General features: G+C 41.6%; 1 protein-coding gene across 1 annotated transcript; it reads right to left on the reverse strand.

Moving 5' to 3' along the window:
• Positions 1-6,517: 6,517 nt before the first annotated feature.
• On the reverse strand, positions 6,518-41,438 carry MTAP (methylthioadenosine phosphorylase). The gene is made up of 8 exons (XM_062018429.1): positions 41,395-41,438; positions 36,370-36,456; positions 28,136-28,194; positions 24,528-24,695; positions 18,200-18,302; positions 14,457-14,696; positions 13,795-13,917; positions 6,518-7,481 (listed from the first exon to the last, which is right to left on the reverse strand). The coding sequence occupies exons 1-8, from the start codon at positions 41,419-41,421 to the stop codon at positions 7,443-7,445; spliced, it is 846 nt and encodes a 281-aa protein (XP_061874413.1). The 5' UTR covers positions 41,422-41,438; the 3' UTR covers positions 6,518-7,442.
• Positions 41,439-72,089: the final 30,651 nt, after the last annotated feature.

Raw genomic sequence — 72,089 nt, forward strand, 5'->3', positions numbered from 1 at the left:
GGAACATGTAAATGTGCAGACCCCTCAGGCAATAAAGAGAGGAATGTGAAGATGAGATAATAAGATACAGGAACTGCCCTTCTTTCTTTCTGTCTTTCTCTCTTTCTTTCTGTCTTTCTGTCTTTCTGTCTGTCTCTTTTCTCCTTCCTTCCCTCTTCCCTCTCTTCCCTTTCCCTTCCTTTCCCTTCCTCACTTACAGGCAAAAGATGTAGGAATACTTTAGGATGTGTTCTGTTTTAACATTAAGACAGAACACATTTTTTCTCTGTGGTAAAGAGACCAGAGGACAGATTATTCCACATTTCTCTCTTTGTTACCATAAATATCTGCATGCTTTTGATAGCAATGCTTGCTAAGAAAGTGTTTCTGTACTGGAGAAAGCCCAAGCAGGGGAAGTGAAGTGAGAGGTGGTCCTTAAAAGTTGAAAACAAAGATCAAGTTTCAGATCGTCTCACAGAAATGTACACAGATGCTTGCCACTAGACTCAGTGTTGCCCTCGGTGCCAAGCGCAAGCTCAGGACTGAGGGTGGGTTGTGAGAAGACTCATTTGCATCTCCTTCTCCAGCCAGAAGCTATGCAACCAGGGACATAGTTTCGTTAAAGGACCAAGGGGACAATACATTTAGATTTCAGCCCACACTGTCAGCAGAGGTCATGGTACTAGAAAAATCTTACTTCCTAGCACAGAACTAGGCAGCTCATGCTGCTGTTGATGTAGTCACTCTTCACAGGAAGCAGCCTCTTACATGTGATTTCTGAGTATAGACAGTGGTATTTGAGGAGGTGAGAGCAGTAATCTAGAATAGAGCTTGATCTACCAGGGCAGAAGTCAAGACAAGCATGTTTTTCACTACGTGGTGCTGGTGGTTGATGTTACGGACTGGGCAAAAAGGTAAGAAAGTATGTTGAGAGGTGGGAGGATGTCGTAGAGGCACAGGGTGTTCAGAATGTTGGCGAAAGAGGCAGCTTCAGCTCAGAGAAGAGGTGCCTGGAGAAAGGAGAGACAAAAATGGCAGAATCTGCCTAATCCTGGAAGGATGCACAGCAGACATTCACTTCTATCCCACTTCATACCAACTGAGATCAATTATTTCATTTGGTTTCTAGAACCAAGGTCATCCAAGCAGATATCCGGCGTATGTGGCTAATGATCCACTTAGACAGTGGACCCTGTTTGGTGGAAATCATGAAAGAGAGGGCATGCTTTGCCTCTGGATATTAAGCATCTGAACACAGTGAGCTTTACAGGTTTTTTACATCTCTTTTCACATTAAGACCCAACAAGCCTGAGGGCCAAAGAAGGCATTGAGAGTCAAGCCAAAGTACTATGGAGTGGAGAACCTGTGTTAAATATGGATCAGATTCAAGCATACAGCTGATTCCACTGTTCTCCTTGTGTGCACTTTAAGGGGAAAGCATCTCTACCGTCTACTGGCTTATCTTGCTTTCTTATCTTCAGGCAGGTGTGAAAGAATTACTTAAAATGTTTGATTGTGGTATGAAAAGAAATAAAGCATATTCTAGAATCTTCCTACACAGCACACAAAAACCCGTGCGTAAGTTGCTTCTTATAAAATACTAATTAAGATTCTAGGTCAAATTAATTTGATCTCCATGAGATCACACGTCTTCCTCCTCGTAGTAGGGGAACCACACTGTAGGAAACTAAACAATGAGACAGACTTCATGTGTCATCCAAGGTACATTTCACTTACTACAGGCTTTACTCCTGGTTCCATATTTGCCAAATCTGGGGATCAACCATTATGTCCAAACCTCTTTTTTTTTCTCTTTCACTTTTCAAGGTATACATAGAAACCACTGCTTTTTTTTTTAAAAAAAACCAACCTCATATTGTTCCCTTAAGCAATGCCATTCTGCACTGTGGACATCAAAATACTCTACATATAACTGCATAATCCATTTATTTTCTACAGCTGTACAGAAAATCACAAAATACAATTTAGGAATGTACTTCATTTGCACATAATCTGCTGTGGTTTTCAGTAAATGCTCACACAGTTCTGTTCACCGGTAGCAAGTCAAACTGATTCACCAAATGAAATCAATTTGGTTCCAAAAAAATGTGCAGAAACATCTAAATTCTATGAGTAATGCTTGCGATAAGGCAGGATGTTTGGAAACACAGAGGGGTGTATGCATAAAAAAAAAAAGAGAATATCCTGCAAATAGACTAATCCAGCAAGTTGTTTCCCCAAAATTAAAGGGGGGAGTTACTTTTGCATTTCCTATCAATCAACAACAATTTCTACAAAATCCGTGTCTACAGTCACAGAAAAAATAGATAATGATAATTAAAAAATTGATAAACTTTTGGATTCCTCTCAGATTTATCCCATGTTAATTTAAAACACTGTTTTAAACACCTGGTATTGATACTGAAATCATAAGGCATTGTGACATTCATACCTGCCTAGGGTTTCTGGAAGCAGGTTTTTTACTCGGTGATAATTGCAAGAGCAATAATTTTATTCCTTGCTGTGTGGTTTCATGAGGTAAAATTGAAAGGCAATAGAAAATACAGGTACAGAGTTAATGTAGGCTTCTTAGCTACATAGAATCTTTTTACTCTCTTTTAGTAAGAACATCAAACTGGTGTTATTTTCTGCCATGAAGTTTAACAAAGATCGAGAGATCCAGATGGCCAGTTGTATACTAGAAATTAGGGTATAGAACAATGACTTTATTTTATTGTTCATTTACAAGAATTACCAGGAAACAGACAACCCAGCTTGATTCTTTCAGCCTTAAGAGGTTTTTTTTCCCCCACAGAAATTGTGTCAATTCCAGTTTCAGTTCAAGACTGCTGAAAATGAAGTATCTTTTCTTTTGGAGCACAGTTCCAGAGCATCTGGCAGACTTTATTTTTCACCAGTGCTGTGAGGAAAAGCCCTTTCCTCCCACTACTTGGCCATGCAGCCCCACTGTGCTGATGCCACATAGTGTGGCATCATGGTGTGCTTTAACTTGCTTAATAGAGTGGAAGCTGTTTCCTTTTCGGGAAAAGACTACTTTTTTTTTTTCCTTTCTTTTTTTTGGTCTGGTTCTGTGAACTGATGAAACTTGAAGAGGAGTTTGGTGTGCATGGGAGATAGAATGTAAAATAAGGATCAGGAAAGGGTAAGAAAAATGTGGAACAGCAGCCCCATCAGTACACATGATGCGCTGTAGGAAGCAGAAAAATGCCTCCAGTGCCTGTGAATAATTCTTGATGGGAATCTTTGTAATCTCATAAGTTCATGCAGCTGTGCCTCCTCTATGCCACCCCATGTCCAGATAGAAAGCCTTTCCAGGTTTATCTAGTCACTTGTGGCTTTGCACCACAAACTGCCTGAGCCAAGCCTTAGCAGGGCTTGCAGAGAACTTGACAATGACATAAAGAAACAACTGCAAACGTGCAAAAGTGAGTGAATATCAATTTAAATTCTCCTGCACTGTCCTGCTTCAGTCAGTACTGCAATGACAGTGGGGAGAGGAAGCAGTCGTTAAAACAGTTAAGCCAGAGTTTCCATCTTAGAGCACTGATCCCACCCAGTGCTGAGCACCTCCTAAATTAATTTCTCCCCTTACTGATACTCAGCTGGTTTTGATAAACAAAATACTCTCTTACTCGTTACAGTTCTGGGAATCCCAACTGTTCTCAGATCTGTTTTGAACAGTAATATTAAAACTAAATTCTGATGTCGCATGCCACCTGTGCTTATGCTGAGAGATGCTTTAGATGTTAGTATGAAACAGCTAAGTGAAAATGAGTGGGCAATCTCACATTAGCAAGATAGATCAATGGTAGGCTGCATAGAATGGTTTAGAGGAAACAAGAGGGAGAAATCTAATGGCCTGCCTTGTGATCTTGTTTGTGCCAGATTTGAACCTGCAATACTCCATTGACCTCAGTACATTATGCTGTTTGCACACACACACACCAGAGGATGTTCTGAGCAAAACACATGGAAATCTCCTCCAAGAGGAAAGGACTTTAAAAGCCTTGGATAGCTGGGGTAAGAGAAATAGAACATCCAAACAATCTGTGAGGCACAGGTTAGAACACAAGAGCAGCTCCAGTCAGAGAGAGAGGAAAAATGCTCACAATACAAGTAAGTGTGGAGTGCTGTCTTGGAATACAGAAAAGGGCTGCTTGTGTCTCAGTGCTACTGAGTCCAGATGCAGAAGTCTCCTCAATCAAAGCGGAAGGAGATCTGCTGCCTGTGACACGCACAACAAGATGACGCAGAACTCCCAAAGAGTGTCACCGGAGGGACAGCTGGACAGAGACTCCTGTGTGTGGGTGTATGTCTTCCTCTTGTATTTGTTGTTTGCCTTTTGAACTTAAGTCTGCAGTGACACTTCTGCTTGTGGTCTGTATGGCTCTGGACATTTCATGCAGTTCCAGGCTCTAGCATTTCCTTTGGAACCTAGCAGAAAACTGTTTACAAGGAATGAGTTGGCTAAAGATTCTATATTTCCCCATCCTTGGCTAATATAGACTTGCCTCCTGTTTTGTGCTCCTGTGCTATTCACAATCGTTCTCCACTCAGCATGAGACAGCTTCAGATACCAAGCCTACAATGAAAGAGCAAACAGGCATCATAGAATGGTTTAGGTTAGAAGGGGCCTTCAAAGTTCATCTAGACCAATCCCCCTGCCATGGGCAGGGACACTTCTCACTAGATCAGGTTTATCAAAGCCCTGTCCACGCTGACTTTGAATACCCAAAGGTGGGCCATCTACAGCCTCTCTGGGTAACCTGTTTCAGTTTGTCACTACTTTCACGAAAAAAGAAATCTTATATCCAATCTCAATCTGCCCTCTTTCAGTTTAAAATCATTACTCCTTGTCCTGTTGTAACAGGGCCTGTTGAAAAGTTTCCTTCCATCTTATATAAGAAAGTTCCCTGTACGTATTTAAAGGGTGCAATAACATCTCCCTAGAGCCTTCTCTTCTCCATGCTGAGCAATCCCAACTGTCTCAGCCTGTCTTCACAGAGGGGTGCATCCAGTCCTCTGATCATTTCTGTGGTCTAACAGGTCATGTCTTTCCTGTGCTGAGGGCCACAGAGCTGGAGGCAGTGCTGCAGGTAGGGTCTCACCATAGTGGAGTAGAGGGGCAGAAGCACCTCCCTCAATGTGCTGGCCACCCTTCTTTTGATGCAGCCTGGGATTAGTTTGGCTTTCTGGGCTGTAAGCACACATTGCTGGCTCATATTCAGTTTTTCATGCACCAGTATCCGCAAGTCTTTCTCTGCAGTGCTGTTCTCAATCCCTTCATTCTCCAGCCTGTATTGATGCCAGGAATTGCCTTAACTCATGGTTAGGGCCTTGCACTTGGCCTTTTTGAACCTCATGAGGTTCCACAAGCCCACATCTCAAGCCTGACAGGGTCCCTCTGGATGTCATCCCTTCCATCTAACAAATCAACATCATTTCACGTCACTCACAAACTCAGTCCCACTATTGATGTAATTCATGAAGGTATTATTTCATAATGGTTCCAACAGACACTTGAGTGACACCACTCATTACTGGTTTCCACTTACACACCGGGCTATTGACTGTATCTCTTTGGACATGGTCACTCAGCCAACTCCTTACCCTTATCTAGTGTTATCATCTAGCCTTGCATATGAAGAATTTACAACAGCAATGTATAACACAACCCCCCAACTATGGACTTGCTCTGCGCCATACTGTCCTGTGACAGTAAGTACTCAGTATACAGAAAAGAAAACACAAAAAGTAACTTTATATGTCACTATAAAAATGGCCCCACAAACCAAGGAGGATTAAAAATGGAAATGCAGAGACAACTTTATCTTAGAACATGCAAATATGAACTTTATGGCTACAATCCATTTCACCAAAACTGTCAAGAAGCAAAGGTAACAACAATGAAAAACATTATTAAGGCCAGCCATCTGACTTGGCTAGATGTTAGTTAGTAAAAGGTGTGTTAGATTTGTATCCTTCTTCCTATCAAGCTTCAGGCTCTGGCTCCTGCAATCTAATACCTTTAAAAACATCATGAAATACAGGAAGTTGGTTAAGCTATTTTCCACAATATCTGAAAAGCATCTGTACTGGTTTTGCTAGGGAGAGTGTGTCTGAATCTAAAGGCTTTCATGGCTAGAGACTGTATAACAGAACAGGGCTGGCAAGCTCAAAAGCTTATGTACCTTTTTTAAAAAAAGAAAAAAAAAATCCTTGGGTTTAATTTCTTTATTTACATTACCTTGAATTTGTACCTCTCTTGTTTCTGATCTTCCCCTTGCTTGGCTTGGCTTCATTCTGATCCACTTCGGTCCCAGCAATCCCTGTTGTTTCAGGAACTTAGAACCTTATGTTTCAAGCAGGACAGTATTTCTAAAAGTGGTCTTTCTGAAAGTGGTCTTTCTAGCATATCACCACAAACCTGCTCCACAAACAGCAACAGTCCTTGTCAGACAAGCAAAACTCATTCATTAATGACTAGAAGTAAATAGAAAGAACAATTTCCACACAGTTTGGAGAAGCACAGGTTCCATTTGTTTTATTTACTAGACAAGAAGCAGCAGATTATTTTAGTAAAATGAAACTGTATGAAAAATGAAATGTATACATTCAAAGCACTTGAGCACATTGAACACTTGAAACTAAAACTGGACTGGCTCAGATCAGCGAAGCAGCTGAAATTTAGCACAATGTTCAGAACCTTGGCAGCAAACTACATTTCTGGCGTGCAGTTCTTTAAGACACCTAAGTATTGTCTTCAGGCACAAATTTGGCTTAGGCATTACCTAAACTTTTTACAGAGAACATTAATTCATTACGTGACTGGTGAAAGAACCACCACAATTATTAAATCACAGCTTTTAGCACACAAAAAACCCCACCACTTAAAAAAATACACTGAAATAAAAAAAAAAAAGTATAAAAATAGTATACTTCTATTTTTAATTTGTCTATTCAGTTTTCATGGTATGTTTCCGGAGCGCACTGTAATCATTTGCCTTGCCACAGAAAAAGATGGGAAGCAGAAATGGCAAAGCAAATAGCCTATGTGTCAGTCTGGTTTCTTAGTTCTTATTCTATCAAGCTGGAACAAGTATCATCTAACCTTTCTTTTCTTCCATCAACTAACTAACATCAAACTATATAGAGCATGACAACTTGCTGTTTATTGACTGTTTTCTTTAGCAACTGTTCGATCCAGCTTGACAGTAAGGTTATTCTTAGTTCAAAACATACTAAAAGTCTAACTCTAGTCACCTTGCACATTCTAAAGCATCATAAAGATTACAAAAGTTGTCTTAAGCATTATCATTGGTCAACATTTACTCCATTCTTCTACACTTGTAACAATTTTTGAACATGTTACAACTTCTGGATGCTCAAAAGTGATCCACTCTTCCTTGTCGGCACTCAAACTTCAAGGTCCACCCAGGTTGTTACTGCTTTGGCAGGAGGACAGAACACTGCACTGTTGTCTGAAATACAAAGCCAAAGTAGATGAATGCTTCCTCTACCAACACAGAGCAGAATTATTTTCAATGTAAAGACAGACTGTGTAGCTTCCATTTGGATTACCAACAAGTGTAACTCTTTCCATGTGCACAGTATATTCAACTCCCTCCACAACAGTTAAAAGAACAGGGAGGGCACCCCCTGCAACATTTCAAGGACTCAACAACTTTTTAAACCTATATAACCACCTTACTGGTATTGAGAACAACAATCATATTGCAGAAACATTAAACTGAGGCTTAGAGGCTACAAATTAAAATCGTGCAACTTGCTTTTTGTTTTTAAGGTTAGTATACTGGCTTAAATGCATCATATTCATGAAATGCTCTTCACAAATATAATCACAATGCTCTGAAAATGAAGTTCCTTAAAAAAAAGTTATTTCTATATGTTTCTTCATCAATTTTGAAGTGCAGCTATCAAGAACAGACACCTCTCTCTAAAAGTGCAGTGACTAGGGGAGAATGAAATACTCATGTTGTTGTTTTTGTTGGGAGAAACAACTTGGACATCAGCCACATGCAAGGGTATGATCCAGGGAATACTTCCATCTCAGTTTTCTTGAGCAGCCCTTAGCCTGTAAGGGCCACAGAATGTAGACCAATGTAACTGCAGCTAGAGTGAAGCCTTGATGAATTCTCCCTCTCCACCTTACTCACCTGAGCCAATTCACTCCAGTCATGTAGATATGTTCATTGATTTCAATTAGGTATTTTTTGAGGAAGAAAATCAATCAGGAATATTTACAAGATCAGACCTCTACATACATAACTTAAAAAAATGTCAGACTTAGTTTGTGATATACTAGAAAAAAATGACTGAAAAATATTAATCTTTGCACCCTTCAACTTGTTAGCTACTAAACATGTTAAAATTCAAATCTGTCAGTAATGTAGTGTCCTGAAACATTCACAGGTGTCTTACCCAAGTGAAACTAATCCCACAGAGTTCATGTACCACAGCTCTCTTAACAAGTACATTATTCCTTGCTTCAGGGGTGTGCCAAACACTGTTCTACATAGGCTAGTGCAGAAGCTCTGAAAACACAGTTAGTATCAGCAGGTCTCCTCACAGAGTCAAAAAGTTTACCCAGGGAACTTCACAGAAGCTCTGACACCTTGCCACAACATAAGCTGATTTTCTTACACCTGTGCTGTAAAAGAAATCAGTTCTAACATGACATTCCTTTTACCATCCCAGCACAGACCCTCTTCTGATCCTCATGGGGTTGAAACTTTCTGTAATGAAGATACAGAGCTCAGTTCTCAGTTGTAACAAGTTTAAATTCTTCAAACAAGACAGTTTTTCCTCCCTCACCAATACTTTTCCTAACAAAGATAAAAATCAAGAAACTATACTGGCTCCCTTTTGAAATGGTCTGGTGCCACCAATTTGTTGACTTCATTTGGCTATGAGTCATTTTACTTCATCAGTTTCTTATATCAATGGAGTGACTGAAGTTCTTGTTGCCTTTGATGTTCCTTCCAAGTGTCAAACTATAGGCAAGCTTTGGCTTTCTATCCTTACATGCCTGCTCTTGTTTCTGGATTCCTTCCTTGTAGCTTTTCTCTGCTTCCAGCCCTACTGAATGGAGCTCTCTTTCCTGCTCAGACAAGTCAATCTCCTGATTGGCCTTCCTATGGATCATTCCTGTGCTTGAAGAACGTTGCCCTTAAAGATCTGCCAGCTTTCTGGAGCTCCTTGCCCCTTCAGAGCTGCCTCAGATGAGACGATACCTACCAGTTCACTGGTTAAACCCTAGTATGCTTATGTGAACTCCAGCATCTTACTCTGCTACTTGCCTTCCTCACTCCTCACAGGATGTTGAATGCCACTATTTCATGAGCCCTACAGGAACAACTGCCAGTGATTATCACCTCACCAGTAAACAGCAGTTTCAGTTGTATATCACCCAGAGCTGACCCTTCTGTGCTGGGTTTGTGTGGAGCTGTTTCTGGTAATGGGAAAGAGGATGCAGTGGTGGTCCCTATAAGAAGTTGCTGAAAATGTCCTTGGCTGTAATTCAGACCCATCTTTGTGGCTGAGCCAGCTGAGTGTCTCTACAATCACTTTTTAAGGAGGGAAAATTGGAAGAGGTGGAAGGAGTGAGATGAGAGAAGGGGCTATGCAGACACCAAGGTCAGCAAGGGAGGAAACGTGCTGGAGTATAGAGCCCCCTACACCCTGTAGTGAGATGGCAGCTGTCTCTCTGCACCCTCATGAAGGGTAACAGTGCAGCTAAGATCTGTCAGCAGCTTGTGGAGGACCCCACAGCAAAGAGGGGGCTGTGCCCATAGGGGCCGTGACTCTGTGGGGAGGTGGTGGTGGAGCAAAAAGTGCCTGGGTTTCATGCTGGAGGAGTTTGTGAGCAAAAGCTGTAGCTGCTGGGAAGGCCTTACATTGGGAGAGGTTCATTACAGGCTGTATCCCATGGGACGGACCCCATGTTGGAGCAGGAGTAAAACGAGAGGAGTCATCCTCCTCTGAGGAGAAAGCAGGGGAAGAGACTATCTGTGAGGGACTGACTGCATCCCCCATTCCCTGCCCCTCTGCACCATTGAGGAGGAGGGAAGTAAAGATATAGGGAGCAGGGAGATGAGCCTAGGAAGAAAGGAGTAGTGGGGCAATGGTATTCTTGAAGTCCTAGTTATATGTTTTCTTCACCATCCTACTCTGGTTTTGCTTCCTCTGTTCTGTTTCTAGTTGGTAGTAGATTAAATACATCCTGTTTTCCTCCCTGAGTCTAGTAGTTGAGTCTATTTTTCCCACAACAGTTAGCAGTGAGCCCTCCCTGCCCTCTTCTGGATCCACAAGGTCTTCCCATCCTACTGCAGAATGTGGCAGTGAACAAGCAGCTGTGTGGGACTTCATTGCTGGCTGGGCTTAAACCATCCTATGTAGAAATTTCCCTGATGCCAGCCAGAAATGATTTGGATCACTGTGATCAACAGCACCATTTGCATTTCCAGATGCATGACACAAATGCAATGTGGTCACACCCTGCTCTGAAGCAGGAGTAAGAGCTTTATACTCTGGCTACATCTTGAAATGACAGGCTGTAGGAAGATGCTGTGCCTGCAGAAAAGTTTGCTCCAAATCTTTTTTCCAAGCTCACCTAACCTGAGCCTGTAGAATGATCTCTTTTTACATCCACAGAGCCAGAAAATACTGGCCTAAAGACACTCAAGGCAGTGAAAAACAGTAACTTCCAAATTATACTTAAACTCATTGGCATATCATAGACACAGTAAAGGGAAAGGGTGGCAGTCAGCCTATCCTACAGCAGAAAACCAGGTTTCCTTGAACATTTTTGCTTCAATACAGAGTTTGCTAAAGACAATACTGAGATTTAGAGGTGATGCCACTGCATGTGTGTGGAATGCACACCTCCACGGAAGCAGACAGATAATTACATCTGGGCAAAGAGACTGGCAACATATTTTATCCCACCTGGTGAAATTCCTTGTCACAGCAGCCAGGTCACAGAGCTCAGAAAGGAAAAGCTGTACCCACGTAGAGCTTTATGATTTCACATGCTTCCTCAAATACTAGAAACATGCTGCAAACACCATTTTAGATGCTCAGCTGCAGCCTGGATACAGGCTGGCATGGCACTACATCGTCGCTAACAGCAGAGTAACAGCTGCAGTCTTGCTCAGCTCCCTCTCTGTTGGTGTTCCTTAGCACATTGCCACAGGGAATGCAAGAGGTGCCACGTTCAAGTTCTAGAAAAAGGTGCCTCCCAAAAGACCAGTTAAAAAAACCCATAATAACTGATCTTCAAAGTACTCAAAATATACAGAACACTTCACATCTACCAAGAGAACAGTTTTTTTAAAACTTAATGGTTCAACTACATCCTTGTACAGAGGCACCTACGTACACTTCTCTCCACCGTATTGCAAAATTACCTCTCTCCTTAACACAGAAGCCTAGGACCAATCCTTCATCTACCATTATTTAATGCCTGAAATAAAGATTTTTAGCTTTACCTGCCCTTCCTAAGTAAAAATCAGAGGAAGCCTTCAAAGCCTCAGACTTTCTGTCACTTTTCCAGAGTACCTGGTTGTGTTGCATGAGAAATGATTGTGACTCCTACTCTCCTGACATAAAATCTCAATCTCCACTGCCAATACTTTGTGCCTGTTTCCGGTTCTTCTATTGCCTTCAGATCAACTCCCTTTCTTACTATACTATCACTCAAACCAAGCCACTATCAGCAAAAACCCTAAGCATGTAAGAATTGCAAAGCCAAAGTGAAACTCTCAATATTTATCAATCATACCAAGCAGTAGCAGATGCCTTAGAGTGTAAGAGACTACATTAGCCTCTTCCTTTGGTGCATCATATTCTCTTCTTTCAGCAACTGAGCTGGCGGAAGCACTTGAACCAGTGTTTTAAGCTGACAATGAACTGAAAGAAGGATTAGTGTTCATTAAAAGGAGAACTTTGCAAAATCAATGTCAGCTCTTTCCAGTCACCTGCTTTTTCACTCCAATAAAAAATCATGACAATTATCACTCCAATAAAAAATGACAACTATGCAAGAGAAAGCAACAGGACACTGCCTAATGAAGTACACCTGCCAGAACTGGAGGTAGATCTCTCAGTACTTGAGCAGTACCATGTACTGGAGAAATTTGCTTGGGTGCCAGCATGACCAAAGTAGCTTAGGAATATCTAGCACTTTCTTTTAGAGTATCTGTTCAAACTTGAAAGGTTTGTTTTTTTGGTTTTTTAATACCTAAGCATCAATATGGAACAAAAAGTGTGGCCGAGTCCTCTGAAAGTGTTTTCTGTGGATTACAGAGGAGCAGAAATACTATTTCTGTTGTCTCTCTTATCAACCCATGACACAACTTCCTACAGACTGCAAGAGGTAAAGGGAAAAGCCAGTTACCTCTCACAAACGTATAGAGGGGATGTTAAAATAGCTGTTTCAGGTAACCAGGTAAGGAAGAGTCATAAACATTATCCAAAGCCTCCAAATAAAAGCAGATTTTCTAGTGAATAATCATCAAAACACTCATTTCAAGGATTTGTTTTGGACCTCCACAAACCTGACCTGATCAAGCATGCTAAATATCTGAGATGAGTTTTCCTTAATACAACTTTCCTTTCACACAATGACTAATCTACAGATGAAAGAACCACACTGGAAACAAAACTGAAAATTGTATCCCAATCAGAAGACACAGAAGATTTTTACAGCATACAAAGTTCTGTTGATAGCCAAATTTCAAGGACACACTTTCAGTTACAGTAAGGCATGTCTTATGTTTGTGTTCATCTTTCTTACCCATTTAAATTTCAGTCAATGCAGTGACTTTCAAAAAGAAGAAAGAACCTGAAAGCAGAGAGTTACCATGCACTAGGTGCTCTCAAAAGTTTCCCCTTTTCAGGCTTTCTCCTTTTCAGACTGCTGCTGCTTCCACTATTTTCCACTAATCCCTGTAGCCTACTTCTCCCTGCTCTGTATTTCATGTTCCAGTTCTCTCTCCCTGTCTCCCACACCACCTCAATGCAATAATGTAATTCTCAGCTGCTCTTGCACTTTGCACTCTTGTGAATGGTTATTTGTCACAAAAACCTATCCGAAGTTGGACAGACATTCAAACCACTTCAATGTTGTTATTTCCGTCTGTGCTATACCCACAAACAAATCTCAAGCATGTCTGTGAAAGAGAGGTGATGTAAACATGTAAGTGAACTATGAAGAAAATTTTGGCCTAAAAATTCCCTCACCAATATATTCTGAAATATTTTCGGTTTCCTTTTTTTTTCCCCTTCATGTACTGTCAGTCTGAACCTGTGGGAGAACACAGCTCTAATAATTTCTAACTGGTTATTACTCATATCTTGTAACAGACTCCTCTCATTCTACATATTAAAGACACCACAACTTTTTTCATTCAGTTCAGTCTTTGTATGGCTCTTCATTGTTTTAAGATCTAAGCTAAAGCTGAATATAGGTACAGGTTTTTCATTTGGATACTCATATAGATTTGCATCTTACCTGTGCCATAAAGGGTAACACTTCATCAGCCACATACAGACATCCTTAATTTTCTTACCTTTTTTAACACTCCTTGTAAAACTGAAGCTGTATCTTTCCAATAAAACTTGTGAGTCGTAATGAATTTGTTTGCCCATCTTGAACAGATTTGGTTTGTTTAAGCATCTACTCTAAGATGTTATGATCCACACAGAAACATCTTGGAACATGTACCTACATGGTATGTATATACAGTACTCATCAGCCTCATGTGTACTTACTTTTAGGGTGTGCAGGGTGTCGGTCCATTCCATAGAACCTATCTGAGGAATAGCAGTAAGGAGTATGCTAGTAGCCTTATTTGCATTGCCTTTCAGTGTCTTTAAAACTTTATCCACTGAAACCTAGAAATACAATACAACTGAGTGATGTCTCTTAACTTTGACGGCACACATTTTAAGTACTCAAATACATTAATTTAACTAGCAGAGCTCATAAGTGAAAAGGTGAAGTCTTAAAATGCCATAAGACTTTTATCCAGTAAAAACTTATTTCCTCTGTAGGTGTACATCTAATTGTATTTAGGATATCTAAATATAGGATATCTAAAGTAGAAACACTGCTTTACACAGAGCTGCAAAGAAAAAACACCACACCAATTACAGAAAAAGGAGCTCATACACAGAGCTCAGGAGCTTCACAGATCCTCTGATTCAGGCAAGAGGAGATTAAAAAGTTTGCTAACTAGTGAGGCCAGTTTATAAAAATGAATGAGGTGGCAACAACTGATTCTGTCCTTACTTTCACAACTGCTCATCCAGAATAACTCAGTAATATTGACATAAGAAAGAACAGATTTAGTTCAGTGTGTGATGTCTTATAAAAATTTTGTTCTCATCCAAATCCTTTGGGACAAGACCCAGAGGAAAAAAGTTTCACTCACTGCTTCTTCATGTTCCTTCCAGCAGTCATAATCTGTTGCCATGGCAATACTAGCATAACTCATTCCAGCTTCTTTTGCAAGAACTACTTCAGGCACTGTGGTCATGTTGATAACATCAGCTCCCCAGCTGCGAAACATCAAACTTTCTGCTCGAGAACTGAAACGTGGGCCTTCAATTGTGATCATTGTCCCTTTGGAATGACATTGGAGCCCAAGCTTTTTGGCAGTCTCAGTAAGAACCTGTAAAACATACCAATATCAGGAAAAGGAAATAATTCCCTGGTGCACTGCTGCTGCATCTCATAAAAAAACTCATATACAAAATAAACGAGCTTTATATAAAGCAGTCAAGCTTCATGTGGCTACAGCTTTGCAAAGCCAAGGATCAGCTTCAGTTTCCCCATCCAGCAAGAAAAAATAATAATCCTAAAAACAAGAATCACCTTGAAGTCACCTGATTTTGTTAGTATCAGTTGGATTACTGTTTTCAATGCAGAACAAAAAGATTGGAAAATATTTTTTTTGCACAATATGCAAGCTGTGCTTATATTGAGGACAGAATGATGAAGAGGCTCCATGATTACCACATGTGGTAATGGAGCTGAGCTGGTGAGTACAGTAATAGGAAATCTCCTTTTTGAAAGTAAAACTTTACAAGCACGTACTTCAAACAGCACCCTGGGAATTTGTAGAAAAATTATTACCACATTTTCCCATGCTAGTGACTGAACACTTTACATATACCATGTACTTCACATTAGTCTTTACAGTTCCAACTGGGACCTTACATATGGCAGAATCATCATGACTTTCTCTCTTTGTTAACTGTCTGGGCAACATCAGTTGGTACAGCAGGAGTAACAGTGTATTATCATGTTTAAATGGGACTAGGATACTTGTAACTATCCTCAGTAGGAAGGGGTAGCTATGATTACATCTGCTAAAAACGATCATCAACAAAAAAGAAAAGGTTGAAAAGAAATACAAAAATAGCATGAAAAATTTTGACAGGAGAGATCTTCATTAACACAGCAGCAGTGAAAACCTAGTCTGATGCCTCTAGAAGTTGACTTGTCAGCATCATGACCTGCACAAAGGCCAGGTGGAGTAATCTCTCTGCACTTTGCTGTGAGAAGCCTGTTCTCCAGCTGGTTGGCTGACTAGCCATACACAGGTGCAACAAACAGCAGTATCTCAAGGGTGCTGTGTGGCCTCCTGGAGTGCCTCCTCCCTGGCATATGGATCAGTGGGCTGCGTGGAGCAGCACAAGCACACAAAGCTGGAGCACCTGCACCTCACACTGCAGATGTGTGTAAAAAGGTAAAGCCGCACTCCTGGAAGAGGGTGGCTGTGCATGTAACCCACATGAGCTGGAGAAGGGAATTTGCACATGGAACTGTGAATATGCATGTAGGGGTTTAAAGCAGAGCTTCTGGGGATTAGCCACTGAGGGCCATTTAGAAATGTGTAGATGTTTATTAACATACCATATGTTAATCTAATATTAATCACACCTAATACTGTGGTTTATTACCAATACTAATTCTGCATGTCAGCTTCACTCATTGCCAGTTGATTACATGCTGTCAACAAATCAATAGACTACTTCAACTGTGATTTGACTGAATTGAGCAGTATTTCCCCAAAACTCTTTAAAAAATTCCAACTTTACTCCCTACAAGATGTTGCAGTGAGCCCCAGTTTCTGAAAGCAGTAATAACCAAGGCACATTATGTGATGAAAAAATCTGGAGTCAGAGAAAAGACAAACACCTTTCAGATTCTCATTTCATTTCTAGTGCATAAACAACATAAACCAGAATATTTTCAAGTATTTGCACAAACGCAATTTAATACAAAGTCTTCAGGTATTTTAATACAAAATTCCTTAAATAGCCTATTACATTAATAGTTTTGGCTTTATTATTATTGCATTTTATCTATGAAATCCCCCTGAATTAGCATAAACTGGGCTGAAACACTTCCAACAATTTCCAGGGATGGTTCCAGGAAAAAAGTTTAAGTCACTTTTATCTAGTATTTTCAAACGAACTGAAAATATCCATTTTCAGCCTCTCTAAGAGCTCAAAACCACATGTTTTTGAAAACATCTGCTAGCCTGATTAGAAAGCATCGGCTAATGAGATAATGATCACATGTGAGGCTGGGAAGTACCTAAATATTTTTTAACTGTTTGAAAAGGAGCATTTCTCTGTTGGCTTTTAAAAAATGTAATATCCAAAGAACACTGTCTCTAGCCACTTAACAATTGAACGAAAACCAGCCCCAGCTAGTTTCCTGAAACCTCAGGAAATGGCTTATGTGTATCTACTTACCCTTCTTAAAAAATAAAAAAAAGACAGTGTGAAGTACTAAACAGTCACTCCAGTAGTAACACTGGGTTTGATCCATTTCAGACGGTGTACAGTTAGCTTTCAATACAGTCCTGTCCCATGTTGTGACATGACGTTATGCCAAATAATTCCTGGTAAGAGCATGGGGCTTAGACTCTTCTAAGATAAAAATTGCAAAGTATTTTGTGGAGTTTGCTGCACAATGGAAGAAAGGCAAAAGCATGCACATATATAGTGGTTTGTTTCCTTACAGAATTTAAAATGTCTTTACTTCCTTGCAAAACATCTCAATTCCCAGTGCACTGACATGCTGTTCTACTAAGAATGCTGTGGGCCTGCTGGTGGATTTCTCAAAACTACACTGTGTTTGGCCAGGTAACAAAAATGGCCTATAATGACACCGAAGCAAACTAGTGACGTGACCAGAACAGCTCAGTGGTACCAATATTTGTATATGTTCTAGGTACAGGCTGGGCCACTTGCTTCACAATTGAGCTTTGTACTGCTCAATGTAGTGACCAAATGCACAGACAGCGAGTCCCTTAGATGGATATGACTGATTCTGTAAGCATCCCTGTGTTGCCAGAGAATGCAACCCCCTTGCAGTTTCTGATCATAGCATGCCACAACAACATAAAATATGCAATTCAACCTTCACCTTCCCTTTTCCTCGGGTCTAAGAATACACTGAAGTATCATATTTAACCAAAGATACACTCCTCCTAGCAGCTTATAAACATGTTGAAAAACAGAGCACTATTTCACGCTGCTTAGTCTAAGTGCTTCTGAAGCCTGAAAATCTTGAAGTGACAAAATTAAGAGCAGCAGTTCAGAACATAAGGTTACCGTACTTTGGCTTGTTTCTGTATTTAACATCCTTTGCACTAAGCACAAAAAACATATTGTAATTTCTGTGAATGCCAAGGCACTGTTTTATTTTATTCTTTGTATTAAGTATGTAGAATGCCTCTACCATAGGTATAGTTTTATTCAGAACAAAAAGAATAATTCCTGTCTTCCTGCTTTGTCCACTTTGTTGCTCTCTTGGCTTGTTACCTGATAGAGATCTTTTGTCCTGTTATTAAGATCCCAGGGAAATCTAGGTTTCCAATTGATATCTGCACACCTCCCTTAGGAAGACAGGCCCTATAGACACCAGATCTTTTACTTCCTATGCCTTCTAAAGGTTACATTTTTTTTAAATACCATGACATATCTCAGAAACAGGAATAAAGAGGTGCAGATTACCTTTGTATTCTAAGAATGCATAATTAAACTGGTATATCATGAATAAGTGCCATAAAAATAACATTTATAAATTACAGGACTATATAAAAAAATTACTGTAATAAAAATAATATTTCTAAGTACTATTACAAAATTCACTAACCTCTCTGGTTTTGGTGCAGAATGGTTCTGCCATTGGAATATGACATACTCCTGGAAGTGTAGAATGATGCCCGTCATATAAAGTACAATGTCTTTTAGTTGTCCTAGAAAAGCAGAAAACATGCTCAGAGAGAAGAACGAGGAGAAAACAGAAGAGAAAGCAAGAAATTCACACAAATCTAAAACCACAGCATTCCTGGGAGGGAAAAAAAAATCAGTATGACATTAATGACCACCTGTAACCTTGCTTTGCCTCCATACAAACCTTTCAGTATTGAGTCCAAGGGTATAAAACTGTACAATAGTAGTGCATTGTCATTTAATTGGAGAAAATCTATCGTTAAAAAGGTGCCAAAATGCTGTTTTGAACCTATGTGACACAAACAGCCACACTGTGCTGTGATTCTACACAAAAGCAATCAGCTAAATTTAACAGTCAGGAAAGTAATCTTTTTAAAAAAATGTCCAAAAAGCTTTCAGGAAGGGAAGTCCAAATTACCACAATGCTAGTCAAAATAGAGCTTGTTCATAGCATTTCATTTCTACATTGAACAGGTTCCTGAATGAGAGGTGTGAATTCAAGCAGAAAAACCCTGAAACAGGATGTCTTCATGTTCTCAGAAAGACTACACACAAGGTATGATATTTTAAAATAGGAAAGGAGATCAGTGAATTAAAACCATATGAAAACTGAGATAGAGCTGTTAAACTAAACTGAAACAATAATAATTTTCCTTTATGGGATACTGAAGAGTTTAAAATAAAGTATATTATTTCACATACTTTTTTCTGTGTCTGCTAATGAATTATTTAGAAGTGGAGGAAATGAAGAAGGCATAATCCATTTACAACATTACAGTATTTCAGATGTTGTTTGTCAGGCCCTTTCACTCACAAATGTTCTGAGGAAAGATCATCTGTACAAATATAAATCTCTAACTTTCAGATATCTTATGTTCTGTGGAGAGAACTGCCCCATTGCTGCACAGTCTTAACAAAGAAATTCTGCTATATTTAGCACCATGCGCACAAATTGCATGGGAATAAGTAACAATGGTAAGACTCGACTGCTCTGACCACACGGGTTTGCACTCAGAAGTGCAGCATTTTTTCTTCTGGGTGAAAAGCTGGAACTCTGCAAAGGCCACAGCTGTGTCCATAAATTGCTAGGCTTACACTGAGAATAAAAGCCAATTAGCAAGAATCAGAGACTGGTTCTACCTGTGAGGTAATGGACAGCAGAGAGGAATGGCTTTTAGGCTCTTTCTCTGCAGCCCTGCTACTAAAGTCAGGAATTGTCTATCCTGATCTGTCCCATTCACCTGTCTGCAAAGAAAAGGGCAGCAGCACACAACTTTCATTGCTGCCTCTGTATCTCTTGCAGACAGAATGAAGGTTACAGAATCAGAGATGCTTGTCTTGCCTTACTCTCAGAGACATTAGGAAGCAGAGAGCAAATGTCATTATCAGCCTGAAGATCCTCTCATTATACATATCTTGAATCACTCCTTATGGAGTCAGCAGTAACCAAAAGGGAACTCAACAGCCACTCTTCAGAAAATCTGCTCTTTAGACCTCAAAGGATTGTTTACATTAAAACAGAAGAAGTCACCAAGTGTCTGCCTAGACACTAGCCACCCTGCTTGTAGTAGAAGCAGATAATGCAGAAAGATGAAGCATAGCTTAAAGGCAAAGTAGAGAGATCCTCTTGGTCGGGGAGACTGAAAACAACACCTGAAAGCACTGGACTGGTAAGTACAAGAGCTGGGGCTGTATAGCTCCTGGCTTCTGTAGGGCTCTACACAGACACTCCTCCAGACCCTCATGCTGCCTCTGTGCCAAACAGTAGATAGTGGTACAGGAGAAAAAGGAATTTTTTCCCTGTGAAAGAGGCATGCATGTTTTTATGCATAACCACTTCTGCATCAAGCTCAAGCGGTTGGTGGTACTGATAACACAAGCAAACCCTTGAGCTGTTGCAGAGTTTTGCCATGCCTGCCTTGCTCTTGCTGCTTTTTCAAATTCAGAGCTGCATGTACTGCAAGTTTGAAGATGCCCCCAGAGTTTGTATTCCCCACTCTGCAGCAATAGACACATTTTAAATGACACTGCAAGATGGTTTTTGCTCCTTAATTTTGAGTTTGTAAAAGTAAACCATGATTTTTTGGCAATGCTGACTATGACTAGGAAGCAAAATCCAACCCAAGCAAGTGAACAAGCTAATCACTTCTATCTGTGACAGACAGTACTCTACCGCTTGCCTCATCACCATCCCCTTTCTTGCAGAAGTGCTGAATTTTCAACAATCTATTAGTGATAAACAAAATGAAAGTTCACACTGGCATCTGCTTTACAAAAGGGAGTGCCAGCATGCTCTGCTTCTTTCAGGAACACTGAAAGAAAATTATCCCACAAAAAAATTTACAAAATATAGCAATACTGTAATAATTGTAGTGGTGTATATGAAACAAAGAATTTAAACAATAAAGTTGGCTGCTGTTAGAGGACTTTTTTATGAAGCTGTTTTCTGCATCTTCTTGCCTGAGCTGAGTCATCCAAGTAGTCACCTTCCTACTCTTCTTTTCATAGCAAACCGTAGCACCAAATCAAGAGTATTAAAAAGCCTCTAATCAGCCTGATCTAGCCATCTGAGTAACAGCACTGTGATAAACTAACAGCAGCCAAGGGTGTAAAATAAGTTATTTCACAGGTTTTTTTAGGCATTTGTTTTGAAGAAGAGAACAGTTATTGAAGCTCATTATAGTACACGTGGTTACTTTTGGAATTGGAAGTAGTGAGAATACTGTGTAAATATTTTGGTATTTCTTTAATAAAATCTGTCTTTTATTGTTTAGATACACACAATTATAGATAAATTTGAAGAAAGCAGACACTCTATATACGATATCAAACATTTAAGAGGACTGCTAATGACCTGTAGACTAAGCTCTGAAAAGTTTGAAAATGCTATATAGTTCTTATTACAGCTATTCTGTGTCACCCACTTTAAGTCAAAACTATATCCCAAAATACGGAGAAGTTCTATGCAACTACACGTATTGAGATCCTGCCATTAATACCAGAGTATGTGTGCCCAAGGGGAGCAAAAGACAATTGCTGCCGACAGCTTTTTGCTCAATTTTAGCCTTATTCCTATTCCATATTTCTTCTTCCTTCATACATAAAGGGAGAATAACGATGTGTTCCCTACAATGTGTTTTCCTATGTAGTGCCTGGAAAAGGTTAATAACAATACAGAAGCCAGACTACCTTTAAAAAACCCTCAAACCCTGACTGTTTTTGTCACTTTAACCAGTACCTTCTTTCCAAGACTGCTGATACTGTTTGCAGGACTCTGAACTTTCATTAGAAGATATTTCACAAAAAAAATAAAAGAATCACAGAGTCGTAGAATGGTAAGGGTTGGAAGAAACCTTGAGAGATCACTTAGTCCAATCCCCCTGCAGAAGCAGGTTCACCTAGATAGGTCACATAGGAATGTGTCCAGGCGGATCTGGAAGACAAAGACCTCCAAGGAAGGAGACTCCACAACCCCTCTGGGCAGCCTGTGCCAGGGCTCCATCACCCTCACAGTGAAACAGTTTTTTCTTCCACCCAGGGCAAGTCCTCTACTCGGTGGAGGACTACTGTCCTTGCTGGACTGGGCTTCCTGAGGGCCGACCTTAGCTGTAAAGACTGAAGCAAAGAAGACATTCAGTACTTCGGCCTTCCCTGCATCCTTTGTCACCAGGGCACTGTCTGTGTTCAGCAGCAGGCCCACATTCCCCCTAATCTTCTTTTTGCTGCTGATGTACCTGAAAAACACCTTATTACTTTTCTTAAGTTTCCTGGCTAGATTTAATTCTAGAAGGGCTCTAGCCTTTCTAGTTGCACCCTGCATGCCCTGGCAATGTTCCTATACTCTTCCCAAGAAGCCAGCACCTGTTTCCACCTCTCCTAGATGGCTGCTTTCTGCCTGAGTTGTCTCAGCAGATCCTTGCTCATCCATGGAGGCCTCCTACCTCCTTTTTCTGCTTTCTTGCATGTTGGGACACACTGATCCTGGGCTTGGAGGAAGTGGTACTTGAAGACTGACCAGCTCTCATTGGCACTTCTACCTTATAGGATCTTATCCCATGAGATCTGTCCAAAATGTGCCTTTTCAGGTTTTGGTGGAGAACTAATTTATTTTGTCCTATGAAAAATACGTTCCCATCAGCTGTATTGTTTTCATAATGACTTATGATACATAATGCAATCACTCTTACAGATGACACGCCCCTGTGAAAGGCAAAAAATACTGAAAAAAAGCTTCTTTGGTTCCTGAAGCCATGAATCAAGTTCCCACAAGTTTATACTCTTCTACGTGAAAATGAAAACTTACTTGTCCAAATATAACACCACCATGTTGGTTATGCCATTAGCACTGATGACCATACCGAATAATCTTTAGATGACAACACAGATCACAGAATGGCTGAGGTTGGAAGGGATCTTGGGAGGTAACTTAGTCCAGTCCCGTGCTCAAGCAGGGCCACCTACAGCCAGTTCCCCTCAACATCCAGGTGGCTTTTGAGTATCTCCAAGCTGCTTTTGCTGCAATGTAAATGATCCCTGACTTTTAACTCATTGTCACATCATAAAAATACATTGATTTGTTCAGAACCTTTATTCTTTTTGCTTCTTGAAAGAGATATGTTCTTAAAAACCAAACTTAACCAAGCTGATTATTTCCTTTCCAGTTGAGAAGTTATGATGCAGACTGGCAAGTGCTGGGAAAATTAAAACTGTGGGGAGAGATTAGGTAGCTTCAATATTAATTGTTAATTTTGCTAGTGACATTTTGGATGAACGACAGCCCCAGATTTCATATCAGGGCTTATTTCCTGACTCTGTTAATGTCTTTCTGCCTGACCTCTGCAAGAGTTATTTTCTCCATACTGCCAACTCTCATCCATAGCAGATGACAACTCTGCAATCATTCCAACTGTTTGTTGTTTAGAACTGCAGTCTCTTTGGGCCAGAGGCTACCTCTTACCGTGCATACAATTCACAGCTTAGCACGGTTGGCTCCCCTCACCTGCCTAGGAGTCTGCTAGATGATTCTGCAGTCAAAATAACTAGTGCCTCACTTGCAATCATACAAACTGTGTACCCAAGAACATTTTACATCTTTCCTGCATAATCAGTATTGATATTAAAATGACTCTTTTCCAAGTACTACTGGCATACTGGCAGAATAAAGGTTGATTATGATTTAATCTGTATAAACAAAGTGACCATCCTAAACACTTTTAGACCTGAAAAAATTTTAAACACAACCATTGTCAGTACTCTACTCTCCACTCACAAACCAACTCCAGTATAACAGGAAGCAGTTAACATGGGGCTTCCTCCTACATGGTACTTATGTCATTTAGATAAACTGTACTTAAATGGTATTCCATACAAGAAAAAGCATTTCAGTTACACACACACACAAAAAAGTCAGTAAGTCAAATCTTGAATAGCACTGCACTGCAGAGAACAAACCTAAGTATATATATTCAGTTAGCAATGAGATACTTCCATCAGTCCCCTCCAAAGAACAAAGAAGCTGCATAAATAATTCAAAATACTTAAGACTGTGTGGAATATTCAAGTAAGACTTCCAGATATAGTACACTTGCAAATACTAACAATAATCTCTTACAATTTGCAACTGTTATTTTTAAAAGATGTGGTGTACTTGGTGATCTTTTAATGTAACACAGCCCCCCTCAATTAGATAATCAAGGAGAGGACTGACTGGAACACACAGACCTTGGAAACTATTAGTTCTTTACAATTCTTAGACAATAAAATATGTTAGCATATATCCTTCTTTTAAAATAATTTCCTCATTGTTTTGCACTGTGTTGTATTTAATCTATCTTCTGCAAAGTCTCATCACTACATGTACTTTTCTGTGTAGCTCATACTATGCTTTCTTGCACCTCTCCATCTCAGATTACTCTTCAAACTCTGAGAAGCCTGTGCTCTTATTCATGTTCCTCCCCCACATCTAAGAATAGGAGATCTCTTCAGAAGACTCTTCCCAAGGAACTATACTTCAGCTGATTCAGGGCCATCCTTCAAAGCCTGGTATTTCTTTTATGCCTGTGAGAGTCAAACTTCATATAATCTCATTCCTGTTCCTCATCACATCTGGTATGAATCTCACTTTTTGCCACAAGAACTGAGGCTATCTCCTCATCCACAAAAGCTGAATTTAACATGTTATTGTACGGTTTAACCCCACTTGTCCCCTTTTTTCTACCTCATAACTAAGAACACAAAAAGTTACTCACCTGTCAATGAACTGGTCAATTATGACAAGATCACCAGGCTGTATTTCCTCTCGTAATGAACCACAGGCAGTAGTCACTAATACATGGGAACAATTTTCTTCTTTTAGTGCCCAGATATTGGCACGGTAATTGACATTTGATGGCATAATTGTATGATGCCTTCCATGTCTGCAAAGATACATGTTGCAAGACCGTAAAATAAATCAGACTGAAATTCCTTCTCCTAGATAAAGACAATTCCTGCAAATGCTATTTCCCTGACAACACTGGAAATGGAACCGACCACTTCAGACACTTCCAAGGTAGCTTGTTTTCCTAAGTGTATCAAGGTTCTCCCAGTATTTAAAAAATCATGGTGTGATTTTCTTTTTAAAAGCAACATTTTTTACTTCAATATTGTAATGAAAAGAATCTTGAGAACACAATCCAAACATGCTTTATCAGCTTCAAAAGTATAAAAATATTTTTTTCACTAAATTTACGTCAATTCCATCATTTCTGAACCCAGGTGCAGCAAATTAAATCTTTCATACACTGTAACAAATTTGTAAGATTTATATCTGTCTCTACAAATTTTCTGCTCAGAAATGCTGTTTGTATTTTCCCACACAGGACACAGTGGTACATATAAGAAATTAAGCACAGAAAGAACATGCTATTTTAACCTGTCACCTTCTCAGAGAAAACAGTATAATCACATTTTTTCTCTTCACACTATTGCAGTGTATTTTTTAATCAAGACTGGACATACTTTGTCTTATAAGTACAAGCTTTCATGTTATCTTTATTATCACTACAGAGGCATATCGCTCAAATAATGATTAAACACATTTGAAAATTACTTTCAACCACGTAAAAGGAAAGTAAGAACTTAATTTCCCTATTGATTCTTTCACAGAGACCAAAAGGTCTAAGAACTTGATTAGCTGGGAAATGGGAGTTGCATCCAACCAAGCACTGTCAGGCAGGATTCCCATGCTGCCATTAACATTTTTGATAAGCTCCTAGGTATGTAGGTTTATTGTTTAATGTTGCAGCTGTTGTTATAATATTCTTCTAGAATATAAACACCTTTAAAAAAACCTCAAACAACAAATCCTGGCATTTCCAAGCAACTCTTCTTTTTCTCAAATTACAAAGTGAAGTTGCAGGTACCTTAGCCCCGAAAATAAACTCATGAGGGTTGTATATGAATGCTCATAAACCTCAGTGAGGATATAAACCACAGCCAAGTTCACAGCTCTCTGTAGTCCAAGGCTTACTTTGACACAGCACAGCAATGAGAACTTGGCTTAGCACTTCATTTGTGAAAAATGTTGGCCAGGTGTAATAAAACCCATGAACAAAGTCCATGTAAGGTAAGTAAAACCACAGGCAGAAATGTAGTTGCAGAGATAGTAACAGTCAGCAATTTAAAGAAAAATACTGGCATGAAAAGAATGGGTGCCCTGGGTGCACCACTGGGTCATTATTTACCCAGCCAGCCTCATCCTGGGCCTCCACTCAAACACCTGCTGCCTGTGAGCCTAAGTGTTCCCACCTCCAAGCTCAGTCCCCAACCTTCACTCCTGGCCTGAGCTATGTCACAGGTGTGCCTGTCCCCAGCCCTGTCTCCTGGATAGCCTTCAGATCTGCACTGTAGTTTGCCTCCAGTCCTGTTTTCTGGATGGACTTTGGACACAGGCTTATCTCCAACTCTGTTTCTGACCCCATCTACTATTGCTCCTGCCTTGACTCCTTGGATGGATTGTGGGCTTGATTCAACACCTTGACTTTTCTGGGATTGCTGATGGACATTGTTATCTGTACCTGTCTCTACCCATGCTGTCCAGATGCTGAGAATGACGTTAGTATTCTTGTGTTTAATCTAGTAGCACATTGGTCCTAGATATCCACAGTTACATTAGTGTGAAATTGTCATGCACTCATCTGAAGATCCTGCTTCTAGAGTATCCTCTGAGTATAGTAAGAGACATCTGAATAAAAATGACTGTGGCATTATTACTTAAGTGGCCTAGAAATTAAAACTTATATTAAAACTTTTATCAAAAATCAGTGTTTTTCATCAACAAAAATCAAGAAGGCTCACCGGGTAGATACAGCTGCTGCTGCTATGTGAGGAATCCACAACACAGCAATTCCCTGCAAATACCATGGGGTGTGGAGCAGAGTGGAGGCTCTGTGGTCAGACTCTGTGATGATACATGGGAACGAGATGGTCCTCTGAAACTGATAAGCAGCACTTTTGCTACCCTGAGCCAATGGTCTGTCAAACCTTGACAAAATGCTGTCCTAGTGCGAACTTTGTTCAATTTAATACTAAAACACACACCTCCGTCTCAAAGGCTACCCACCTCCAAGGTACAACCAGTCCTTGAGTCTGTGCCCTGAATTGTTTGTAAGCTATACCTTTAAATGTGAGACAAGAGGATTTTATACCAATAAGGGTATTTATGGCTAAAGTCACTCAAACTCCACCTTAAAGGTGAAAAAAGGTATGAAAGGGTTAAAGAAAAGTGGGGTACTGGGGGGAAGACATAATCACAAACAAGTCAGGGAAGCTCCCTCACAGACTGTCTCCAACTCCCAGGATCAGCTGACTGACTGAGCCTCTCTTCCTCCCCTCCTTGGGACACCTTGGGTGAGACTTAAACTAAGCGTTTCTGCAGGAAACTTAGAAATCTCTATAGAGAATGACTCTTTTAACTTTTTATAGCCAGGCTGTACAATGTAACTTCGCGTGCTGTATTGTTTATTTATTTATTTTTGCATGTGCTTTCTTTTGCAGACAGTCACTATCACCAGCAATCCATAAGAACCTGTATAACTGTTACATTAATAAAACTGCACTGTTTAAGTAGCCAGTCGTCACAGTTTCTCACTGAACAAGACCAAAACCTGGAGTGTGGCCTTGAAGCACAACTGAAGGTGTAGTCCACTTATCAGTGAATCCAGAGTCCTGATAGTTCACAGGTGGTGAACACACCTGGACTGATTCTGGCAAATTGGGCATCACTCAGAATTTAAACTTAGCCACACCTGACCTCCCACCTTGATGAGGAGAGTTAGAATGCAAGGAGGTTTATTTTCTGCCAAAGCACTCTGTCCTCTTTTAACATGACAATGACTCAGCAAAAACTACCAAGGATGCAGCCTCCTAAGCAGTAAAGGCAACAGCCACAAAGACTCAATAATCAAAGGCAATGATTTAGAAGAGTCTACACTGATACAAGCAATACATTTCAGCAGGAAACAGGCTGCTTCCCACTTTTAAAAATTAAATTTGCAAACATGGGGAACAGATGGACTACTGAGGGTATCAGGCACCACCTACCTACCACCACCAGAGCAGGCAGCTTTGCAGGTTGCTGTTCTTACTAGGGCAGCACTACCTGCTGCATTTCTCTTTCTTAAACTAGACGGTATTTTTAGTACTCTCAGTATCTAAAGCATCATCTTTTTTCAGGAAAAAACCCAGACTTCTGTTGGGACTTTGTTAGCAACCATAGAGAGCAAGATAAACTCAGAGTAATAATTCAGTAAAACGTAGAAAGAAAAAAGATAAAACTATGAAACATAATATAAAACCTCTTAAAATACCCACTTACCTTGCCAACAGCACACAGTCCACATTTTTTATCTTTCCCAATATTAAAGCATCTGATGGCTGCAAAACAAGCAAATTAGAATGAGTTACAACCTGACAATCACTTTAGAAACCTTAACTGCTACCGAAAAATAAGAAAGATTGTTATGAAAGGCAATCTTGGTTATCACTGCAGTCTCACACCTCCTTTGGCTGAGCTCTGTAATTTGATATGTTAGATTAGTAAAACAGCCTGGAACAGGATGATCAAACTTGACACCAGAAGGATTATCACATTTCTGTGTTCACACTAACACTACATTGCAACTACATATGCAGCTCTTTAGAGTTTGAAACAGTAATACTTTGAAATAATTTGAAACAGTATTTCACACAGTGCTACACAAACATGAAAAAACAAAAGAGCATACTACTTTTAAAGTGGCTAGCATGTCTCCTACAAACTCTGTCTGCTTTTTGCTGAACAGGTGCCATACCCTACTTAAAAGACCCCTCCAAATAGAAATAACATCTAACCTTTTGCCTTCTGTAACATTCCTCATTCTCTTCTCTGTCCTTTTTTTACCATGGCCCCTAGCTCACACTAGAGGTATGAGGAGGATCTGCTGCCATTCAGCGGGATCTCGACCAGCTTGAGAGTTGGGCAGAGAGGAACCTCATGAGGTCAAGGACAAGTGCAGAGTTCTGCATCTGGGAAGGAATGTCGTGGTTTAGGCCCATCAGGGAACAAAAGACCACGATTAGCCTCGAGTACCGAGGAGGCTGAGAATTGCTCAAGGGCAGGGAGGGCTTAATTGCCGCTTAAGGTTCAGGACAAAGCAGACCAGGCCACTCGGTTTGGGGAAGGAAAAAAAAAACCAGAAAATAATTTAATGCAACATCAACTAAAACATACCCACAAAAACCCAAAACATAACCAAAACGAAACAACACAGAGGAATACGTCAATGAAGAGTCCAACCAGCCTTTTTAAGAACACCTTCCCGCCACACCTCCCCTCTTCCCGGGCTCAGAGCCCTGATCCCGGGGTTTTACCTTGCCCCTCCCTGAACGGTTCGGAGGGGCAGGCAGTGGAGGTCTCAGTCAGTCTGCTCCCAATAGCTTCTGCCGTTCGTCCCTCCTCAGGACGTGCCAACTCCACACCAGTCCTCCCTGCAAGTCCGTGGGGTAGCTCACACACATGGCAGCCCTGCACGGGCTGCTCCGACGTGCACCCAGTCCAAAGGCTGCAGCTCCTCTCTGCTTCTCGTGTGGGGCTGCTCTGCGGCGTGCAGGCTCTCCAACACGGCCTGGGCCATGGCCGTCTCCCCACACAGTCCCTCGCCCGTCCGGGCTCACTCACATGGAGCTGCTGGTGGCTTTCAGTCCTGCCACGGATCTCCATAAGTTTCAGGGGCACAGCTTGCATTCTCGCCACGGCCTGCAGAAGGGTCTCCGGTCTACTGCTTCTCCTTCCTTCCTCCTTCTCTGGCCGAAGGGTCCGCGTGGTCGCCTCCATCTTGTATCCCTCTTACACCTCCTGACTCGCATTTCAAATTCCCGTCCCCTAAATAGTGATCGCAGAGGCGCCAGATTGGCCCAGCCAGGCCGGAGGTGGGTGTGAACCCAGGAGCCGGGGGAGGGTCCGCAAACTCTTTACCGGGTCTTCACTGCAACCCGCTCCCCCTGTTACTAAGCCAAAAGCTGCTCCTTGCTAAACCAGAACATTCCACCCCTCGCCTCTGCGAATCACTTATTCAAGAAAACATAAAGGGAATCTGAACCACCTTCACAAATCAACATATAGTAACTAAGATCAAACAGAACCAAACACTTCCCCGTGAAAATAAATGATATACACATAACACAATAAATACACATAAATAAAAATCCACCCCTAGACACAAGGTAGCCTCACCCAGACGTCTGTTTTGTCCTTTACCACTCCCAATTCACCATCCTTATCACAAATTCCAATCTCCAGCAGCTCAAGGCCCCACGTTGGGCGCCAAAAAATGTCGTGGTTTAGGCCCATCAGGGAACAAAAGACCACGATTAGCCTCGAGTACCGAGGAGGCTGAGAATTGCTCAAGGGCAGGGAGGGCTTAATTGCCGCTTAAGGTTCAGGACAAAGCAGACCAGGCCACTCGGTTTGGGGAAGGAAAAAAAAAACCAGAAAATAATTTAATGCAACATCAACTAAAACATACCCACAAAAACCCAAAACATAACCAAAACGAAACAACACAGAGGAATACGTCAATGAAGAGTCCAACCAGCCTTTTTAAGAACACCTTCCCGCCACACCTCCCCTCTTCCCGGGCTCAGAGCCCTGATCCCGGGGTTTTACCTTGCCCCTCCCTGAACGGTTCGGAGGGGCAGGCAGTGGAGGTCTCAGTCAGTCTGCTCCCAATAGCTTCTGCCGTTCGTCCCTCCTCAGGACGTGCCAACTCCACACCAGTCCTCCCTGCAAGTCCGTGGGGTAGCTCACACACATGGCAGCCCTGCACGGGCTGCTCCGACGTGCACCCAGTCCAAAGGCTGCAGCTCCTCTCTGCTTCTCGTGTGGGGCTGCTCTGCGGCGTGCAGGCTCTCCAACACGGCCTGGGCCATGGCCGTCTCCCCACACAGTCCCTCGCCCGTCCGGGCTCACTCACACGGAGCTGCTGGTGGCTCTCAGTCCTGCCATGGATCTCCATAAGTTTCAGGGGCACAGCTTGCATTCTCGCCACGGCCTGCAGAAGGGTCTCCGGTCTACTGCTTCTCCTTCCTTCCTCCTTCTCTGGCCGAAGGGTCCGCGTGGTCGCCTCCATCTTGTATCCCTCTTACACCTCCTGACTCGCATTTCAAATTCCCGTCCCCTAAATAGTGATCGCAGAGGCGCCAGATTGGCCCAGCCAGGCCGGAGGTGGGTGTGAACCCAGGAGCCGGGGGAGGGTCCGCAAACTCTTTACCGGGTCTTCACTGCAACCCGCTCCCCCTGTTACTAAGCCAAAAGCTGCTCCTTGCTAAACCAGAACAAGGAACAACCCCCTGCACCAGTACAGGCTGGGGGTCGAACTGCTGGAGAGCAGCTCTGCAGAGAGAGACCTGGGAGTCCTGATTGGTAATAAACTAACCATGAGCCAGCAATGTGTCCTCAAGGCCAAGAAGGCCAATGGCACTCTGGGATGCATCAAGAAGAGTGTGGCCAGCAGGTCAAGGGAGGTTCTTCTCCCCCTTTACTCTGCCCTGGTGAGGCCTCATCTGGAGTCCTGTGTCCAGTTCTGGGCTCCTCAGATCAAGAGGGACAGGGAAGTGCTGGAGAGAGTCCAGCGCAGGGCCACCAAGATGATCAGGGGACTGGAACATCTTTCATACAAGGAAAGGCTGCGGGAACTGGGGCTGTTTAATCTGGAGAAGAGGAGACTGAGGGGTGATCTTATTAACATTTATAAATATCTAAAGCGTGTCAGGAGATTGGGACATCCCTCTTTTTTATAGTAGATAGTAACAGGACAAGGGGTAATGGGATGAAGCTGGAACACAAAAAGTTCCACTTAAACATAAGAAAAAATTATTTCACCATAAGAGTGACAGAGCAGTGGCACAGGCTGCCCAGAGTGGTTGTGGAGTCTCCCTCCTTGGAGATCTTCAAGACCCGCCTGGACACGTTCCTATGTGACCTGATATAGATGAACCTGCTTCTGCAGGGGGGTTGGACTAGATGATCTCTAAAGGTCCCTTCCAACCCCTACCATTCTATGATTCTGTGATTTCTAGACTCCTCCAATCCACCCTTCACTCCCTCCCCAGATTCCTGATAAACTCTCTCCCCTGCTGCTGAGAGTCCTGCATTTGGGAAGTGAACTGTAGTATGTCAGAGAACGTTGGGTACACTAATGGCAGAAGCAGTGTTCTATTTGGTCAGTCCAGGGACCAGGAGACAGAATGCACTTTCCTCTCATAACTACACAACAAGAACATGCACTCCTCCTGACTGATCAACTGCCAGGAAATCAGAGCACTTTGATTTTAACTGCCCAGATGGGACACATGCTTTACTCAGGAGATACTGTCCACATGGGGCAGGCCTCAAGTCATCAACCGCTAGTACAACACACTTACTTCTCTGTGGACTTTGCTCTGCTTCTGGGCTATTTATATCAAGGACCTGAAATACACAATGCTTCTAGCTTCCATTTTTGTTACAAAAGGTAAACCCTCTGTTTAATTAGATGCCAAACTGCATTTGTGTTGAACTGTGGTGCAGCTGGATGTGCTGCTTCTACCCAATTCAGAACTGCACGCATTTCACACTTCACATTGCAGTGTAGAAGAGACTGTAAACAAGCTGGAAGCCACTATGTGTCAATTGCTCCCTTCATGCCCTAGAATTTAAAGCTGAAATAGCTATTAACAAAATTACAATTAATTTACAAGTTTGCAAAAGTCTGGAAGGACTCATGCATTTGAATTTAGAGACAATCTGTTGCCTATTACCTGAAAGAATTTTATTTATATTGCAAAGCTAGCTGCAAGACTTCAATTAGCATTTAGTCCACTTAGTTCTATTATAGCTAAATTTCTCTCTTGAAAATTTGCAGAGATCTAGAATAAAGTAATATATAAGTCAAACACTGCTGTACTTTAGAGATGCCAATTTCTAACAAACTAATGCTTTTTATTCCCTACTGCAGAACACTTTTTAATATGGAAATTTCTTCAAAGCAACATAAGCTACCCAATTGCCTATGTTTCAGTTCTACCAGACACAGATTTAACCATCTTTTTTTTTTTTTAATAAAGGAAATGTTCCAGAAAATTTATTTTTAGAACTATAGTATATTCTTAAAAGTCTCCATTTAATCTATTAATCTATTATATTAATCTATTGACATTTAAATGTTTCACCTATTTACTTCACATACACTTCTGAAGCAGACACAGCTTTATGAGCAAAGTTTCACACAGGGTGAAAGTCTTGCTGTTTAGTTGCCAAGGTATTTTGGTGTTGAAACATTCCATAACAATAACTGGCATTTGGGGTTTTGTTTTTTGGGCTTGGTTTGCTTTGTTTGGGCAGTGCACATTTGCTCTGTGAAGTAATAAGCATTCAACTTAGCTTATAGTAGGATAAAAAAAATACTCTTAAAAAGAGGACTTCAGCCAAAATTTCTTGCCTCCTACCAAAATAAAAAGATAATAAGTTGAAGACTGAATAATTTGCTTTACAAGCAATGGATTCAGTTCACTGCAAGCAACAGATTCATGTGTAAACCTATTTCCTAAATATCTAAGGTAGAAAGGCACAATTTACTGCTATTTGATATTCATCCTCACCACATAGCTCCACTGAATTCTGGTATATGCTGCTGATGCAGCAAGAATGCAACACCTTTGAAATCCCACAGGTTTCAAAATCTAGTTGCAACAGCCAGGGCTTCCTTCCCTATCTCCTGACATCCTTGTCACTTCAAAGGACTTCATGATGGCTGTCTAGCAGGACCAGTTGTCATACTGATACAGATTTCCACAGAGCACACTCTGGACATCTTCCAGGTGACTGAATATCTTTCTTGCATATGATTGCTAAAAATGTGTCAGTGAAGAAGAAAGATCTCAAACAAAGAATGAACTGCTAAATGATGAACTGACAGTTCAAGAAAAGAATGTGCAGATACTGCATCACAGGTCATTAAAAAAGAGTAAATAAGGGTAAGTATAACATTACAAGGAAGTGAAAGATACAGAAATTTAAGACTATGTGTTCATATGTAACAGAGCCAGTGTATGCTTCCACTCCATGCTCTTTCTCCCACACATTCTTCCCAGTGCGCTACCTCTCTATTATTCCAGATGCAGTGAGGAGCTTTGAAATGCTGACAGAAAAAAATAAGAAGCTCTCAATGCAACAACACAAATTTAAAGCTCTAATACAGTATTTTTACCACAGGATTTAATAAAAGTATAAATAATAAGTCTCAAACATTAATAATTCATCCATGTATTTAACTACTTCCCCCTTTGACAACATACAAGTTGGCTCTATATTAGTCAGTGTTACAAAACAGAAAAGGAAGAAAAGAACCCTGGGCAGTTACCTCTAAATTATGACTGTAACAAATAATTGAAAAAAATCCTCTTTTTTGGCAATGTAAATATGCAGGAAATATTGTTCACGTGGTGCTTACAGAATGCATTTTTACCTTGGTCTCACCTCAGAAGTAAGCTGGAACAGAGAACAGAATGAATAAGCAGAAAAAAACCTAAGGAAAATTTGAGATGGAAAAATATCTCATAGGTTCCCGAAGCTTCCATGTAATCTATGATCTAGTTTATGAACCAAATTATGTACATTGTTTTGGGGAAAAGAAAAGCTTAAATGTTACACCATATGGTCCAATTTTCCTGGTGTAAGCACACAAACCTAATTTGCAGGGTGAAAACCCCCATTCTGCTTTGTTTGCCAGATTTACCTATGACCAAAAAAAAAAAAAAAAGAAAAAAAAAAAAGAGGGGGCACTCAAAATAATTTTCTCTGACAGGAAGATATTTTGCTTATTTGTTGAAAGGCGACTCAGAACTAAGTTCTGTTTATCCAGAAAGTAAACCAATCTAACTGGAAATATATTCTGAATATACTTTTGCTAGTAGCTTCAAAATTCAATCGTGAAGATAAATGCTGTTGCAAACTATTTTCTTGTTCTGTAAGAGAACAATATTTTCCATATCTGGAGATGGAATGCCAAAAGGGTATCTTCCACAGAACACCATTTTAAAAAAATCCCTGCTGTAGGATACCTACCCCTACTGCAGAATTTGGGCCACTCAAATCCTGTTGCATTCCAGTGCTGTGACAGAACAGCCTCTCCAAATGCTGTGCTGACACTGTGCCCTTAACTTCAATCTGAACAGACACCTGTGAAGGAAGAGCGTTCCATTCCTCCTGGACACGAGGCTTCAGTTAGTATTTGCTACAAGCATGGTGCTATTTTTTGCTTTGTGAACAGTCTCCAGATATTTCACCCATACTGTGACCATTCATGACTCTCCAAAAAGCAGGGAATGTGATGGCAACTGGCTTGGTTTAGCCTGTGGATTCTGCTTCAGACAAACATTGGCTACCATTTGGTTGGCAAGGTACAGAAGAAGGAGAAGGCAGGTTCTCTCTGGTTTCTTGCAGTTTGTCAATGAATTTTGAAGGATGGTGGAAAAGTCAAATGTATTTCTGTGATTATGTTCTCTCCCCCCTTAATCTTTATTTCCTTCCCCTTCCTAAATGGTGCAAGCACAAACTCAGCTTGCTTTTTAGACTCTTACTTCCCCCTAACCTGTTTCGAACGAAGGCATAGATCCAGATTTTCAATACACAGTCCTGAGCTTTCTGGCAAGCTTCTACCCATAAAATAGCTGTTGCTACCACATGCAAGATGTCTTATTGTATGTGTACTAGCTTACAACAGCAGATTTGATAAGATACAATCTTGATGGCAATTATAAAGCAGACAGACTTCCCTGTCTTATAACATTACAGAACACTGAGATCCAGTTCCCCCATGAACTTCCTGTGTCAACTAGAATCTCTCTCCCCCTTGATTTCCCACCCATAAAACTTTCTCATCCTTTGTCTTGTCTGTTCCTACTATAAATGCTTTGGGCCATGAACTGTCCTTTATAACACACTCAGCACTGTGTGTTTAAAGCAACATCTCTAACCCCTACTGCCTTTTGGTGAGGAAAAGGGCTGAAGCACTGTGAAGGACAGTTTGTCAAGAATACCCATGCCACAAAAATGGTTTCAGAGCTCCATTTTCAAAACAGTTTCAAAGCTCAATTTTTAAATTAATTTCAAAGTGCGTGGTTATGTCTGTAAGGAGAGTATGCAAAGCATAATTCAGTGGTTACAGGACAGGTGTTGGTCTAAATGCCTCTTAATTCCTGCAATTAAGAAAGGTTCCTAGACTGATCTCATGTATGCTACAAGTCACATGACAGCACAAATTTTAAAAAGAAGGTTTATTTGTTTTGACTTCAAATTCAGGACTGATTTGTAAATTCACGCAATCCAGAAATGAGAAGAGGTACAGCCCCCTTCGCACATCATCTTGTGAATCCTTGTTTCTACAAACTAAGAGTTACACAATACTTAGCTAATAAATAGTCTTGTGCCAGTATTTCCTGCATGCATTCAACAGCCTGAAAATTCTTAAAAGATGCAAATATCTTTATAAACAACAAGAAGTATCATTACTTAAAAAAAAAAGTTATACAGACCTTGCCATAAGGAGTATCAACATATTTTTCTGTTCTTCCTTCCAAGATATCTGGATCATCCAGGCCAGTTCCACCAATAATTCCAATCTTATATAGAAAAATACATATCATTTTTCTGGAGATCACACTTCATTTAACAGCATCTCTGAGAAACTAATCAGGCAGCTTCAAAATGTATTTTCTGCTTGAGATGAGGATAGACTACAGATCAACAAAACATAACACACACAGCAGTTTCCCAGAAATGAAAATTCAAATGAATGACTAAAAACAACTACACTTAACTGTACAGTGTTTTACACTATGATTCTCCTCTTCAAAGATATCAAATTAAAAAAAGCAATAGAAAATGTACAAAGATGTGCAAATACATCATTTATTCCCAATACAAAAATGAAGGGTATTTTTTGGGAATGGCTCCAATGATGGAGAAATACCTGTATAAAGTGTAATATAGCAAAGGCTTCTTCTTTACATGGGGAAAAACAGTCCTACACATAACTGCCGTACTGAACGCCAGGCATTACTATACAGTTTATACACAGAAAATAATTAAACCTTTTTAATTTTTTTTAAAAAAATGATATGGTTTATGTGTTGACTTGCCAAAACTTAAGAACCCTCCTGCTTCTGTAAGTACTCTCTGAACAGCTTCTGAAAAGGGATGCAGTTCATCTTCACAAGTGAAATACAATCTGCTGACAGGTTCCCCTGTTGTGACCACTGCAGGTTGTCTGTATTCTAACTTGGCCTGCAAGTGGGTCACCAAGTGTCTCCTGTGTGAATGCACTGGTGTCAGGTTTTATTCTACTCACAACCTTTCCCTAACCAGAAACTTAACACAGTCTTGCTCCTCCTTCATTTTTTGTGAAGTCTTTTGAAGTACTTTTTCCACAAATGTTTACAAGATTGACTAACTGTTCCAAAACACAATGGAAAGGGAGAAGAGAGGACAAAGTGACACTTAAATATGATATTTTATTTCCTTAGGATATCAAGCTGAAAGTTCTATGTTGTGTTTTTATGCAACATACTGAAGCGGCAAGAAGTGACTCACAATTGCCACCTGTCATGCTTTAATAGTCATCAATTTCTTGTTCTTGCTCATTGCTCATCTGGTTTAGTTCATTTTACAAAAAGGAAAAAAAAAACAAAGGTAATTTGAAACACGTGTTCCCACTGAGAATAAACTCCCCTCTGATTTCATACTCCAGCTAAACAAAAATGCATCTGAATTTTCTTGTTTCTAGGTCACCATTGGAACATAGCTTGGATTTGCCTTTCTAGGGAAAATTTAATTTTCAATCAAGGTAAGTGTCTTCTTCAGTTCAGAACACTTCTAGTTCTTCAGATGGAATGGGTACTGTCAGGCCCTTCACAACTTAAAGCTTAGTAACAGTATTGATTTAAAAACAATGTCACTATTTATCACACACAAAGAAAACCCTACTGTGTTGGGGTTTTTTTCCCCTCTCTGTGATGTGACCAGTTGTTGCAAAGTTTGTCTCATTTTTAAGTTGAATAATTCATATCACAGTTGCTTATGATGAAACCATTCTGGGATGACATATTACTTCATGCTTCCACTATTTTTTATTTTTAAAGACAGAAAGTTTCTCAACTGAAACCTCCAAACTTCACTGTTGAACACCTCCTTCCACAACACACATCCAATTGCCTCTTACTCTAGCTTCTTCTTAACTTTCACATTCATAGAAACCTCATTTGCTCAAACACTACATTAGTCGGCTAATCAAGCATTTTGTTTCAACAAGCAGTGGCTCTGTAGTCTTTGTTACATCAAATACTCCTGAGAAACCTTTCCATACCAGATGGTGTAAACGCTGACAATCGGAAATAGTTTTAATGCATTTCCTATTTCCTTCTGCTACCCCCCTGTGGAGTACAGGAGTAGTGCAAAGGAAAGTACCAGTAAAAATCCACAAACTTCAACCCTGATATACTCAAGCATGAGGGAAGATTAGATTATTGCCTACAGTAGTATTGATGGGACTGTTTCCACGTCAGTCATGTTGCTTATTTATCACAAAAGTTCAGATTGCTGGATTGCTCATGAAAATCTTGAGAACAATACAAATTCTAGGATGATTAATTTTTTTAAGAATCATGCAAGGAGTATGCAACATGAGCAATCACAAAACTCAATAAAAGACTACTTCTAACATTAGTCATATGTGCATTCAGTAAACATGGAAGATTACTACACTAACAGAAGCCAGGATCCTAATGGTGTCTTTTTTCTTTTTTAATCTAGAAAAAGGAAACAAACAGAAAAAACAGAAGAGGGAAAAGAGGGAAAAGAGGGAAAAGAGGGAAAAGAGGGAAAAGAGGGAAAAGAGGGAAAAGAGGGAAAAGAGGGAAAAGAGGGAAAAGAGGAAAAGAGGAAAAGAGGAAAAGAGGAAAAGAGGAAAAGAGGAAAAGAGGAAAAGAGGGAAAAGAGGGAAAAGAGGGAAAAGAGGGAAAAGAGGGAAAAGAGGGAAAAGAGGGAAAAGAGGGAAAAGAGGGAAAAGAGGAAAAGAGGAAAAGAGGAAAAGAGGAAAAGAGGAAAAGAGGAAAAGAGGAAAAGAGGAAAAGAGGAAAAGAGGAAAAAGAAAAAAAGAAAAAAGAAAAAAGAAAAAAGAAAAAGTAAGTTATCTTGGTTTAGTTTGGTATATGCCTACTTGACTAGTGGTCTATGACTTAAGACTGAGGATACTCAAAAGGGAATGCTTATCTGCCTAAATTTTTACATCTGGCAAAATGAAAGTTGTTGGGACAAAGGAAAAGAGTGCAATGTTGGAGATACCAGCTACAGCTACATGCCATAAAAGTCATTCTGGAAATGCAACACCTGAAGTCCTTATGAACATGCAGATTCAGCACAACAGTAGTCCTTTCCTGCACCAGAAAGCAGTATACACACCTCAAAATGTACAAACACAAAGCTCCATCTGCTCACAGCAGCATATGCCTGGTGGTGTTAGTTTCAGATATGCTTTTGGGCACCCTAATCCTGCTGCTGCAGTGGCATCAATGTGTGCTTGTGCTACTCAGGTCAGTTCCAGAGCAGACTTTTGCACCAAACGCCATGTTGGAAAAGGCAGTAGTGCAATGAGCTGGAAAAATATTCAGAGCTTTGAGGGCAGAGAACCCATAGCATGGAAGAAGAGCTAGACTACTTTGAATTTTTATTAGCATTCTTCGACCCTGCAAAACACCTCAGCAGCAGTTTGTTGAACCTTCAAGCACCCTGAGGCAACAATGGCTAGAGAAAAGCTGAGTTCACTGTAATGCACAGTAAAAGTACTATAGTGGAAAGAAAGTTAGGGTAGCAGAAGTTTGTCAAAGCAGCTGCTTCTCCATACATGTAAAGACAACTTAGAGCTGGGAGCTACAATCTTAATTTCACCTCTCTGTAAGGGGAGGATTCCTTCAGTTTACATAATCTCCAGGAATACTAGCTGTGTCTGGGGACCAGAGACCCAAAAATCCGATTCTGTATTGAATTCTGCTTTACAGACCTTCTAGTGAATTACCAGAAGGAATGAGGCTGTTCTAGTCTCTATGGGGAGTTGGAATGCCAAGGGAGCTGAGGGCTATTTCAACCTAGGCATGGAATAGCAGAGAGGAGTTAACTTGGGGAGAAAAGTCTCACCTTTCCTCAAAAGGCTGCAACTGTCACATTTAGGAGAAACCTCAAGAATGGAAAGATGCAAGATTGTATGCTCCACTCCAGACTTCTCAGAATGGTGCACAAAGGACATAAACAGTATAAATTAATGGTGACTATAGCTAAGGTTATCTGGAATTAAATCTAAAGTAAAATGGCATTGCAGTGGAATGAAACATGAAGTGTTTGAGTATGGTACAGTATATCTCAAACACTGGGAAGGAGAGCAACCAAAGTAAAACCTACCAAAAAGTTACCACACCAGTAACCACAAAATCAAAAGCATTTCTCTGTGGGAATCCAGATAACAATCACACTTAAGTGTACGACTTTCTTCATCTGCTGTTTGGTGAAATTCCTCCAATAGGTTCAAGTACATGAAAAAAAAAAAAGTACCAGCACAGCAACAGCCTGTGCCCTCTTACAGTAGTAGTACGGGTTAAGTGTTGTCACCATCAGCTGTGAGTCCTTGTGACTAACAACCAAGAAATAATTTCTATTCCTTTCTTCCATTTTGGGGATAATGAGAAGAGGATGGCACTAAAAAGAGAAAACAGCAAGCTGCATATGAGCTACCATTAAGAGAACAAACTCGCTGTCTGTAATATGAAGACAGCTTATAACGGATTTCTGCACACCAAAACTCCGGTGAAAATTACTGCACTTCAAAAAACTAATTCATATTTTGGCCAACAGGCAAGCCTAGAGTTCCAGCCTAATCGGCCTGCTCAGCCCTGAAGCAGGCCATCACCTTTTTGGAGCCATTTTTTAACCACATGGGCCACAAATCTTCACGCGAAACTCCTGTCCCAGCTCTCTCCTGCTGCGGCTTCGGGACTTACGCACTCAAGAGATAGTTACAAACGCGCCCCGGTCCCTCCCACCGAGACACGCAAGGCATTGCAGCGTGTTCGGGTGCGCTCGGAAGCAGAAGCCTCTGGCTTTCGTTAAACAAACAGTAAAAAAAAATCGTCTCTTCCGGGGCAGCCGCGGGCAGGGCCGGCGGCTGCGGCAGCGCCGAGGCGCGGGAAGCGCCCTAGGGGCTGCAAACGAGCCAGGTGGTGGAGGGCACTGGGCCCGGCGCCTCCAGCCATGGTGGCGCCTCGCCCGCTTGGCAGCTCTGAGAGTCGCCACGCTCCGGGGCCCGCTCCCGGCGGGCGGGCAGCCGGGAAGGGAGCAGGAAGCGCGGAGACGCGGCTGGTGACGGGCTCCTGCTCTGGCTCCGCATGCCCCCTGCCAGGCTGGGAGCGGAGGATGCGACAGATGAGGAGGAGTTGAGGGCGATGGTGAACGCCGCCTCCCCGGCACCACCATCGCCTCCTTCTCACCCCGTAGCTGTACAAACCCTCGCTTACCTTGACGGCCGCGGCTGCAGCGGCCATATTGGCGGGAAAGGACGGGGCGGGGTTGGGGGGGCGGGGCCCCGCTGGCAACCGGCCAGCCCGGTGCCGCCTCGGCCTCAGCTGGTGGGAGTGGTGCTGCTGCGCGGCTCGTGTCGCTAGGGGGCAGCGGCCGCCCGCGGTAACGCGACAGCCCGCGCGGAGGCGGGCCCGCGTGGAGAGGAACCGGCGCGGAGGCGAAGCCGCGCGGAGGGGAGCCCGCGCTGAGGGGAACCCACGGCGGCCGGCACCGTCGGGGGTCTCAGGCCTGGCATCGCCGGCTCGGTGGCGACGCGCAGGGGAGGCCTGGCGGCCCCGCGGCGCTGCAGGCCTGTGTCTGCAGCCCGGCTGAGAGAGACCACGACCTCTTCAGGACTCCGGTCACCGAGTCGAAGGACGCGTCTCTGGCTGCGAGCACGGTTTTGCTTAATGCATAATTCCAGCTGCGCAAAGGTGGAATTCATCAGGAGACATGCAGAACAGTAGTGTGTAGTAAAATCTCGCTGATCCGTGTGTCACAGTACATGACATAACTGGGTGTTTTTTTCCTCCTGGGATATCTTTTCTCCAGAAGGGGATACTGCTGTCTCATTCTGTCTGAGTATTTCCATCGTGCTGTGCTCTCACTTTGCAGATGGCCTCCTCGGAATGTCTTTGAAACACTGTTGTTGACCATAAGCCCTGAAATGTTAGTACGTCCTGGCAGTGTATCCTCAGTGAAGGTTGTAGTACATTTTTTAAAGCTTCCTTCTCGGAAATAATTTAGTTAAGTCAATGAGAATGCTGCCATGTTTAAATACCTATTAAAATTTCAGCCAGGATACTGATCCTGCTTTAATACTTGTAGTCTTCATGTTTACGTGAGACTCTCCGGGAGATGATGTTTTGTTAACAGGGTCATGCTGCAACTGGTAGTATGTAAATACTTTTTTTAATCCAGAAAACTGTATTTTGTAAATGTCATGGTACAATAGATTTTTTTTTCACTTAAATGTTTAAACGTGATAAAAATACAAAGGTTTGTCTTGGTGTCTCTGAAAACTTACTTTCAGTGGTCTGTATTTTAGCTGGAATGCCTACCATGTGCCTGAACATCCTGTGTTTTAATTGACTTTCCCCCTCAAATTCCTCAAATTGTCAATAGAGGGTGGAGCTCTAATTGTCAGTATGAGGAGGAGAACCCTGTTAAACAAGAACGTGAAGCAAAAAGTACTGATTAGTTCTGGATTGACGGAAACAGTAAAATGCGACCAAAATTCCAGCTCTAGCCTATCTGAAAACTCCTAATTCCTACCATTTGTAACAAAGTGGAAGAGATTTGTTCCTAATTAAAAACCAATCAGTTAAGAAGTTTAATATGGATTAAATCAAGGGAGTTCTTTTGAATATCCCAGAATTATTCCGAGAACAAACTGGAACATGTTTTTTGAAAAAAAAAAAAAAAAGATTTAATTTTCTTTCTGAAGTATGCACCTATGGAACATACAAATACATCAATGACCTGGATGAGGGGATAGAGTGTACCCTCAGCAAGTTCCCTGATGACACCAAACTGGGAGGACTGGCTGATTCCCCAGAAGGCTGTGCTGCCATTCAGCTGGGAGTGCTGCTTGACAATAAACTAACCATGAGCCAGCAATGTGTCCTCATGACCAAGAAGTGCAATGGCATCTTGGGATGCATCAAGACAAGGGTGGCCAGCAGGTCGAGGGAGGTTCTGCTGCCCCTCTACTCTGCCCTGGTGAGGCCTCACCTGGAGTCCTGTCTCCAGTTCTGGGCTCCCCAACTCAAGAAAGACAGAGAACTTCTGGAGAGAGTCCAGCTCAGGGCCACCAAGATGATCAGGGGACTGGAACATCTTTCATACAAGGAAAGGCTGTGGGAACTGGGGCTGTTTAGTCTAGAGAAGAGGAGATTGAGGGGAGGATTTCATTAGTAAGTACCTAGGTGTAAGAAGGTTGGGGTATCCCTTTTTTCTTTTGTAGCTAGCACAGGACAAGGGGTAATGGGATGAAGCTGGAACACAAAAAGTTCCACTTAAACATAAGAAAAACTATTTCACTGTGAGAGTGAGGGAGCCCTGGCACAGGCTGCCCAGAGGGGTTGTGGAGTCTCCTTCTCTGGAGGTTTTCAAAACCCACCTGGACACATTCCTGTGCGACCTGATCTAGGTGAACCTGCTTCTTCAGAGGGATTGGACTAGATGATCTCTAAAGATCCTTTCCAACCCCTACCATTCTGTGTTTGTATGATTGTATGATATATTTATCTGTTCAAGTTAAATATAGCTTTAAGTGACATGAAAAATTAAAGACTATATCATTAGATATTAATAATTACTATTTTCCTATTTATAGTATTTTTTTTGTTGATACAAGTCCGTACATTTAAACAGAACCTTTGTTTTACTGTATCATGAACATTTTGAGAAACGTGAGTAGTTTTGCTATATTTACATATTTTATTACAATAGATATAAAAATTTCAAAATTAATATCTTGTTAATTGAAATTACTTACTTTAAAAAACACTTACTATCATTTTTCTTTAAAGCAACTTTCCCTGTTAGCGAGACCTCACGTGCCACTTAGTGCTACCTGCCTAAAGATGTCGTATGTCTTCTAGTAAGTGCAGACTCGGATTCATTGCTGAACATACATCCTACATACTGAGATCTGTGAGGCTGTTCATTGTGTACCAGAAAGAGGATATTCCTGATAACTTCAGGCAGTAGCAAGTAGCCAGTGCTGAGCTTGTGTTTTATCTGGAATTTACTCTGTGCAGCTTAAAACACTTTGTCCTCTTGTCTTCAGTATATGTTAGAGATCTTCATACTCAGCTTGAATTTTTGTCACAGAGCCTGAAGACTTCTCACTGTAATTCAGAATGTGAGACTGTACTGATGTGACATGGACTTAAAAAATCAGGCTTAGTAAATGGAGGAAGAAGGATGGGTGAGGTTGCATGATGTTAACTTCTTCACTGGTGTGCAGTATAGCCAAATACCATATTAAAACAGACATTTACCCCATTTTTCTCATCCTTGTTTGGACTTGGTGTTAAACAGACTCAGCAAGTAATTTTTGGCTATCCCTTCTGTTTAGTTCTACAGCTTTCCTCAATTGAAAGGCTTATAAAAAGCTGTGTCGGTTGTGTTGCAGCATTCATCTTTTACCACAACTATGTGCAAATGGTTTGCTTTTCTTGTTCTGTTTTTTGCTTCTTTTTGAATACGAGAGCTCACTTTGTTTAAATAGAGGTAAAATATTTGTCCTTTGAACTATCAGGGACCACGTCTAAAGAATCTGTTCTTGCTCCCATTTAAAACTTGTGCCAGATGTTCCTGTGCAGGCTATTCCCGTGGCAGACTGATACCATACCTGTTCAGAAGGTACCAGCTTTCCAACTCCATGTGTATGAACTCCCTGTATCATGTATATTTTGTAGGACAATTACTCTGTAAACCTCTCTATATAACCAGAGTAAATCTGAACACAGAACAGCGAGCAGAAAAGCCTGTTCATGGCAAATTGTTGATGACACATCCAGAAATGTTGAGCTGGAAGCTCAAAAGAGGCTTTGTTAGGTGGGGTTTTCAAAGATGTCTAGTATGAACCACTGCTTTTACACATTCCAGGCAGTGAGTGGACAGCTTAGAATCAGGAATAGGAGCTGGAAAGCTGTATTCTTGCAGACAAACGTTTTCAAATTTAATACCGTGCTAATTTCAATGTAGCAGTTTAACTGCTGAAGAAAACCTTCTTCAAGTGAATAGCTAGTGAATTCTCATTATACTTACACCACCTTATAACCTAGGTCGAGCTATGCCTGTCTTTAAGCCTTAAAAACGATTTAACTGTTAAATCGCAGGAAAGAAATAGTGCTTTGCAGTCAATACCTTAGAACCCTGTCCTTAAAAGTACTGATGGGAAGGTCTGACAATTTCATATTCTCACAACTGTCAAACAGATTGGGCCATATTCCTGACAGACTGGTGAAATCTTGTCCAAATGAACTGAAATGTTCTTCCTTGCATAACAAATGCTTCAATTCCACAAACAATATATTATTTAGTTAAGTACAGAAAACAGTCTACGTGTCAGAAGACAGTTCTTCACAACACACACCAAAATTGGAAGAGGAGGTGATAATGTTGTGGGCAGATAGTTAGGACATAGTGACCCTTGAGTTTTAATCCTTCTTCTGACATGAAATGCATCTGTGTATTTAAGTAATTTAAACTCTGCCCCTCCTGTAAAGTTGTAATCACGATGATAACTTCAATATGTTAAAGGGATGTTCAGATTAAATTGTATTCGGGAAAATGCTTTGAAGATGAAAAGCACAGTATCAAGGTAAAAGGTCTTTTTTTTTTTAGTACAACAAAAATTGCTGTAAAAAAAATAACAGTGCTGTGTACACATAGCCAAGCTTTGAATTGCTTTTGCTAATGTTACTTCAAAGAAATGGCATTCACATTGAAGAGAGGGGAAAATGAAGGCTTGGTTGACTGAGGTTTACCTTCTGTATTCATTTGTGCAAGTCTCAGTGTTGAGAGTTCCCATTATGCTGCGCTGCTTGTAGACTTTCTCATTTCTGTCCAATGAATTCACAAAATTTATTTCAATAGCGAAGGAATATGGCACACATGTTAAAAGAGGAGCATCCTCTGTGTCCTTCTATATCAGCCAAGACTTGACCCAAAGAGGAAGCCTGTCTTTACCACATGTGCTTGCTATGAAACTAACTTTCTCTTGCACTGAAAACAATTTGTTCAATCCTATCCCCAAAGTAATAATTCGAGATTTCAACTGACTTCAAGGAAAAATAAAGTATTTGTGTTTGGGTTTAAGACAAATAATTCTGAAGTATAAATGAGCTTCAAGGCTGCTGTATGGAGGCACCTAACCATCCTGTTCGGGAATATTTGAAAACCTGTCTCCAGCTGTTTATTATGATCCACTAACTAGAGTTTATTGTTTCTGCAGCTCTCTTGTGGACCAGAAAGGTCTGTGAACTCTCAAAAGCACGCCAGCAACAAGGCTAACTGCAAGTTAGTTCATGCAACCATTGTCAACAGCTGAAGCAAAGTCGGCTGTCTTCACATTCACTTTGCTATGGGACCTTTAATGCTTCACAGTGGTCAGTCCACCTGAGAAATGAACAATTAGCTTTTCCCCAATTTGCAATGATTGGCAGTATCTTCAAGGGACCATTTTAGCAACACAGACAGACCAGAAAATCCCTTCCCCTGTATGATTTTCTTTCTGAAGGAGGAGCCTTCAAGAAGCTAACTTACCACTGTCACAACTGTGATATGCTCCTGGAGCACTAAATAACCTTAACAAGATGAAGATTGCTGAGTTCAGAGACAGAGTAACTCTGCCTATTGCATGTGAAAGGAGGAGATTTTTCAAGTTACAGGTACTGATGTAGTATTTTAGAAAGCTTTCATGCAGAAAAGCACATGCCATATGAGATCGATGATATAAAATCCACTACAAGATGAGCTAATGGGGTCCAGAACCTTGACATCTGACATTACTGGCACAAGTTACTTCAGAAAATAAATCTATACTGCAATTAAGCAGCTATGCTTTTCTTCCCAATTGTAGTGTACAGCCTCAAAGTCCCCATTATCTTCAGTGATGCCACAGAGAAAAGGGAATCCCAGATCATGTCAAAAATGGTTAGAGAAGATGAGCAGGATTTCAATTAATAGCTACAGTGGTCTTCTAGACTTTGAGGTATGTACCTCTCCCTAATACTGCCCCCAAACCAGCTGGCTAGTTTTTTTGTATGAGACTGCATCTGTGTTGCCTCTGCATAGAAGTTCTTATAAAATTCAGGTAGCTATAGTATGAGCTGCTTCCTCACGTGGCTCTTCTGGAACTTGCTCATCTACTACATGCCTCTACATCTTGTGGGGTTTTTTAAGATACACGTCAGCTTAGCTGTACATCCATCACACAAGCAATAAAAGGGGAAGAATGAAAAAGACTGGCATAAATTTTCCATTGGTTTATGTTGAAGTGTAGTTATCTGAATGCCAGTCGGATTTTGTTTACCCAAAACTCCACTTGGATGGCCTTTTGACTTTAGGTGCCTTCCTTGGCTCTGCACAGGCATGGCTTCTGTATGATTTAGATGACTAAAAGTTAAGTCCTGGTGATTGTAAACTGCACCCCAGGGGCCTGGCCTGGGAGGCACGGTGACTCAGAGATGTCTGACGCAGGCTGCCTCCCTGCTTCCTGCCAGCCGCAGGCGTGCAGATACTCACTGCTGGCCTAACACTTCCTTCAGTTTCTACATGCCCATCCCACACAGCCTTGCTGTGGACGGTGAGTAGCAGGAGTGGGGCCAGATCTTCACCTTGTTCATGCCTCTGCCTGCTCCTATTAAGTGGGCTTGTGGTCTGTTTCTCTATGATTAGACCCCTGGTCTGGCAGGTCCTCTGTGGAGGTGAATAGTTACGTGGACATTTAGCGCTTTGTTCCGAGGTCTTGTACTTCTAGACAACATCTGGCTATCCTATGCGAAATAAAACTGAAAGCACTCTTTCATGTGAGTCCATTGCAGGTACAGCTTATCTCTTTTAGCACTGTGATTTAACTTTAGTAGCAGAATAGCTCCTTTTCCTTATATGAGTGACATCTTTGCTAATGTAACCTGTGTGGCAACACTGGTTAAGGCTTGATGTATGTGTTGTCTTCTAGCTCATCATTTGGCTTTAAAAAGCAATTAAAAATTAGGTTATCTGAAGAAGAGGGGTTTTATATGTCTTCTTTACATTGACATCTAAGAAAAGAGACTGTTAAGAAGGTAGCAAATTAAAGAGTTTAATTCAATAACTATTGTAAAATATTTGTAGTGAAGCTAAAGAAATATTTAAAAGTTTATGCCTACTATTTAATTTGGTCTCATTATAGGCTGACTAACACAATGTAATAAGGGGAGTAAATTAAACCACTTAAAAGGACATACCACATTCCAGCTTAGTAAATGGACAATACTTTGAACAAAGAGTTCATGTCTGGTAGTATCCATCATCATCTGTATGGCATTAATTTTATTGTAGTTGAGAAACATGCAGTATTTAAAAAGTATTTCTCTTAACAACATCCAAATCATATGAGAAAACTACTTACAAATTTCCGTGTTACCACTGCTACAGATTGAGTCTTTTGGCAAACCCAAGCAGGAGGGCAGTGTGGTTGCAACAAGTAGTTCTGCTGTGGTCATGTATGCAAAGAGAAGAAGACTTTCTCGAAAAGCCTTTCCTAGAAGAATTCTCTCGGTTGCAAGCAAACAGACAGGTGCATCCCAAGGCACTACTGTTCAGGCATCCAAGCCTCACTCAGACTCCGGCACACAATAAGCAATTTCTTAATTGTGACAGGGAATTTCCATTAGTGCTCATGAGACAAAAGGAGTTTGTGGAAGCTGAAATACTGTCTATGAAGAAAAGCCTATCTAATTTCCACTATTTGCCTTTGAGCAAGGTTTAAGAGATAGCTATCAGGTAAAAATCACATTTCTTGGGATCAACATCCTTTGCTGATGTTTTTTATCTACTGTAGAAAGTAGAACGTGAATAACCAGAGTATTATTGTGCAGAGTGTCTCTCTTCTGTAACTATGCCTTGCTGTAGCCACCCTTTACCTTTGCAAGGAAAAATCTTGAGTGCAAACAAACAGAACTGCCATCAGTTGTGAGGGCAGTGCTTTGCAACTGCATGTTGTGTACTGAGTTGGCCTCTGCTTCAGAGATCTTACTATTTACACAGACCCAAACAGATAGAGAGGACACAAGACAGAAACAGAAGCAACTAAAGCTACCTAAGCAATGAAAATTCAGAAACAAAATCTAAGTCTTCCGACTCCCAATCTCACACTTCTACTGTGACAGTTATAGCTGCTGAGCTTCCTCATATAATGACAAGTTGTAGTGGTCCAAATCCTTGTTTTGAACTCATTTACATTAAGAATTCATCCTGATTCTGCTGTGCACTCTTTGTCCTTTCATCCTCCTAAGAGCTCAACAATCTCCACTCCTTTCAGCTTAAGAAAAGGATTTTGCCAAAGCTTCACAATTTTTGCTGAGGACAATGTATAAGAACAGATCTAATTTTTAGTTTTTATCTGGAGTTAATCAGTTGAAATTAAATGAAATCAGATTAGTTTTAAGGGCCTAAACCCCCATATGGATAGAGCCCTGTGGATTCACTGCGGTGCTTCTAAAATTTTTTTTACCATTTTCAACAAGTACGTAGGAAAACTGCTTATGCTACAACAGATTGCATGATCCTGTGACTCATTTGGACAACAGAAAGAAAGGTTGGCTGAGACAATAAAGGAAGATTGGCAGGATAACAAAATAAATATAAATTGATGTCTGACCAGTCATGATACAGTGCTGTCCTGTGTGGGTGTACATACTGATGATATGAATGTGCTGCTTACTATTGTTGTGAAAAAGGTCATAATTAAAAAAAAAAGGCAGGAGAGAAGTGGGAGATTTCAATAGCTCTTGGCAGAAAGCTACTGACTCAGTGGGAACAGAGTAACTTCCAACCCATCTGAAAGCCAGCAGTATGTACTGCTTTATCTTCAGTACTATTAACAGCTGAGTCATAGACTTTTGAGTGAAGTTAGCCTGATGATATTGGCTTTTTATATAAGACACAAAAAAGTAATGCCTATTGAAAAAAAAACAAGGAACAAACTTGAACACACAGTTAATATGTCTGCCTACTTTGATATTGACAATCTAATCTGGTTTTCAGCTTATATTAGGGGAAGTTTCTGTTTGTCTTTCTAAATCAGCAAGGAACAGAAAAGCAAGCAAGCAAAGTGTTCTTGTCAGGAGCTGATGCTCTGCATTGTGTGTGCTCTGATGTTGTGGACCATGATAGAAGACAACAAGGTCTATGGAAACAGAGTGCATGCCGATTCCCTGTGAGAGGGTCTTTGCACCATGCACAGGGGGAGAAAAGAAAGAAGCTTGTGATCCTTATTGACAGATACAGCTATTTAATAGCTTTCAGCCTTTACATTCTTCTACAAAGAAGAGTAAGGAGGGAGATAATGACAGAAATATTTTAAGACATGCTTAAGACTCATTTAGTTATTTTAGAGGCTTTTCCTAGAGACAATTGTATATATTCAACCATTCTCCCTGTATGTGTACCTGCACCATCTTTTCCCATCCATTCCTGTCAGCTTTTGACAACATTGTTCAATGTCAGTCCAACCCAAGAGTAAGAGAAATTTCAAAGACAGTGGTTTCTTTTAAGATATATAGAAACATATGGCTGAGCAAAGAGGGAGGGCCAGTTATTAGTACCCTCTTTTCCACCTCTTCTTCCAAAGGAAAAGGTTAAAAACTTGTCCTCTTATTTTCAAACAGAAAATCCTTCCGAAATGTACTGGAAACCAGGCTTCAGTGTTTCCAGTACTCAGATGGCTGCTTTTATTTTTAAGTTATTTACATTCTGTCCAAAGAAGCAAATAGGTACTAAGGTGTGTTTTCAAAATTCACCTGTAAGTGTGCAAAGGAATTAAAACACATTAAACTGAAGTCAGCAGCAGTACATGTGTGCTCATCCTGAAGAATAGAGATAACTGCTTTGAGAGGGTGAACTTGTAGGGTCAGGTTCAGGTTTACAGAGATACTTCCAGTCCAAATTCTCTTTACAAATTCTTAACAATGATAACCTTTTCCATCTCTACAGGACATAATGACTGGACAACAGGAAAGGAATCAAAGTCAGGAAATCTTACTTCTTATTAATCTAAAACACAAGCTAAAGGGCACTTGGAGAAACAAAAAGTATCCTTGGGCACAAAGAGTGAACTGCTTTTTTTTTTTAATAGCACATTTTTTTCCTCTTTTTATGTTTTCCCTTCTCTTTCATTGTAAAGCTGAGATAATGTATTCCTATATCCCCGACATTCTCCTTTATTTTAAAGGCTTCTGTTTGACTGTCTTATTTTGTCCTCTTGGTTTGTCTGATGAATCTTCCACACTTATTCTGAGATTTCTGGCAAAAAAAAGTAAGATAAAAAAAAGTCAAGGCCCAAGAAACTCAGAAAACATTCAAGTCTCCTTGTAACTGTTTGATGTCACTGCACCTTACTCTGCTTCATGTACAGTGACAAATACATATATAAAGTAAGCTATCTCAAAAAAAATGTGTGTACTAGAATAAATTTAGTTTGGATTATTCACTGTAACAATTTCCTCTAACATCATCATTCTGTGTTAAGACTCCCTGCCTGAGAAGGTTTTAGCAAACTTAACTGACATAAGTTAAATGGCCCTTGGAAGTGCTTCCAGTTGTTATGCAACATCTTTCTTGACTAGGCTGGGGAAAGGGAGCTGGCATCCTGTTTAAATACACCGTCTGTCTTTCCAATCATCTGTCAGCTATATTGCAATATCCCATTATCATATTAAATGGAATGCGTGCCTGCCATTTGGCTTATTAATTAGTATTTACTGATAAAAGTTTGTAAAAGATAATAAATTATTACTAGTCATAAATGTGCATAATAACATTATTTTTTTGTATGAACAGGAAAACTCCTTTTAAGGAAAACTTTTTAAAGGAAAACTGTTCCTTAAATGAATTTGACTCATATCTTGCATTTTATTATTTCAGAGTTTGTTTTTATCCTTTCACCCAAGATCCATGAAAACACTCATCAGATTTAAAAATAAATTAATAAATACAAGGGATAAGGTCTTTGCTTAACATTTAAATATGAGGCTTTCTCTAGTCAAGATCTTTTTTTTACAGAGGTAGTTTAAAAAAGTGCCAAAAGCCTCTTATTATTATATAATGGATAAAGAAAATAGTTTTTATATTGCTATATGAGAGCAACTCTTCTAGAGAATGATACCTGTTAAACATGGAAGATGACAAAATCCCAGGCAACTTTGAAGGTAATTGTTGGCCAAAATGGCTGGTGGTAACACAGAACAATACTAACTTAAGCAGTTAATTGTCTCACAAGTTACCTGTTGGATAAATCTAGGATTTTTAAAGATAAATGGGTGCCTAACACTCATACATAGCTCCTGGACAGTTAGGCATGTTTGGGGTTATGCAAAATAAAACAGAAGGTATTAGCTGGCCTTAAATGAAATTCACAGTGAACTTAAATATTTTTCAGTAATGCCAACATGACAGTATTCCCTGTGGCAGAATCCTCTCAATACAACGAAGCAGTTTCTCATTTATTCCAACAAATATGGCATGTAACTGGTATTCACTTGTGAAGCTTGATTAAACTGTTAATATCATAGAATCACAGAATCATAGAATGGTAGGGGTTGGAAGGTACCCTTTAGAGATCATCTAGTCCAACCCCCCTGCAGAAGCAGGTTCACCTAGATCAGGTCACATAGGAACGTGTCCAGGTGGGTCTTGAAGACCTCCAAGGAAGGAGACTCCACAACACCTCTGAGCAGCCTGTGCCAGGGCTCCCTCACCCTCAGTGAAATAGTTTTTTCTTATGTTTAAGTGGAACTTGTTGTGTTCCAGCTTCATCCCATTATCCCTTGTCCTGTTGCTAGCTACTATAGAAAAGAGGGATGTCCCAACCTCCTGACACCCGCCCTTTAGATATTTATAAATGTTAATAAGATCACCTCTCAGTCTCCTCCAGACTAAACAGCCCCAGTTCCCGCAGCCTTTCCTCATATGAAAGATGTTCCAGTCCCCTGATCATCTTGGTGGCCCTGCACTGGGCTCTCTCCAGAAGTTCCCTGTCCCTCTTGAACCTGCCTCACCAGGGCAGAGTGGAGGGGAAGCAGAACCTCCCTTGACCTGCTGGCCACACTCTTCTTGATGCATCCCAGGATGCCATTGGCCTTCTTGGCCACAAGGACACATTGCTGGCTGTAGTGGGTCTGGGGTGGTAGCGATTTTGCACAGCAGCTCCTGCAGTGCTGTGCTTACTGTTGATACCAATATTATGACTACCGCTTGCACAACATCAGGGCTGTCCCTCCAGCATTCCTTCCCCCACCTTCACCAATAGCTGTGGGTGGGCATGATCTTGGGAGGGACTATGGCCAGGACAGCTGACCCAGGCTGACCAAGGAGATATTCCATACCATATGACGTCAGCTCAGTAATATAAACTGGAGGAGAGGAGCAGGAAGGGGAGGCGAGATTCATTTCTGGCCTTCCCAAAGCAACCGCTACGCGTACTGCAGCCCTGCTTCTCGGGAGGTGGCCGGACATCACTGCTGATGGGAAGTAGAGAGTAACAGCTTTATCTGCTTTCGCTTTGCTTCCCGCGCGCGCGGCTTTGCTACTTATTTATTAAACTGCTTTTATCTCAACCCATGAGACTCCCATCTTATTTTCTCCCCTTCCCTGGCTTGCTGAGGAGGTGCGGGATAAAGCGGTGTGGTGGGCACCTGGCATCCAGCCAGGCTCAAACTACCACAGCCCTTTTGGCGCCCAATGTGGGGCAAGATAATAGCAGTTTTACATTAACTGCATTGCAATTACAGTAAGTCAATGAGTGCAAAGTTCCTGTGCTGGTCACGGAGCCTTGCTGCTATGCAGCTTATCTTACACTTTGTAATGTTTGGGAACACGATGCTACTAACATTGACTCTGTGCTGTGCTTTAACCTTAATAGCTTTGCTAAGCTGGCTATATAATTTTGTGAAAAGGATGAAAGGGCCTGGGAACATGATGGGCCAAATAATAACAGCAAGTCTCATTCTGTTACTGATGAATTTAGTGTGCTGTGGGAGCTATCTTGTGGAGGCCATGGGGCAAAGCACCTCTTTCTCCTCAGCTCGGACTGATCTAGACAATTTTGTTATACAGACTTCCCAGGTCCTTAGTCACCCTTATACGAGAGTTTTAATATTACTAATTAACATGGTTGGTTTATTATATATCTTGTGGAATCTGGACTCATCTGGGTATCAGAGAGGACAAATTTGCGATGGAAACATGTTAAAATGCCCCCTGAAGCGGCCAGTCCCTGGGTGGCAGGGTGTGTGGATGAATTTGGGCAAATTCCTAGGACGGTTATCACCTGCTGTAACCTGGGATTTTACACCTGAACAGATAAAAAACCCTGCTTTACTGACACGCTACCTGATAGAAGGGTGTCTTACCTACCCCAATGAGGCCCATCAGGTTCAGGCACTGTATTGGGACCTAGCCTCTGCCTACCGAGCTGCATTCCGGTCCTCTCAGAGAACTATGATTGAAATGGAAACTCAAACGGTACCTGAGACCAACATAGTTGAGTCAGTCGCAGTCCAGCCCTCTCAGAGAACTATGGCCGAGTTGGAAATTCAAACTATACCTGAGACTACCATGGTTGAGTCAGGGAACCAAACAACAATCACAGTGGTTGCCCCAGTAGTGAAAAAGAAGCAGTGGATAAGGAGGTCAAGTCCATATCATCGATTAGTAAGGGCAGAAGAGGAGGAAGAGGAAAGGTTAGAAGAAGAAACTGGTCCTTCGGTAAGGAGATCAGGAGAAGGAGTGAAAGAAATCGAAAAGGAAATGGAAACTACTCGGTCCCTCACCTCATCAGAACTTAGAGATATGCGAAAAGATTACAGTCGCCAGCCAGGTGAGCGGATTGGTGCCTGGCTGCTCCGATGTTGGGATAACGGGGCTGACAGTCAACAATTGGAAGGCAGAGAAGCCCAACAGCTAGGATCTCTTGCTAGGGACCGGGGAATTGATAGAGGCATTGGAAAGAAGACCTCAATTTGTAGTCTCTGGAAACGGCTCCTCTCAAGTGTACGGGCAAGATACCCATTCAAGGAAGACCTTGTAAATGCCCGAGGAAAGTGGACTAGAGCTGATGAAGGCATCCAATACCTAAGGGAATTAGCTGTGTCGGAAGTCATCTATGGTGATCTAGATAATGTCGAGGCCTCCACAGATCCAGACGATGTCCAGTGTACACGGGCCATGTTGAAAAAAGTGATTCAGAGTGCCCCAGCTACATATTCTAATATCCTGGCAATGGTGTATCATCCAGACATGGATATACCGACAGTGGAGAGGGTATCTTCTTGGTTACAGAACTATGAAGAGAGTCTCTGCACCTCCTCATCAGTGTGGGATGATGGCCTGACTGTCAGAACTGCCCCAAGAATTCGGTCATCCACTGTCCTGACCCGGGGAAAAGGAAGTCCCACACGCAGGAGTACACTGCGAAATGAGCTCTGTCTCTTTTTGCGTGGCCAAGGAGAGGATATGAGGAAGTGGGATGGTGAACCCACTTTTAAGCTGGAAGCGCGTGTACATGAACTAAGGGGGAAGACAGCTGTTAGAAAAGGACCACCCAAGAGGGCTGTCAGCATAGTGGCTGCCAAAACAAAAGAGGACAATCAACAATCTCCAAGACATAGAAGAACTGCAACTACTTCCTTCGATGCCAATGAGGAGCCTTCAGGTCTAAAATTGCAAGGATCAGATAGCGAATACTCTGATGAAGAACAGAAATAGAGGGTCCCTGCCTCCAGCCAGGAGGAGGAAAGGGATGACAGAATCTACTGGACTGTGTGGGTTCGATGGCCTGGCACATCAAAACCACAAAGGTATAAAGCCTTAGTAGACACAGGGGCACAGTGTACATTGATGCCATCAAGGTATAGAGGCACAGATTCTGTCTGGATCTCTGGAGTGACAGGGGGATGTGAAGAATTATCTGTATTAGAGGCTGAAGTGAGCTTAACAGGGGACAAATGGAAAAAACACCCCATTGTGACTGGTCCAGAGGCCCCTTGTATTCTTGGCATAGATTACCTCAGGAGAGGGTACTTCAAAGACCCCAAGGGGTATCGATGGGCTTTTGGTATAGCCACTGTAGATACAGAGAAAATCAAACAACTCTCTAATTTACCTGGCCTCTCAGAAGACCCTTTTGTTGTGGGATTGCTGCAAGTTCAAGAGCAACAGGTACCAATTGCTACCAGGACAGTGCACCGGAGGCAATATCGCACGAACCGAGATTCCCTGACTCCCATCCTTGAGTTGATTCATCAACTGGAGGCTCAAGGAGTAATTAGCAAAACTCATTCCCCATTTAATAGTCCCATATGGCCTGTGAAAAAATCTGATGGAGGGTGGAGGTTAACAGTAGACTATCGTGGCCTGAATGAAGTGACACCACCACTGAGTGCTGCTGTACCAGACATGTTGGAGCTCCAGTATGAACTGGAGTCAAAAGCAGCCAAGTGGTATGCTACAATTGACATTGCTAATGCATTTTTCTCAATTCCATTGGCAGCAGAGTGCAGGCCACAATTTGCCTTCACATGGAGAGGTGTCCAATATACCTGGAATCGATTGCCCCAGGGGTGGAAACATAGTCCTACTATTTGTCATGGTCTAATCCAAACTGTGCTGGAAATGGGTGATGCCCCTGAACATTTACAGTACATTGATGACATAATTGTATGGGGCAACAAGGCAGAAGAAGTGTTTGAGAAAGGGAAAACAATAATACAGATTCTCCTAAAAGCTGATTTTGCTATAAAAAGAAGCAAAGTAAAGGGACCTGCACAAGAGATACAGTTTTTGGGCATAAAATGGCAAGACGGGCGTCGGCATGTGCCTATGGATGTTGTGAATAAAATAGCGACTATGTTGCAACCGACTAATAAGAAAGAAACACAAGCTTTCCTGGGCCTTGTGGGATTCTGGAGGATGCATATCTCAGGTTATAGTCAGCTTGTGAGCCCTCTCTTTAGAGTAACCAGAAAGAAGAACTGTTTTGAGTGGGGCCTTGAGCAACAACAAGCTTTTCAACAAATTAAACAGGAAATAGCTCGTGCAGTCGCCCTTGGGCCCATCTGTACAGGACCAGATGTGCAGAATATCCTCTACACTGCCGCTGGAGAGCATGGTCTCACCTGGAGCCTCTGGCAGAAAACATCTGGAGAAACCCGAGGTCGACCATTAGGGTTTTGGAGCCGAGGATATCGAGGATCAGAAGCCCACTACACCCCAACTGAAAAAGAAATACTAGCAGCATATGAGGGACTTCGAGCTGCTTCAGAAGTCATTGGCACAGAAGCTCATCTCCTCTTGGCACCATGTCTGCCTGTGTTACACTGGATGTTCAAAGGGAAAACCCCTTCTATACATCATGCAACCAGCGCTACATGGAGTAAGTGGATGGCGTTGATTACACAACGATCTCGGCTGGGGAAATGTAATCGCCCAGGAATCCTGGAAGAAATCATGGACTGGCCAGAAGGCAGAGATTTTGTAGCATTGCCTGAGGAAGTAGCTCGCGCCCAAGAGGCACCACCATATAATGAACTATCAGAAGATGAGAGGCATTATGCTTTGTTTACTGATGGATCCTGCCGCGTGGTAGGAAATCATCGTAAGTGGAAAGCTGCTGTGTGGAGTCCCACACGACGAGTTGTTGAGGCCACTGAAGGAGAAGGTGAGTCAAGTCAGTTTGCTGAAGTGAAGGCTATCCAACTAGCTCTAAAGATTGCAGAACGAGAGAAGTGGCCAGTACTCTAGCTTTATACTGACTCCTGGATGGTGGCTAATGCTCTATGGGGATGGCTACAGCAATGGAAGAAGACCAACTGGCAGCGCAAGGGTAAACCCATCTGGGCTGCTGCATTATGGCAAGACATTGCTGCTCGGGTGGAAAATATGACTCTGAAAGTACGTCATGTAGATGCTAACGTGCCAAAAAGCTGTGCCAATGAAGAACAATGGAACAACCAACAGGTAGATAAAGCTGTCAAAATTGAAGTAGCTCAGGTAGATCTAGACTGGGAGCGTAAAGGTGAGCTATTTATAGCTCGATGGGCCCATGAAACATCAGGACATCTGGGAAGAGATGCAACATATAGATGGGCTCGTGATCGAGGGGTGGACTTGACCATGGAAGCCATCACACAGGTCACCCATGAATGTGAAATGTGTGCCACAATCAAGCGAGCCACACGAATCAAGTCTCCCTGGAACAGAGGCCGATGGCTGGGTTTTCAGTATGGTGAGGCCTGGCAAATTGACTATGTTGGACCACTACCACAAACACATCAAGGCAAGCGTTATATACTCACCATGGTGGAAGCAACTACCAGTTGGTTGGAAACATACTCTGTAAACCACGCCACTGCCTGAAATACTGTCTTGGGTCTTGAAAGGCAAGTTTTGTGGCGACATGGCACTCCAGAAAGAATTGAATCAGATAATGGAACTCATTTTCGAAATAATCTCATAAACTCCTGGGCAAAGAAACATGGCATTGAGTGGATATACCACATCCCCTATCACCCACAAGCCTCTGGAAAGATTGAGAGATATAATGGGTTACTAAAGACCATGTTGAGAGCACTGGGCAATGGGGCATGGAAGCAGTGGGATAAAAATTTAGCAGAAGCCACTTGGCTGGTCAATAACAGAGGTTCAACTAACCGTCCTGGTCCTGCCCAAACAAAACCACTACATACTGTGGGAGGAGATAAGGTCCCCGTGGTGCACCCAGGGAAATGGCTGGGGAAGGCAGTATGGGTTGCACCTCCCATGGGAAAAGGCAAACCCATTTGTGGGATTGTCTTTGCTCAAGGGCCTGGGTGTACTTGGTGGGTGATGAGAAAGGATGGGGAAACTCGATGTGTACCTCAAGGAGACTTAACCTTGGGGGAAAAATAACCTGTTATGTGAGTTATCTGTTGTAGATGAACTTTGCCGGACAAGAGGACAAACCAAGCCGGTGCTGGTGCCCAACACTGAACATACTGTTTCCCCTGGCCTGGATATCCATCTTGATGGATGAGACAGAAGTTATGACCTGCTCCAGTGAACATCTACAGAGGATGAAAGATATAAGAATGTTGTTTGTTTGTTTGATGCAAGATGCAAGAGGGAATACAAGAATGATGTTTGTCTGTTGAAGAGTGGGGGTACTGGTTAATGAGAGTATATAAGAATGTATATGGGTTGTTAAGATGGTTTGTCTGAGCATGACATAAATGGTATGGAATAAGGGGTGGAGACTGTAGTGGGTCTGGGGTGGTAGCGATTTTCCACAGCAGCTCCTGCAGTGCTGTGCTTACTGTTGATATCAATATTATGACTACTGCTCGCACAACATCAGGGCTGTCCCTCCAGCATTCCTTCTCCCACCTTCACCAATAGCTGTGAGTGGGCATGATCTTGGGAGGGACTATGGCCAGGACAGCTGACCCAGGCTGACCAAGGAGATATTCCATACCATATGACGTCAGCTCAGTAATATAAACTGGGGGAGAGGAGCAGGAGGGGGAGGCGAGGTTCATTTCTGGCCTTCCAAAAGCAACCGCTACGCGTACTGCAGCCCTGCTTCTCGGGAGGTGGCCGGACATCACTGCTGATGGGAAGTAGAGAGTAACAGCTTTATCTGCTTTCGCTTTGCTTCCCGCGCGCGCGGCTTTGCTGCTTATTTATTAAAGTGCTTTTATCTCAACCCATGAGACTCCCATCTTATTTTCTCCCCTTCCCTGGCTTGCTGAGGAGGTGGGGGATAAAGCGGTGTGGTGAGCACCTGGCATCCAGCCAGGCTCAAACTACCACACTGGCTCATATTTAGCTTATTATCAATCAGGACTCCCAGGTCTCTCTCTGCAGAGCTGCTCTCCAGCAGTTTGACCCCCAGCCTGTACTGGTGCATGGGGTTGTTCCTTCCCAGGTGCAGGACTCTACGCTTGTCCTTGTTGAACCTCATGAGGTTCCTCTCTGCCCTACTCTCAAGCTGGTCGAGATCCCGCTGAATGGCAGCACAGCCTTCTGGGGAATCAGCCAGTCCTCCCAGTTTGGTGTCATCAGTGAACTTGCTGAGGATACAGTGTGTTCCCTCATCCAGGTCATTGATGAAGATGTTGAACAAGACTGGCCCCAGAACCCATCCCTGTGGAACTCCACTGGCCACAGGCCTTCAACTCGATTCTGTGCCACTGATCACCACCCTCTGGGCTCTGTCATTCAGCCAGCTCTCGATCCACCTCACTGTCCACTCATCCAAGCCACACTATGTGAGCTTTCTGATGAGGATGTTATGGGAGACAGTGTCAAAGGCCTTGCTGAAGTCAAGGTAGATGACATCCGCTGCTCTCCCCTCATCTAGCCAGCTGGTTATGCACTCACAGAAGGCTATCAGGCTAGTCAAACAGGATTTCCCCTCGGCGAAGCCATGTTGACTCCCCCTGATAACCATCTTTTCCTTCATATGTTCAGTGATAACATTCAGGATGAGTTCTTCCATCACTTTTCCAGGAATGGAGGTGAGGCTGACCGGCCTGTAGTTCCTGGGTCATCCTTCTTGTCCTTTTTGAAGACTGGAGTGACATTGGCCTTTCTCCAGTCCTCAGGCACCTCGCCTGTCCTCCATGATTGTTCAAAAATGATGGAGAGAGACTCAGCAATCACATCAGCCAGCTCCCTCAGTACTCTAGGATGCATCTCATCAGGAACCATTGACTTATGAGCCTTAAGCTTGGCCAACAAGTCTTTAACCTCTTCCTCTTCCACCCAGGGAAAGTCCTCTGCTGTCCTCACCATCCTGTTATCCTTGCTGGACTGGGCTTCCCTAGGGTCAGCCTTGGCCGTAAAGACTGAAGCAAAGAAGGCATTCAGTATTCGGCCTTCTCTGCACTCTCAGATACCAGGGCCTCGCCATCCTTCTGGTGCTGATGTACTTGAAAAATGCCTCATTACTGTCCTTAACATTCCTGGCTAGATTTAATTCTAGAAGGGCTCTAGCCTTCCTAGTTGCACCCTGCATGCCCTGGCAACGTTCCTATACTCTTCCCAAGAAGCCAGCCCCTGTTTCCACCTCTCATAGATGGCTACTTTCTGCCTGAGTTGCCCCAACAGATCCTTGCTCATCCATGGAGACCTCCTACCTCCTTTTCCTGCTTTCTTGCATGTTGGGACACACTGATCCTGGGCTTGGAGGAAGTGGTGCTTGAAGACTGACCAGCTCTCATTGGCACTTCTGTCTTCTAGAATTATATCCCATGAGATCCCTCCAAGTAGGTCTTTGAAGAGGCCAAAGTCGGCTCACCTGAAATCCAGGGTCACGTCCTGCTTTGTGTTCTGGCCCTTCCGCACAGGATCTTGAACTCTACCATCTTGTGGTCACTGCAGCCGAGGTTGCCTCCAACCTTCACGTCCCCAACCAGACCCTCTCTATTAATCAGTACCAAGTCCAGCAGCACACCCCTCCTTGTTGGTTCCTCGATCATCTGCGACAGGAAGTTGTCGTCAACAATCCCTAGGAACCTCCTGGACTGCGTGTGCTTGGCTGTGTGGCTATCCCAGCAAATATCAGGGTGGTTGAAGTCCCCCATGAGGACCAGGGACTGTGATCGTGAGGCAGGTCTCAGCTGTTTGTAGAAGGCCTCATCCACATCCTCCTCCTGATCAGGTGGCCTGTAGCAAACTCCTACAACAATATCATCTGCCTTGCCCTGCCCATTAATTTTTACCCATAAGCACTCAGCTCTCTCCTCATCCCCACCCAGGCACAGTTCTGTACACATTAATAGCTCCCTCACATAGAGAGCAACTCCACCTCCACGCCTTGTCAGTTTGTCTTTCCTGAACAATATGTAACCCTCCATGGCTGCGCTCCAGTCATGGCAGCTGTCCCACCACGTCTCTGTGACCGCAATGAGGCCGTAGCCCCGCATCTGCACCCACATCTCCAGTTCCTCCTGCTTATTCCCCAGGCTGTGTGCATTGGTGTAGAGGCAGTGCAGGGGCTTACTTAAACACACAGATTCACCTGGGCGGGTGCAGGAGGTTCCTCCCCGGTTTGGCTCTTTCTCAGGGTGGTCAGCTTTCCGTATCTCAGCCCAGTGTGCAGATGAAGCACACTCATCATTGCATTCCCTGTCCTGCCCTGTTTCCCAGCTAGAGGGGACAGCTAGTTCTATTTTGCTTCTCCCTCCACCCCTCTATCTATATCTCCCCCCACTCCCTATATCTGCAGCTCAGTTAATATATGCGATGAATCAAATGATATATTAGGGAAGAAGCTAGTGTAAAGAAGTTAAAGTAGGCTTCTCTCTGTAAAAATATCATATAAATACCATGGTGAAGACTTATGGTAATGAGTCTTCATACTATTTCTTTAGTACATAATTTGGTCTCTTGTATGTATGATGGAGACAAAGAGACCCTTCTTAATAATGGAAAAGATTTGTGGAGAGAAAGAACAACATTATTTGAAGCTTTTTAAACAAAGTCTGTCAACTGCTTGTGGAAGTAAAAGATGATGTAAACAACAACCATGGGGTTTTGCCTTTGAGCTGAAGATATCTAAGATTCAAGAAAAACTTGTTATGAGAGGAATGGTTAGCAAAATCATTCAGAATTTGTTTCTCCAAATCTTAATAATTTATGTAAGTTGCAAGTATGTTGGTCCAAAGACTATACCATGTTCAAAGTAGAAAATAAAGACAGGGTTGCCTTAAATTGTTTTCCACCAAAAATTACATTTCCCTAAATATTTTACCTTCTCAAACATTTGGCACTGAGCTCAACACATCACCTTGGTTAAGCATCCATAACTAGTATTAAATTTGTAATGCTGTATTACTAAAGGTGATCAGCACTATCTGTGTGTTCTTTTGACTTGATAGCAGTGGATAAGAATGTTATTACTTCAAATTAGAAACTGAATTATTTCTTCATTGACCTCTTGTGGAGCTTAAATTGCATGCATATGGTTTACGTTATTTTTCCTCAAGCCTAGTCAGTGTAAAAATCATTCTTTGTGTAAAATCTCATACAAAATCTGAAAAAATGAACACCAACAATATTCAGATGAGGTCTGTTAGTTTTTTTGCAATTGTGAAAGATTTTGAAATGACCGATAACAAACATGGGAATCAAATTATTTTTGCTTGCCTCTCCAGGTGATTGTTTTATAAGAATGAGTCAACACAAGTATGAAATCCACAATGATTTTTAAGCATGGAAGTAGTCATGTTAGCTTCAGTTATGTGCTGAATCAAATTCCCCTATTTAAGCAATATATATTCATGTAAAACTGGATTGAAACACTAATATGACTACCACCACACTTCTCCAAACAGTATAAAATACTTGAACTTAAAATAAACCCTGGTGATTTTGAGGAATACCTTTTACTATTTGAGAACCACGCGTTCAATGCCCAGTCATCAAGTAGGTTAAGGATTCTGTGTCCACACTCAAGTGTTATACTTAACAGAAAAAAAATAATGGAAGGGAAAGGACGACGGGTAGCTATCCACAGTTGAAGTTTAACTACATCTGCCTCAGGACATGGGGAGGTTCCTACTTCTGTTCATTTAGCTACTTTTCTGTGAAATCAGTATCTTCTTATTTTTGGGCTGATTCTTACAGCTGCAGAAATGGGATAAGGATGGCATTTGAAAAATCCTTTCTCACTTTATAAAAGTAATGGTGTTCCGTACTGAAATACAGTACTTGAGAGAGTGACAGAAACACTCATTCTTCTCTTTTTGTTGGTGGCTTGAGTTCCTCTAGGTTAGTGGAAAAGTGTGGTGATGCACATGTAAAACTGTTTGGCAGTTGGCAGTTCATTGTCAAGCAGACAGAGACCCCCATCACAACAAGTCATCTCTCTCCTTTTTCAACCTAGTGAATAATTTCTTATTCTAATATAGCCTCTCTTTAAATAGGATCATGATGTATTGCCATAGCAGTAGACTGCTGACTCTGTTAGTCTTGATGTATACATTAATAGGACTTTAAAGGTCTTAAGTTGATTCGTATGTTGTCATTCAAAGGGGGGGGGAAATGTATAAACTGAAATCTGTTAAATTAGTAAATTAAAACTTTCCTTTTGCTTTGAAATATTTAAATTATCTTCCTAAATAGTTAAAAAATGCTGTTTTGAATAGAGAGGGCTAGAACTTGGTAGTACTCACATTATTACATTATGTTTTATTGGTCTGAGCATTTGCTTTGATTACCAAAGCATGTGCTGAAAAACACCAGCCACTCAGGTCTAACAGTATGTGCTTGTTTTGTCTCCTTTCAGGCTGATGAAAATAATTATGGTTGCATAATTTCACAGATTCTTTTTTATTATTTATTTCATTGTGAAACTCATCATGAAATGGGTTTGGCTGATGCACAGCACAGAAGTTTAACAAGTATTGCATAGGTAGCATGTTAGTACCTTTATACACTGCTGGGTAACTGGCAGCACGCTTTACACATGAAAAATATGTCTATAAGGAACTAGTACAGTATCAGTGGTATCACATGACCTCATTTCCTGCCCAACCCTGACTCTTCCTCAAAGTATCCTGACCCATACCTTTTTGTTTTTTAACAAAATATGTTTACATTTTTTAACAGTCCTAAAGAACTGGTTTTGTATTGTATAATAGGAAACTGCAGAAAAAAAGCAGGAATATATTATGCAGGATCACCTGTTGAAGTCCTGCTTACATGCAATAATTGACTTCAGGACACAAGAACATGTCACACTACTAAAATACAAATTATTATCCATGGAGAACCTACCCATCATGAGAAAGAACTGTTATTAATACTTCAGTTAGTGTATGGTTTTATGTATCTGAAAAACATTACTTAAAACATTGACCTAATAATTACCAGTTCTGGAAGGATTTTTCTAAGTAGCATTAATTACATTGCATTGTTGAAGCTTGAGATCTGTGAAGGAAAAAGAATACCATCACAATTGAACTGCAAAACTAATACAAGCAAAGTGTGCAATTAGTCTGTTACTTTTATATTTATGCATAAAACTCAAGAAAATATGTAGAAATTGGAAATCTCCATGCATGACCCAGCTATATGATTGTTACTACTGAGATTTGTTATCAGGAGTTATGGTATTGAAGTGTTGAAATTGTTGGAGGAGGCCTGTTTACATGCTGGTAAAAGGGAAGAGTGGTAGTATACTATTGGGTTTTTTTTTCATTTTATCAATATCTTGAAGGTCAAGTTATCAAGTCTGGTAAATGAATGGATAAAGCACCAGTATAAAACCTGTTAAAAAAACCCCAATCAATTCAGATGTACAAACCAATGCATTAACATACTCATCTCTTCTCTAAGGCACCAAAAGAAAAAAGTTACTTCTTGAGAAGTGCAGTTATGAAGATTGAAGGTAGGGAGTTTGAGTTGCCACCTCTACTACCATGGCTTTGTATTTTCTGTGGTTCCCAGAAGTTCCGCTTCTTCTATCACTAAAGTAATTCAAAAAAGCAATTAATGCTGTGTGACAGCTCATCCTGGTGATACTGGCATAAATTTCATCACTAAATTAACAGTAAGTACCTAGAAAAGATAATGAACTGCTATTGTCTTCTGTGCAAATTGGATGCATACCCATCTATTAAGTTACGAACTTAATGCTATGGAATTGCCAGATTTCCCAGGAAGAAGTTATTATTGTTGGGAAACATTTCTCCAGAAGTATAAATAAAACATAGTTTTATTATGATGCTCCATAACTGAAAAGAAAAACCTAATCATGAAAATATTTCAGGATAAGCTTAACTTTCAACTCTTCTGTATGTTAAGATGGTTTACCTTTTTATACTGATTTTTTTTTTAGCCACTAAGTTTTTTTGAAGTGTCAAATTCTAAAGAGGGGGAAAAAAGTTTCTTTGAGAAAAGGTAGGAGGGGTAATCTTACTTAAGAACTAGATAGGCAGCAGCAGGAGGCAGGCACAAACTGTAGTGCTCCCTAGGAACATGGCTCAGCAGTGATGGGAGCTATGGGAAAACTAAAATACAGCTTCTTCATAAATCAACATAAAATTTCCAGTTTCTGGAGAAATGGAGAGGAAAAAAGCAGTTCTTTGTCTTACAATTTCATTAGAAATATGAGTAAGAAAATGAACCTCAAACATCTTTATACTCATACACATAAGAAATTAGATATTATATGAGATATGTATTAGATACAATATATACTATCTCTTTTACTAGGTACCAAATATGCAGCTAGTATCCTAGAAACTGAATTTAGCTCCACACAGGGATTGTTACTAACTACAGGAAATTAAGTTGGTCAACTGTTTCCAAGTAACACTATCTGGGATGCATTTTCCATTCAGATGAGTTTATTTTTTTGTTGTTAGGGAACATCAATAAATGATACAAAACACCACCTTAAAGTAGATGAAATCATGCTTGACATCCTTGGGGCCTTGCTCGATTCAGGCACAGTGAGAGGGGAGATAAAGACCAGTGAATTGAATCAGTTGTGTCCTAAGGGGGTGATGAGATGGGAATCCTTCCTCCCAAGCCCTCCTTCCTGCAGCCTTCAATAATAACCATCTCTTGTCACAACAAAACCAAGCTAATGAGTCATGAGTCTGTTGTAGAAGGTTTGCCACAACTCAGCAAATCCCCACTGATGGCAATTTATAGCATATAAGCTGTTAGCCGGCAGAACAACAACAGGAACAAATGACTGGCTTGGACATGTGCCCAACTACATACAGTACACACATTAGGGCAGAGGCAACCTGCTTAGTCATCTTTTCATGCTTCTAACCTTGGCTAGTGAATTTGCATGTGCAAATATTATGGTTGATTTGAAAACCTCCCAAAGCTTTGTTTTGAGTGTTTCATGAATCAGATCACTGAGATATCAATCTGTAACAAAAGTAATTAAAAGTGTGTTTTCCTGAAAGATCCCATGACAAGACCTCTTCACATCTCAAAACCAATTATCAGCATCTGTAATGGAACAAAACCACATTGTCAGGAAGAAACTATTATGGACTACAAAATTCTGTGGCTACCACTTAGGGAGGACCAGATCTGTGTTTGATTCATCATCAGTACTTGCTCGGGAAAGAGGAAATTCAGCTCACTGTAAATGGTCTGTGCTATGTCACATAGCACATAAAACAATGCATAATTTATAAATTGCAAGTGATATACCCAAAGAGTGAAGGCAAGGGAATGATCCTTGTATGAGTTTTTAAGAGGAAACTCAATGGCTGTAGGGGTGTTAGTCCAAAGCAGGGGAGAGGAAACCACCGAGCCACATTAAGGCCTTAATGTAATTTTGCTTACATTGCATGACAAATGTAACAAGCATAACAAATAAAGTTATTGTTGTCTGTGGTGAAAGACTAATCTACTAATGTATTATTGGCCCAGAGTAACCATAAAGCCTTAATAATATACAAATGCTGATGTGCATTGCCATAAAGATTTAATGTTCTGCTCATTTAACATGATTTGTAAAATTTAGGACAAAAAGTACAATAATGGCATGGTCAGAATGCCTAGGGCACTGATGAGAGCAGTGGTCATCTCTGAGCTGGTTTCAGGGAATGGAGTTCCCTGAGGAAAAGATACAAGATTAAGACATAGTAATAGGGGGTATTGAGACTGGGCACTTTGTACTGGCTCAGCAAATGACTCGGTAATGATGAATTTATCCAGAAAATGTAGGAAATGAAGCCCAGGGGGCCATAGACCATGATGTCCTGAGCAGCTAAATGGTCAACCCAAAAATGAAAAATTCAGCAGGCTTGGGCCAGCATTAGTAAGACTGAATCATGAGCATCAGCCGCTGTAGTGACTGTCCTCTTTTCCAGATCACCCTGATCATATGGGACACCCTAAGGTCTCATACCATCATTGTGGATGCTGAGGGATGAAAGTGGGATGTTTCAGACCTTGTAACACCTGGATCATCCATGGATTTGTGAGTAGCCATCAGAACCATAGCATTGTACTGCTAATTCTTCCATGACTGCATACGGTTAAGCTTGTTGTAGCTACCCACTGTCATCATCACGGTTATCTCACAGTTATCTTACAGTTGAATACTGCTAAACCATAATCATAACCACAATTGTCATGCTTGCATTATTTATATATTAAAGTTGATTAAACTATAACTCTGCACATGCTATTAAACATTGTTATATAGACCTGACATAGTCACAGTCTCTTTTCTTGCTGGGTAACAAGTCTGCATGCTTCTGCTTCCCTGACACCAGAGCTTCTCTTGCTATCCTTACAACATAGTTAATTTCCAGGACAAGCTGTGCAAAAATTTCTACCTGTGCTTTCACCACCTACCCCTAGAGGCACCTGTAAATGACATCCCTCTGAACTGTGTCAGCATGTGCAATGACATTTCAACATGCTAGAGTGGGCAGATGGTTAATAAACAAGGTCTACCTTTCCAAAGTGCTCCAGGTGATCTGAAAAGGGAGATGTAAACCCATCAAATGCAAAAAAATCCCCCATATTATGAAATGAAAAGACTAATAGAAGAGGATGTGCTGTGAATACCAGAGAAGCATCTGCTATTTTGTTTTATGCAATATTAAATTTACCAATTCATTCTAACTAACTAGAGAAGCCTGTTTTGTTGGAGGAATTGCAAATATTGACATGAACATGGTGTCTTTTCTCTGAACAAGTGTATTTTTTACTTTAATCTATGAAGAAAGTGTCTCAATGCGTAAAGATAGCTTTTAAATTTGCAATAACATAAAAATGTCTCTCTGTGCCAGGTAGAAATTTTAACAGACCTAGTGTCTTGACTGAATGACTCAACTCAATTATTTTCTGGAATAGCTATATATGGGCTAATATATTGGCCTTGTGTAGGTCTATAGTATAGGTATAGGTACTATAAGTCACTTAAACTGAGACTTTTTCAAGACAGTTGTGGTGGTTTAGGGGGTTTAGTTGTGGGGGCCAGGTGTTCCCACAATTTTTTCTGTCACCCTTTGAAACTGGACAGGGGAGAAAGAAATATAATACAGAGCTCACAAGTCAAGATAAGGACAGGGAGATCACTCAGCAATTACTGTCATGGGCAAAACAGACTCAACCTGGGGAGAATTGGTTTGATTTTTTAACAAACAATCAAAGTAGAGTGGGAAAAATGAAAAATAAACCCCGAATTTTAAAATACCTCCTCTCACCCCTCCTTCTCCCTAGGTTCCTATCTCCTCCCCACCAGCAGCACAGGGGATGGGGGATGAGGGTTATGGTCACTTCATTACAGTTGGACGTTACCATTGCATCTTTTCAAGGACAAGGCTACTCACACTTCCCACTGCTACATTGTGGGATCCCTTCCACAGGAGACAGTCCTTCACTAACTTCTCCAACATGTGTCCTTTCCATGGGCTACAGTGCTTCATGATCTGCTCCAGTGTGAGTCCTTCCTACAGAGTGCAGCTCCTCACACACTGTCCCAATGTAGGTAATCCATGGGGGAAACAGTCCTTCAAGAACAGACTGTCCCTGCATGGGTTCCCTGTGAAGACACAAGTCCTGCCAGAAACTCTGGTTCAGCATTTACTCCTCTCTCCACAGACTCCAAGGTCCTGCTTGTTTCAGTGAAGGCTTCCCACAGTCATAGTCTCCTTGGAGCATCCACCCACTACAGTTTGGGGTCCTCCACAGGCTATGAGTGGATCTCTGCTCCTCCATGGATTTCCATGGACTGCAACGGGGCAGAGCCTGCCTCACCATGGTCTTCACCACAGTTCACAGAGGAATCTGTCTTCCACTGCCTGGGCACCTCCTCCCTCTCCTTCTCTAATTACCTTGGTGTCTGTGGAGATATTCTCACATTCTCGCTCCTTTGTTCTGCTGCTGCAGTTTCACATCTGCCTGGCAACTTCTTCCCCTGCTCAAATACGTTATTCACAGAGATGTTACATCAGTCAGTGACTGGCCAGGCCTTGGTCAGCAGTGGGTTCATCTTAGAATTGACTGGCATTAGCCCTATCAGATACAAGGGAATCTTCTGGCAGATCTGTGCTTAAAGAAGCCACCCTTCTAGCCCTCTGCTACCAAAAAACCTGGCCCAGACAAAACAACTACATTCCTTGCCTCTGTGAATCACATATTTAAGAATTATCATAAAAATCCACATTCATCACACAATTTTCACAATCTTCATTCATATTAACAAAAAAATAACTCACCATACCAAAATTAAAATAACACCATCACAACATCAAAAGAAAGTGGATGATTTACATACTATTCACCTCTCATCCCTTCATCACAATTGAAACCACCAAAATTCTCCACAATCATTCTGTTTTCTAAGATTATTTGGTCCATATTTTGCTTGTTACCTCGTCCAGTTACTATCCTCATCTTGAACTCCTCATAATCCTTGAGCCCCATGTTGGCTGCTAAAAAGAACTGTGGTGTGTTCACCGTGGCTGGCTGCCAGGTTCCCATGAAGCCATTCTATCACCCCACTCCCCGGTAAGCCAAAGAGGGGAGATAATAAGATGAAAGCATCATGGATTGACATAATGGCAGTTTAATAAAGTAATAGCAAGGCTACAAGTGTGAACGCAGAACAAAACAAAGACGTTACTCTCTACTTCCCATGTCCAGACAATGTCTAGCTGTTTCCCTGGAAGCAGGACTTCAGTACTCATAAAGGTTGCTTCAGAAGACAAAAGTAAACCACGATGTTTCCCCTTCCTCTTTGTCTCCTTGAGTTTATACTGCTGAACTGACATCATATGGTATGGAATATCTCTTTGGTAATTTTGAGTCAGCTGTCCTGACCATGTCTCCTCCTACAATCCTGCCCACCTCCAGCCTACTGGTGAAGTTGGGAGAAGAAATGTTGGAGAGACAGCCTCAATATTGTAAGAGCAGTAGCCAAAACATTGGTGTATGTCATGGAGAACAGGAGAGATGCCTGAGAACTGGAGGAAGGGAAATGTCACTCCAGTCTTCAAAAAGGGTAAGAAGGAGAAGCTGGGGAACTATAGACTGGTCAGCCTCAACTCCATCCCTGGATGCATCTCCTGGGTGCTGTCTTCAGACATTTTAAGGATAAGAAGATCATTGGGAACAGTCAACATGATTTTACCAAAAGGAAGTCGTATTTGCCCAACTTGATAGCCTTTTATGAAGATGTAACCACCTGGATAGATGGTGGTAGGGCAGTGGGTTTATCTGGATTTCAGTAAAGCATTTGACACCATCTCCCACAGCATCCTCACAGCAAAACTGAGAAAGTGTGGGCTGGATGTTCAGGTAGTGATGTGGGTTGTTAACTGGTTGAAGGGAAGAAGGCAGAGAGTTGTGATCAATGGGGCAGGGTCTAGTTGGAGGCCTGTATCTAGTGGAGTCCCTCAAGGGTCAGTCCTGGGACCAGTACTGTTCAATATATTCACTAATGACTTTGATGAGGGACAAAGGGCACTGTCAGCAAGTTTGCTGAGGATACTAAATTGGGGGGAATGGCTGAAACACCAGAAGGCTGTTCTGCCATTCAATGAGACCTGGAGAGGCTGGAGAGTTGAGTGGAGAGAAATCTAATGAAATTCAGCAAGGGCAAGTGTAGCGTCTTGCATCTGGGAAAGAAAAACCTCATGTAACAGTACAAGTTGGGGAATGAACTCTTAGAGAGTTGTGTAGGGGAAAAGGACCTAGGGGTCTTGGTAGGCAGCAGGATGAGCAGGAACCAGAAATGTGCCCTCCTAGTCAAGAAGGCCAATGACATCCTGGGATGTATTAGAAGGGCTGTGGGCAGTAGGTCAAGAGAGATTCTCCTCCCCCTCTACTCTGCCCTCAGGAGACCACATCTGGAATATCGTGTCCAGTTCTGCGCCGCTCAGGTCAAGAAGGACAGGGAGCTGCT

This window comes from Colius striatus, chromosome Z (genome assembly GCF_028858725.1).
Source record: "Colius striatus isolate bColStr4 chromosome Z, bColStr4.1.hap1, whole genome shotgun sequence".
Taxonomy (NCBI): Eukaryota; Metazoa; Chordata; class Aves; order Coliiformes; family Coliidae; genus Colius; species Colius striatus.

Excerpts from the sequence above, each read along its gene's own strand:
- MTAP (XM_062018429.1), bottom strand. The coding sequence starts at position 41,421 with ATGGCCGCTGCAGCCGCGGCCGTCAAG. Across the intron at positions 24,696-28,135 it reads GACTGTGTGCTGTTGGCAAG|ACATGGAAGGCATCATACAA; the intron begins GTAAGTGGGTAT and ends GTATCTTTGCAG. Across the intron at positions 7,482-13,794 it reads ACACCCTGCACACCCTAAAA|ACAACAGTGCAGTGTTCTGT; the intron begins GTAAGTACACAT and ends TTTGTATTTCAG.